Source organism: Camelus bactrianus, chromosome 6 (genome assembly GCF_048773025.1).
Source record: "Camelus bactrianus isolate YW-2024 breed Bactrian camel chromosome 6, ASM4877302v1, whole genome shotgun sequence".
Taxonomy (NCBI): Eukaryota; Metazoa; Chordata; class Mammalia; order Artiodactyla; family Camelidae; genus Camelus; species Camelus bactrianus.
Window position 1 is genome coordinate 39595181 of NC_133544.1, and position 71865 is coordinate 39667045.

Below are 71865 nucleotides of genomic sequence, written 5' to 3' on the forward strand. Positions count from 1 at the left end.
CCTTAAGTGAAGAAGCACTCCAGTAAGCTCTGCAGGATTTATGCGACTAAATAAGGACATTAAAAAGCCCTGCAAACTCTGAGTCCCCTCTCTCCGTCCGAGTGCCTCAGTCCTTTTTCGGATACGCTCGGGGCTCCAGGACGGATTCAAGCGTAGCCCGGGGTCAGGGGTCGGCCACTTCCGCCCCTCGCCCGGCTACGGCACGCCCACCACTCCGCCCGTCATCAATACGGGTCGCGGCCCGGCGCATGGATTCCGCTCATACCCGGCCTTTGAACCGTCCGGTCACCTTTCAATCAATTCAAATAGTGCAAGGAGCGAACCAATCGGAAGCCTCATCAAGGGGAAGGGGCGGGCACTTTTGCCGGAAGTGTTGGTTAAAATACATCCAATCAGAGGCTCTGTGTGGGAAGTTTGAATTTTGCAGAGTCTTAGGTAGTAGGCGTTCCTTCTTCAGAGGCGGCGGTGGTCGTCCAAGCCCAGAGGGTTCCTTTACTTTTAGTTTGGTTGAGGTTTCACGCTAGAAACTGCCTCAGGTAAGTGGATGCTGGAGAGTTAGAGGGACGGTGCTGGTCCGCGTCCTTCTAGAAGGTCTAGAAGGATCTGAGGACTGGCGGCTGCGAGCTGGACGCCGCTTAGGGGAGGTGCCTCTTAGGACTAGGTTACCTGTCCTTCCCGAAGCTGATGACGCAGCCCCCCGGAAGAGTAAATATTGTTGCCATGATCTACGTAGCAGTCAGCATTTGACCACCGGGGCGTAACTGGCCTTTGGCCCCAACATGATTCCTGTAGCTCCTTCCAGATTCTACGACAACTAAAAACGCCCGAGGTGACAACCTTTAGGCAAGACTGAGGCATTCTAGCCTTTCAAGCTGGAAGGAGCGCCTGTCAGCCAAAGAAGAGAATTTAGATGTATGTGAAGAGCCAGGCTCCCTGGCTTGGGATTCCAGCTCCACTGCCTTAGCTGTGCTAATGTGGGCATTTAATTTACCTCATCTGTGTAACGGCAGTTATACTACCTTTTTAGAGTTTAGAGGATGATTAAATATACCTTCAGTGTTAGTTCTCTCTCTCTCTCTGCTGTGTATAGTGCTATGCTTTATTTTAAAATAACTAATACATAATTTTAATTTTTCTTTAATATTTAGCTAATTAATATTTGCAGGAAGTGGCAAATCAACTAGTAGAGAAGAGTTCTTGATAAAAAGCAGTCCTTTATCACTTTCCCTGGGCTCTTAAAGGAGAATGTTATTAGCATCGGATGAATTCTCATTTTTTATACTCTGTTGATTGCTTAAAATCATGTAACATTTTCATTTGTTGCATTTCTTGTGCAGATTTTTCTTTTATCTGCAATGTTCTAGTGAACTTTTCTTGGTTATTCCTGTTATTGAAGAGTATAGTGTGCTTATATTTTAAACTTCCTAATGGTAGACCCTCTGTCCTTTTTTTCTTTCCTTTCCTTTCTAGCTGTCAAGACTTTTCCCTAGAGAACCAGTCTTCTTTCTCCAGTTTGACTTGTTGTTCTCTATACCAGCTGTACAGGTGATGTCCTTAGCCTTTCCATTTTTCTTTATTCTTTTACTCCACGTTGGAGCCCATGACATCGTCTTTCTTATTATTCTCCCTTGTTTTGCTTGAATACTTTCTCAAGGGTCTTTCTAAGAAAAAAGTATATGCCTAGTAAATTATATGACTTCTTACATAGCTGAAAGGAATTTTATTCTGCCCTCACCAGGGAAAACTGATGTGGTTATCCTTCTGTATCACCGTGTCACTTCTTCTGAAAACTCTTCTTTTTCTCAATCTAACTGCCTGTTTATCTTTCGTACCTAACAGGCCTCTCGTGTGTTTTGTTTGTTTTGCTTTTTGGCTTGAGAAAAGATGCCAGGCTGCCTGCATTCATCCCCAGGAGAAGATTAAGGAAACTATTCTGTATACTGTCCTTCACTTAACTTTTCCTGTTTTCACCTTTACTTCATACTGTATTTTGCAATGTTCTCTATGTATGGTAAGCCTAGAACCTCTTATTTATTTTCTGAACCTTAGCTTCCTGGGCTTCACTTCATCTGTCAAGCAAATCCTGTTCAGAACCCCAAAATAGGTTGTAGTGTCTTATCTTTTGATAACCTCCTTCCTAGTCTTCAGTCACATATTTATTCCACTTTGTATTTTAAAATTTTTATTTCATAAGGCTCTGAGGTGGGATAGGAGGTGAACTGGGATGTTAATTTTTTTTTAATTTTTGGGGGGTAATTAGGTTTATTTATTTTTGGAGGAGGTACTGGGGACTGAACCCAGGACTTTATGCATGCTAAGCATGCACTCTACCGCTTGAGCTATACCCTCCCCCGGGAATGTTAATTTTTTAAATAATAAAATGAAACTCCATGTAAATTGGTCTTTCTTTTTCCTGATAGGATGTCTTCATCACATTTTGCCAATCGACACAGAAAGGACTTAAGTACTGACATGATTAGAACTAAAATTGCTCATAGAAAATCACTGTCTCAGAAAGAAAACAGACATAAGGAATATGAACGAAATAGACACTTTGGTTTGAAAGATGTCAACATTCCAGCCTTGGAAGGTAGAATTCTTTTTGAGTTAGATGAGACATCTCAAGAGCTTGTTCCAGAAAATGCCAGTGTCAAGCCAAGTAAGTAAAGTGCTATTGTAATTTTAAATGCTTTGAAGAGTGAGTAAAAGTTGGTTTAATACCTGAGGTTAAAAAAACCCTGACCAGAAGAATGGAGTTTTAATATACCATTTCAATAACTTGGTGTTTTCTACAACTAAATACTGTCTGTTTCAAGTAAAGGCTATGAACATCCTGAGCTAGGGTAAAGCCATTCACCTATGGAGGATTATAACACTTTTTATGTATATTGCCTTATAGGAAAATCCTAAAGTTCTTACTTCTGGAGCTTGGGTAAGATAAATATTGAGAAGATAAACCGATAAGGGACATAAAAATAGAACTGATTGATATATTCATGATTTAAGGATACTTTGCCAATGAGAAAGAGCAAAGAATTCATGTTTGTAGTTTGCCCAGAGGGATCTGAGGTCATTAAAAAAGAAAGAATCAACTAATAAAGAAAGAAATTATCTCAACAAAAGATAAAAATAATAAAAATATAGTGTCTTAGAAGGCAAGGGATGCTACAGAAAAGTAGGAAGAGAACTGGGAAATGGCATGCTTTTAATTGGAAGGAGTCACTAGACTTCTACTGAGTTGTCTTCATATAGCAGGCACGAGGAGCTCAATTGCAGTGAAATAAAGCAAGGATAAATTGTGAAGAAATGGTGGAAGGAGATAGTCTTAGAAGTTTTATAGAGAAAGAAATGAGATGTCAAGTTGTTCTAAGTGTTCACTGCTTAAGTTTTTTATCATTTTTTCAGAACCAGTGTAATATGTGACACATCCAAGACACTCAACATATTCAGCTTAATTGATTCTGTTAGGTGTTAGGCTAAACTATTTCTTCCAGATTTTTCATTTTTGTGATTCTAAGGTAAAGTGAGAGAAAAGAATTGGATTGAAGTGTTCTAGGTTGCTTTTTTGGATTTTGTTTTTGAGATGAAGTGATCAGTGCATGTTTGAAGGTCAAAAGAAATGGGTTGGGAGTTGAGGGGGACAGATTAAAGAATAACATCTTTTAGGAGTTACAGGAAATGAAAACTGGGTCATAGAATGATATAAGATGGCCTTAGAATGAAGAACTGGACTTTTTTTTTTCTGTCTGAGAAGAGGTGATACTGTCTTCTGAGTTGCCTTCTTGCCTCTACTCATGCCCTCTCACATGCTCCATTCCTTGACCAAAATCTTTGAAACAAAAGTTCAACTCTGTCAATATACTATTAAAATAGCTTCTATTTCTCATTTACAAAGACCTAGAGGTGGGAGTAGGCTTGATATGTTCCAGAGAAAGCAAGTAGGTAAGCATGGCTAGAGAAGGCAAACAGGTTAGCTCCCATAGAGCCCCGAGGACCATCATTATAAGGACATTGGTTTTTACCCTGAGTGAAATGTGAAACCATTAATGGATTGGTGGGTGTTGATGTAATCTGATTTATGTTTTAAAAGCATCACTTTGGCAACTATGTTGAGAATAGATTGTGGGATGGCCTCAGAGAGACCAGTTAGGAGACTATTGCAAAGATTTAGTTGATGATTGATCAGAGTGACAGCACTAAAGATAGGGGGTTGCATTCTGGATATATTTAGAAGGTTGAACCAATAGGATTTCTTAATGGATTGGATGTAAGGTTGATAAAGAAAGAGGGTTAAGGATGATTCCAAGGTTTTTAGCCTGAGCACATAAAAATATGGAGTAGCCATTTGCTAAATTGTAAGGGATTGAGGGAGGAACAGATTTTGGGGAGTGGTAAGATTAAGAGTTCAGTTTTGGATGTGTTCAGTTTAAGATGCCTATTAGACATGTAAAAGGACATTATGTAAAGGTAGTAGGATATACAAGATGAGTTCAGGGGAGAAATCTGATATACATTCAGGAGTTGCAGCTTATACATGGTATTTGAAGCTATAAGACGATGTGGTTATGCAGAGTTTTGACATGGTAAAGGATAGAAGAGGGGTGAGCATTCCAACCTTTAGGATGACACAAGGGAAAAGAACTCAGCTAAGAACTGAGGAGAAATGCAACCTAAAGTTAAGAGGACAACCAAAAGAGCTGATATCTTAGAAACAAAAGTGAAGCAAGCATATCAAGGAGGAGAGACTAGTTAACTCTGTCAGTGCTGCTTGTTAGGTCAAGTAATACTAGAAGTGAGAATTTGAATTTCACCACTATGAAGGTCACTGGTGATCATGATGAGTAGTTTTGTTGGAAGGATGATCAGGAAGTGAAAGCCCGGTTGGAATGTGTCCAAGAGAGAATGGCAGCACCACTGAGGACACATTCTTGCCCCAAAAGTTGAAGGTGAATCTAATCAAACCCTTAGATATAATTTCTAGTTTACAGAAAACAGGGCTAGAGGAATGAGTGAAAAAACACAAGAAAGCAAACAGACATACACAGTACAGGATATTCTGTAAGACAACTGTCTAGTTTTTGTCAACAAGACAATGACATGAAAAGAAGGGAAGGGAGGAGGATCTGTTTCAGATGGAGAAATTTAAAAGACATCCAAATACAATGTGTGGATCTTGCTTGGTTCCTGATTTGAACAAACCAGTGGTTTAAAAAAAGGCCCGTTGGAAACAGGGAAGTTTAGTTCTGGTCCCTGTAATAGATGGTGACATGGAATTACTGCTAATTTTGTTAGATATGGTAATGGTATTGTGGTTATGAAAAAAATGTCTATTTTTTAGAGGTGATATTGAAGTATTTATGGATGAAATTTTGTGAGTGGAATTTGTTTTCAAATACTTGAGAAAAAAGCAAAGTGCAGCAAAATGTTCATAATTGTTGACTCTTGGTGATAGGTATATGGGGGTTTGTTATATTTCTACTTGTATGTATATTTGAGATTTTTTTCATAATTTTGAAAAAAGTGAAGGAGAGGGACAGAAGGAGAATTGGAAATAGAGATATAGATAGTGCTCTTGAATTTTACATTTAACAGGAATAAAGAAATGAAGCAAGTGGCTTAATGAGGATGTGAGTTGGGAGGAATTACTGCATGTTTATAACTTCATGATGGCAACAACCCAGTATAGAGAGAAAAATGAATGAGAGGGCCAGTTGCTGGAAGAATGTCCTTGAGTAGGTGAGAAGGAATAGAATCTAGAGCTAGGTGGACGAGATTGGCCTTGGGTAGGAGCACACTGCTCATCTAGGAGGGAAGGTGAAATGTGTAGGCTCAGTTATCAGGATGGGAGCTTTCAATGCGGATGAGAGACGAAGTGTTGCAGATTTGAGGACAGAATAATGTATGAAATAGTAATTCCAAAAAATGAGATAGTAATGAAATAGGGAAATGTAGGGTCCAGCATAAGTGTGTAGTCATAAATACAGTTATTCCTTGGTATCTGAAGGCAACTGGTTCTAGTAAACATGCCCCTACCACCCTTCCCACCCTACCCCAACCCCTGCCCCCTGCCCCAATATCAAAATCTGCAGATACTCAAGTCCCTTAAACAAAATGGCATTGTGGTTTCATATAACCTACTGCACATCCTCTTGTATACTTTAAATCATCTCTAGATTACTTATAATACCTAATGCAATGTAAATGCTATATAAATAGTTGTAAATACAATGTGAATGTTATGTAAATAGTTGCCAGTAAGGCAAATTCAAGTTTTGCTTTTTGGAACTTTCTGGAATATTTTTTTCTGGATATTTTCTATATGTGATTGGTTGAACCTGTGGATGTAGAACCCAGGGATATGGAAGGCCGACTATAGAAAGAGAAGAGGTAGCATGCTTTTGTCTGTTTTTTTTTCAACCATACTCATTTGGGCATTGCAGGTGGGAAGTAGGCAGAAAATGGCATTTAACTGGAGTTGGAACTTTGCCAGAGTTCAACGACAGGAGAGAGGGGCCAAAAAGTTGAGGTAGTGATTACGATGATAAATTATGGAATCTAAATTGGCTAAGAAAACACTTGAGGACATGAGGGAGGTGAGAGACAGTAAAAAGATGACTGTAGATCAGTAGAGTGTAGGTAGGTCATGGTGGGGCCAAAAAATTTTTGGAAAGATAAGGTAATCAGAGAGTGGATTGCTTGAAATTGGGCATAAGAAGGACATAGTTATTCATTGGTAATAATGAGGTCTCAAGTGCTAGCAAATGAATACAGGTGTGACAAGATATTGGCCCTCTCAGCCCTTGAAGTTTCTGGCACGGCTTGGATTGATCAGATCTTTCTCTCTTTGGCTGGTTGGTTGCGTTTGATCACAAGCAGCCTCTCTGCTCCAGTGTGCTGTGTAAATGTTATTTATGTGTGCTATGATATGACAAATGTTGAAATACTCTCTGTATGTGACCATAGGAATGGGTAGCTGAATATAGCAGAAGCAAGGGTCATTGGAGGAAAGGACACCTAAGAATTGAGAAGCCAGGATATTGGAGGAATCATCAGGATTTGTACAAGAATAGTGATGGAGATAATGACAGTAAGCCAGAAGCTAAAACCTTCAAGGAAGGATAAACAAACCTGAGACAAATTGAGTACTGGACAGTCTGATCTGATGACATGAAATGTAAAGCTGGGATCTTTTAGTGAAGAGGAAGAAATAATTGGGAAGCACCAATGAGGTCACCTTTCCTCTTTAGGTCCAGTGATATTCTAGCATGGGAGAAAAAACTGTCAACCATTTGAGAGGACAACTGGGGAAGAAATGCCTTCAGGGGAGAGCCAGGTTTCGGTTAGATCAAGAGATAAAGGGAACATTCAGAGAAGTCAAAGATACAGGGGATTTGTTGATGACTGACCACTTTCATCATCAGAGTTTTTACATACTCTGTTCTCTGCCTAGATTTTTTATTTAAACAACTTTGTTGAGGTCAAGTTTACGTACTATAAAATCATCACCCATTTTAAGTATGTGCCTTTTTGTAGTAAATTTACTCAGTTATGCAGTTATCTCTCTGGATTATTTTTAACCCTTAGCCAGTGGGTAAACACATACTTTTTCCTCTGAACCCTTCTTGGGTGTTTTCTATTCTGAGAAACCTTTCTTGAGCTCCCTAGACAGTGGTTTTTACTGATTCTGTATTGTGTGCATTCTCCTATTATTTTTCATGCTAAACCGAACTGAACCTGTGTTCACTTGAGCCCCTCAAGGGCAGAAATTTTCTTATTTATTCTTACTGTCTGAAATGTTTCATAGATAGTAGTTATGTGTATTTTTCATATAAAAATGTTTAAATAAACATTAAATTAAGTAAACATTATAAATGTTTTATAGTTTAAATAAACATGCTAATATTTAGATGGAAAACCTAAGCTGAGCTAAGGAACCTAACAAGTTGTCCTAATATCAATGGAAACTATGGTATTAGTTACCCCAAAACTTAGTGGCTTAAAACAAAAAACATTTATTAATTTGCACAGTATTTGTGGGTCAGGAATTTGGGTGCAGCTTACCTGGATGGTTCTGGAGATTGTACACAGGATGTCATCTAGGGATGTATCTGAAGGCTTGACTGAGACTGGAGGATCTGCTTGTAAGATGACTTATTCACATGACCAACAAGTTGATGTTGGCTTTTGGCAGGTTGCCTTAGTTCTTTGTCATGTGGACATCTCTGTGGGGCTGCTTGAGTCTCCTTAAGGTTCCATGTGGCCACTGGCTTGCCCCAGAGCAAGTGATCCAAGAGAGAGCAGGACAAAAGCTGCCTTTTCTTTAATGACCTAGTCTTGGGAGTCACACTCCATCGTTTCTACAGTACTTTCTTGGTTATGCAGGTCAGCCTGTTCAGTGTGGGGGAGGGTATGACACAAGGCATGACTATCCAGAGGTAAGACTGACTGGACATCAGCTTGGAAGCTGGCTGTCATAGAAGTTAATTAATTTAAAAGTCAAGTAATGCATGCCTGGTACATAGCAAGCAATATGTATTTGAACAAGTGAAGGCAAAAGAAATAGAAATTTTAAAAGAACAGGGGTGGAAATAACTTGAAGTGCTAAGTAATTAACAGGAAGTTACTAAAAACACTTCTTAAACAGTTGAAGTTAGAAGTTAAGATGTTTGCCTACTTTTTATCTAAGATGTTTTATATACTGTTTTTTCCTTTTCTTTTTTTTCCCCCTACTTAGGGTCAACAAAAACTATTCTAGGTGATCAACGAAAACAAATGCTCCAGAAATACAAAGAAGAAAAGCAACTTCAAAAATTGAAAGAGCAGAGAGAGAAAGCTAAACGAGGAATATTTAAAGTGGGTCTTTATAGACCTGATATGCCTTGTTTTCTTTTGTCAAACCAGAATATTATGAAAGCTGAGCCAAAAAAGGTAAACTTACTATCACAACTTGTTATAGAGGAATAGTTCCTTTTAACTGGAATTTTCTTTAAAAGATTAGATAGCTGTTTCCCCTGAGTCTCTTTATTCATTTAACTAGTTGGTAGAAGGTGGGAATGACCTAATAGTAACTCAGAAGATGAAAACCAGATCTCCTGATGTAGCCTGGTTGAGACTGGATAAACTAGGAAAGCTAGCAGAGCCAGGCTGAACAATGAATGCTATACCAAAGTATTTGGCACTTATTCTGTAGAATATGGAGAGTCTAGAGAAGCTTATAAAGGAGGTTGGACCATTATAAAAGTAATATTCAGGAAGATTACCCTCACCTTGAGGATTGCAGCCTGGAAAGAGAAGCATTTATAGATAAGAAGACCAGTTATGAGTCTATTAATAGTCTCTATATATAGAATAGGTGAGATGAGATAAGTGGACTGGGCCATTGGTTTAAAAGGAAGAAATAGGTGTAAGACATCATTTTGGGGGGAGATGTAATTGACACATAACGTTATATTAGTTTCAGGTGTACAACATTGATTTATTTGTATATATTGCTGAATAATCACCACAGTTAGTCTTGTTAACATCCATCACCACACATAATTACAAATATTTTTTTTTGTGATAAGAATATTTAAGATCTATTCTCTTAGCAGTTTTCAAATATGTGATACAGTATTATTAACTGTAGTCATCATGCTGTATATTACATTCCTAGGACTTGTTTTAAAACTGAGTTTGTACCTTTTGACCACCCTCACCCAGACACCAGACCCCCGCCACCACCCCCGCCCAGCAACCATTTATCTTGTTTTCTATCAGTGAGGTTGTGTTTTTGTTTAAGCCTCCACATAAGTGTGGAAGTATATAAGTGAGATCATATGATATTTGTCGTTCTTGTCTGATTTATTTCATGGAGCATTATAACCTCAGCATCTACCCATGTTGTCACAAATGGCAACATTTCCTTCTTTTTATGGCTGAATAATAGTCCATTAGTGTATGTGTATGTATGTTTTATATATGTATATATCACATTTTCTTTATCCACTCACCCATTGATGGGCACTTAAGTTGTTTCCATGTCTTGGCTATTGTAAATAATGCTGCAATATACATGGGGGTGCATATATATCTTTCTGAGTTAGTGTTTTCATTTTCTTTGGATAAATAACCAGAATTGGAATTACTGGGTCATATGGTAGTTCTAGTTTTAATTTTCTAAGGAGCTTCCATACTGTTTTCCATAGTGGCTGTACCAACTTACCTTCCCACCAACAGGGCACAGGAGTTCCCTTTTCTCTACATCCTCACCAACACTTAACTATTTCTTGACTTTTTGATAATAGCCATTCTAACAGATCTCATATGAGACATCTTAAGATATAATTTTGATAGGACTCGTGACCAAGTAGATGGTGTAGGGTGAAGGAAATTGAAGAGTGAGAAATAAGATGATGATTCTGAAGGTATTAGTTCAAGCAGAAATACAAATTTTGACGCTACTAAAAGAATGAGGAAGGCAAGAAAAAGAACAAGCTTAAGTGGGTGAATATTAACCTTTTTAAACAAAAGCTGTTTGGGCCATCTAGATAACAGTCCAAATTAATAGAATATGGTTCAAGGTGTAAAGATACAGATAAAGATATTGTATACATTAGAGGAGGGAAAGATTGTTTGTTTGGAGGAACAGCAAAGACCTCTTAGAAGGGGTTAGATTTAAGCTAGCTTTTCAAGAATATGTAGGTTACCAATCATTGGTCTAAACTATAACAACTATTTTAAAATATGTTAAACATATACGTAGGAGGCACAAGAGACACATCATTGTGTTAGGTAAGATTCACCAATAATTGTTCTTCATTCTATTTAGATAATAGTCATTGCTGAACTTTGCTCCCCTTATACACTCTAGAGAAAAGCCTAATTTCTTTAGCACTAGGTTTTCACAGAGATTTAGACAAGAAAATGACTTCTCATCTAGAGAAGTCTGATCATGCTTCTTAAGAAATCTTACAGAGTTGATATACCTTATTTTTTAATCAGTATTTCTCATGCTAAATTTTTTCCACATTTTGAGGTCAGGTCTCCATTTTCTTACTGACAATGGACAAATGCATAATCATGAGATTTGAAGGCAAATTGTCAAAGCTAAGGAAGTAAGCTGTACAGTATTTTTTCATAAACAGAAAACAAAAGATCCTTTACTCCAGTCTGTTTATCTACCCCCTTCTAAATATGTCTAGCTAATCATTTTAATGAGGATTCTAATACCTGGAAAATATGCTTTGAAATTTCTTCTCTCTCTTTACTGAGAAATATGAGTAAGTTTTGAAGCTATAAACTTAAGTGTAATTTAAATCAAGCCAGAAAAAAAATATTAATTTAAGTTAGCAAGTATCTTTTGCCATAAATGATTAAGGATAAAATTTAACTTTAAAATGGGAACTTTATTTCATAATGAGGCATAGAATTAATTTTTTTTTAACTTTATCTTCTTTTGACTGTTTTAAGGCTGTTCTATCTTCTGTACGGATTACAAGATCAAAAGTCAAAGACCAAATGGAGCTGACTAAGGTATAATTGATAGTAGATCATTTTCACTAAAATGACAAATTGTACTTTTTTTTTCCCCAGAGTAAGTAAATTCGTTTTTAATCTAATACCAGGTCAAGTATTTTACTAGATTTAATAGTACTCAAATCATCGTTACTGGCATGGTGACAGATCAAGTTTGGCTAGATGACTAGGAAATAGTCACTTAAAATATTCTTTGCCCAGACATCCCTTTTGAGATCTATACCAAATTTTGTGTCACATTCTTTTTTGTTTGTTTGTTTACTGGGCTTCAAATATTAACTCCGTTCACCATGAAGTGCAGATAGGGATATAGAGCACATAGGGTAGGTGTTACGAACTTCCTGAGTCTTCAAAGCTCCATTATGGATAAAGTTATTAGAAGGATTACTAAGATAAAGTGAAGTGGGCAAGGAGGGAAATAGTATTCCTCTTTGTCAGGAGAGGAAGCTAAGTTTCACATATTCAATGAATTTTGAGTCACTACCATGTTATCTAGGCTCTAGGATAGAATAGTAAACAACAAAATTCCCTGTTTTCAAGGAGCTTACTTGTGAGATAAGCGCTAAAAAAAGAATGACATAGTGTGTCAGATGGTCAAAAGTATTAAGCATTATGGGAGAGAGTGAAAAAAAAAAGAAGGGAGATGGGGAGTTTTGAAGTAGGTGTAGGGTGGAATTTTGATCAGACCGTGCTGCGGTGGTAGCATTTTGAATGAAGTCTCTAAGGATATAAAGAAATGAACTGTGGGAAAAAGCTTTCTATCCAGTAGAAGAATTTTCTAGACAGAATTCAAAGGCCTTGAATTGAAAACATGCTTGGTATGTTTAAAGAGTCTCAGTAGATTATAGTCAGTTATTTTTAATAGTTTAGGTTATTAGCATTTTCTAAATTCTAAGATTCCAAAAAAGCTTCTAAGGAAATTTATATAATGGAATACTGGTTTCTTCATCTTTTCTTTGGGGTAGTGGATTTTTTACTGGGTCATTTACAATAGAGTTCAGTTGCGGGATCAGATTACACATAAAAAATGTGGTTTGATTTATTATGCACATAATCACATAGCACCTAATCTTTTAAATAGATTGATAATGAGAGTGATGTTCGAGCAATCCGAGCTGGTCAAAGACAAACTGAAAAGAAAGTGTTGGACAAAGAGAAAAAAGGTAAAAGTATAAGCGGTTACCATAAACTCTGATGTTGCCACAACAATAATTTAAAATTACCAAAAGCATTTGATTTTATTATTTTTCCCACAGCTGTACAGCCTGTAATGCCATTGGTGAGAATGACTCGATCAGCTACTCAGGCAGCAAAGCAGATGGCCAGAACAGTCTCATCTACTACAGCGAGAAAGCCAGTGACAAGAGCTACTAATGGTAAGAAGGATTTCTTGACCAGTGACTGAACTAGAATGTTTTGGTCCTTGAGGTTCTTTGTGTTCACTTTTAAAATCATCATGTACTTCTCTGAGTAGAGGAGGAGAAAATGGGAGATTCCATAGGTTCTATGCTCCCAATATCCCATTAGCACATAGTGGGTGCTCAAACACTGAAGTACCCATGTAAGCAGTGCTTCAAAGTGAAAAATGAATGGCCTAGATAAATTACAGTCCATCTGTCTATTGGCTTAATGACATTGTTAATGATATTAAGTGGGCAAAGATAAACAGGTCAAACTCTGAAGAGTATGATCAAAATTCTAAAATATATATGTGAATATGATTATGGGAGAAAACTGGAAAAACATACCCTGAAGTGTCAACAGTGATTACTACTGAGTAATGTAAGCTTCAGTGAAATTTTTGATTGTTCTTGCTTTTGTGCTTTTTAAAAATTTTCTATAATAAATATGTATTTGATATTCAGAGGCAAAATGTAAAATACCTTAACACCTTTTATTTTGTTTTGAAAACAAATGACCTATAGTTGGCAGGAAATTTCATCTATTTTATCCTATTTTATAATGTGAACTTTAATCATAAAATCTTTTAAGACATACATTCCTATTGCCTATTTTCCTTTCCCAAGTTACCTAGTACTTTTAATGCAGCATTTTCTACCCAGTCACAAAAGATGTCTTATTTTATTTTAGGTAATGAAGCAGAAAGAAAGGCACCAAATCAAGGAAGATCTGCCAAAAAGATAGAAACAAAACCTGACAAGGTAGAGTATAAACATCTGTTTATTTCTTGATACTCTGAAAATCTCATTGTTACTTTCATGAAGTTGAAATTGTGCATATAGAACTGCTTTAAGACATTAACCTACATGTATGTTAACAAACTCTTGAACCATAAAGAAGCATCAGGAGGATTTACTGTTGTTTTCCAGGTATCTTCTCTTCAGAGTTTTATAAGTAGAGAAAGCATAATTTGGTTAACAGAAAAGAGAGAAAAATGATAAAAACACAGCTGACAGAAACCTTCATATGATAACAAGCTAAGAGATAGGATGGAGTAGAGTGGCATGCATTGACTTTGGATTCAGTCAGGCCTGAGTTTGAATATTGTCTCTGCTTCCAATTAGCTGTATAACGTGGAACAAGTTACAAGTTTGTTTTCCCATCTCCAACATGTAATACCCACATAGAGTAGTTTTAAGAATTAAATAACCTAACGTTTCTGATAGCATCTGGCATAGTGCCTGGTAGAGTCTTCAAAAAAGAGCCACCATTTTGAGGACTCAATGCCTTGGTTTATAATCCATGCTACAATTCCTTAACACTTAGGCCATGTAAGAAACATGGCTAGATTCTTAACTAAAAATAAAACATAGATCTTCCAAGGAAGTCAATTTAGGGTGAAGTTTCACAGATAAGCAGCTGGAGCACATAGCTCCTCCCTTGAGATTAATTTTCTCCTTAAGGATTATCACTTGCTTTTACTTGCACCGTCACGCTGGCCTCAGGGACAATGTTACTCTTAAATTCTTGTCCAGGTTGAAACACTCTGAGTTAAGTTCATATCTCATTAAAAATCAGAAACATCAAAACCTCTAAGAAGAAAATTTATATGGATGGGTGAAATGGGTGAAAGTAGTCAAAAGGTACAAATTTCCAGTTACAAGTCTTGGGTATGTAATGTACAGCATGGTGACTATGGGTAATAGTAATGTATTGTATGTATATTTGAAAGTTGCTAAGAGGGTAGGTCGTAAGAGTACTCATCATAAGAAAAAAAATTGTAACTATATGTGGTGACAGATGTTCATTAGACTTACTGTCTAGATCATTTTGCAATATATACAAATATCAAATCATTGTATTGTACACCTGAAACTAATATAATGTTATATGTCACTTACATCTCAATTTAAAAACCAAATAACAATTAAATTGACTTGGAAAAGAAAATAAGCTTCACATTTTATATGGCTAATCTTACTATGTCACATTGAAAAATGTTTTTGCTCTTATAATAAGGTTGTTTATAATCAAAGTTATTTTAAAAAAAGGATTTGGTCCTTGACAATTATAGTCATCCAATAAACATTGGATTTCTGATTCTGAAACCATTGTAATTATCAACATAATTTAAATAAAAAGATAAGTATTTGTTAGATGGGTAATTTTTCCGCCTTAGTTTTCATGTATTTTAATTTGCTGCAATACCTAAAACCTATTATTTAGTCCTTTTAATGAGGATTTTCTCTCTCTCTCTCTCTCTGGATCATAACAATGGTTTAGTTAACTGGTCTTCTGATTCCAAATTTACATTTAATTGTTTTGTTTTTCTCTCTTAAAATATGTATGTGGGACACATGTCTTAACTTTCATATTTTCAGGCTTGTAAAAATTGGTTGAATATATCCCCAGAAGAGAAATTCTTACTCTATTTTGTTTCCTCACATCTAGGTCATTTCTTTTAAAGCTGATAGTGAAGAAAATACTTTGGATTCACAAACCAGTGCAACAAATGGAATGGATCCAGATGGTGTCTTATCAAAAATGGAAAACTTACCTAAGACAAATACTGCAAAAATGAAAGGAAAAAATTCCTTTGCACCTAAAGATTTTATGTTTCAGCCACTAGATGGTCTGAAGACCTATCAAGTAACACCTATGACCCCCAGAAGTGCCAGTGCTTTTTTGACACCCAGTTATACCTGGACCCCTTTAAACACTGAAGTGTAAGAATTTAACGTTAATAATGAAATCCTTGCTAAGATGTTTAACAAATGTCTTTCTTAGATTTCTTCTGTGCTTTTTTTAAAAGTTAGTATTTAGTTAGTAAGTATGTTAATTATAAATCATGAAAAATTGATCTTTTAAAAAAAATTCTTCAGGAGTCTACAGTAATGTATTAGACAGTTTTGATACTTCCTATATATTGTTATGACCATTATTTTCACAGTACACTTTTTTCTTTTAATAATTGACTTTGCTATAACACTTAGAATTTTAGAAGGAAGAAATTGCTATAATTCTGTAGCTCAGAAGTGGTTTGGGGTTTTGTTGTTTGTGTTTTATTACTTTAGACAAAAATACTCAACTTGCAAAGTAGGGGGTAAAATTCAGTTGGAATCTTTAAAAGAAACATCAAGGTTGTTTTGTAGAGACTGGCTGGCAGCAAATTCACCAGAACTGCCCAGCAGCGTCCAAGACTACCAAGTGCTTATGTTCCGTGAAGAGATCTTCAAAATATTTGGAGCTCATTGTAATTAGTAAAGATGGACATTCCCACTATAAGTGTTTAAAATTTTTCCCCTCCAGAATAGACAAGTTTTTTAAAAATAGGACCATATTTCTATTTTATCCCAGGTTTTTAAAAAGCAACATCATTTTGAAATCCTTCAATTAGATGTATGAGGCTTATGTTTCATGAAGTATATTTTTCTCTTGTTTTCAGTGATAAGACTCAAGCAACAAAAGAAATCCTTGCACAGAAATGTAAAACTTACTCTGCCAAGACAGCACATCAAGATTCAAGTAAATTACAGTGTCCTTTGGGTTCTCTAACAGTTTGGGATAAAGGTATTGTATTTTAATTAATTTTTAGTTGCTTTTCTGGATTATGATTTATTAGACATTTGTTTAGAGCTGTTTTCACCATATAGTTCAAGGATGTGATCTCAGGGTCAGGAGAGATGGGAAAGTGTGGGGAAAGACATCTGGACAGAGAGAGAGAGTTGGAGTGAGAAATACAGACTGAGAAGATAGGGGGAAATAAATGTAAATTTGAAGAGATAAATCTTTAGAGGATATGTGGTGAATGAAATCATTGAGGCAGAAATAAAATTTTTAAATTCAACATTGAAGTGTGTGCTTACCATGCACAAGGTACTGGGTTCAATACCCAGTACCTCCATTAAAACAAACAAACAAATAAATAAATAAACCTAATTACCTCCCCACCAAAATTAAAAAAAAAAATTCAACATTGAAGAAAATGGAAGGATTTTAAAAAATTTGTCTTTTTATGGGTGTATCATTTTATGAGTTGCTGCTTTGAAATTTATATTAATTTTTCTTTAATCTACAGAACATGTCTTGAATAAAAATGAAACTACTAACAAAAATTCAAATGATCTTTCAATAAAAGAAGTCCCATCACTTGAAATAAATGAAGTTCCGCTATCTCAGCCACAACATGATGTGCCATATTTCAGGTTTGTCCATTTGTTCCTAGTGTAAGAATTTTATAGTAATGTCTAGACATTTAAAACCAAAATTAAATTATTTTTATCCTGAATTTAATAGATGAATTAGGGGAAAACTGAATTTTGGTAATTTTCATTTGTCTTTTAAATTTCAATAATTTTTTTCAGTAACGAGTACATTCATGTGGTTTGTAATTCAAAAGGTAGAAAAGATACAAGTGAAAATCTTTTTCCCAACTCTGTCTCCCATGCCCATGGTTCGAACCTTCCATAGAGACAAGTGTTACTTATTTCCTGTGAATATTTCCAGAGGTAGATAATGCATATGTAGACTAACATAAACATATCTTTTTTATATATAAACAATAGCATACTGTTCTGTTTTCATTTAATATTAAATGTAGCAGACATTCCATTTTGTGCATCAAAAGCTTTCTCATGTTGTTGTGTGTGTGTGTGTGTGTGTGTGTGTGTGTGTGTGTGTGTTTTAATGGTAACATAGTATCCAATTATATGAATGTACCATAATTTACTTAATAGTCCCTGTTGCTGGTTATTTACATTGGTTCCAGTCTATTACTATCACAATCAAGGCTGCAAAGAACAACCTTAAATACTTTTCAGTTCTCTTATGTACAAATACATATATATAAGGACCTCAGTTTACATTCCCTCCAGCAAGGTACAGGAGTTCCAATTTCATTATACCTTTTTTCCCCCACAAAGAAACCAAATTAAAGTTTATTTTCTAAAAGGAGGATAGTGGGAGATGATAGGAAGCTCTTTGGCCCACCAAATCATGAGATAGGATTTCGTCTCTCCAACTGTGAAGAGAAAATTAGTATCTTGTTTGGGGAACCTCAACATGTCACCTGAATGCCTTGGAAACATACCAGAGGCCTACGCTTGGAGAAAGGTCTCAACATTCCACATCACACAGAAAATGATTTTATTCTATTATTTGAGTGAATGTAGCAAGAAAATTCCCATACTTTTTCCAATACAATATTAACAAATTTTGAGCTTTGCCTATCAAATAGATAAGAAGTATTCTAGTTTTAATATCATTCACTCTATTATAAATGAGTCTCTTTATATGTTTGGGAGCCACTTCACTTATTTTTAGAGCATAAAATTTTAGAATTCTAAGGTCTTTTAGAGATTAGCTAGTCCATTGTGTTGTTCAACTGAGACATTAAGATGGTAAGCTATTTAACCAACTAAGTCATGTCAGCTCTAAGCCAGGTCTCCTTTCTCATTAATTAAGTTGTTCTCTGTTGCCACTGGATATAAACAGCTAAATTTTCCTTCTAAGAAACAAAAGCTATCCTCAGTTTCTCCTGCTTGGATGCTTTTATAAAGAAACAGATTTAATTTACCTTAGGCCAGGGTTTTTTAATCTTGCCACCGTTGACACCTTAGCCTGGATAATTCTTGTTGTGGGATGCATTCCCTGCATTGCAGGATGTTTTATAGCATCCCTGGCCAGTAGCTCTCTAGTTCATAACAATCAAAAATACTTCTAGACATTGTCAAATGTCTCCTAAAAGGAAAAATTGACCCCAGTTGAGAACCACTGCATTTGGACAAGCAAAGCCGAATAGAATCTCTAAGGTCCTGTCACTGTAATTTGAGATTTACAGTTTTTAAGCTTTAGCTTACTCTTGGCAGTTGAGTTGGTCTTAGTTCATGGACAGTAACAGAGAACTAATAACAGAACTAAGGAATGCCTGATTGTTTCTGCTCAGCCACTGAAAAATAAAAACAGAAAAAACTAGAACTACTAGCTTGAAAAATGGGCTCTTGGCATTAACCATCTACATAAGTTTTAGGTGTGGAAGGATTGACATACATAGAGTATCAAGTTGTATTTATGGATTTTAACATCACAATTCATAAAGTAAGTAAACGTCAGCTCTGGGAAATTAATATTGTGTCATAATGCTAATACTTGAATATTAGTGTAAGAAACATTTGTAAAACTGAAATGTATGTCATAATTTTAGAAATATTCTCCAGTCAGAAACTGAGAAGCTAACTTCATACTGCCTTGAATGGGATAGGAAGCTTGAATTGGACATTCCAGATGATGGTGAGGGAACATTTCTATTTGTTTATGTCTTAGCTTTATTTGTTTTAATATAGCTACATTTATTTGAAATATAAAAATCTAATGTTGTCCAACTTTATGGTTTCATTGTTATTCAAAATACCAAGAATTTTTTGTATCACATATGTTCACTAGTATCTCTGTGCTAAAATTGTACCTAATTTAAAAGATCAAAGTAGTTAGAATATTGAATGTCATTCCTGAGAGTTAGACATTTGCCTATTTTATTGTTAGATTTTTTTTTTTTTTACTGACTTTGTGAATGACATCTGTATCTAGTATTGTTTGATTATACAAAATTTTGTGAACGAAAATTACCTAAATCAGTATGGAACAAATTCTCTGAAAAGTTCCTTAATCTTACCTATTCAGGAAAGCTGTTTAGAAAAGATCATTTGCATGCTGTCAGCTTGAAGTCCTTAGATACTGATGTGCAGTGAGTTGTTTGAGGTTGAATTCTTATAAAATGCCAGGAGAGGTAGAATGCTGTTTATTGTATAGCAATAAGTATGTGTATGCTAATTTTTAGCAGGAATTGAAGAGGATAGTAAATGCTCAGTATTTGTATGACAAAGTTTTGTAGTAGATATTCTTTGCTTTACTTTAAGGTAAGAATTTGATTCTGTAAGCCCTAGAATATTTGGAATGAGGTGGTCTTGTCAGCTGGTTGGCTTGCAGTAAAGGTCCTATTTAAAATGTCCTTTAACTTTTAAAAACCTTGTATTTCCTTTAGCTAAAGATCTTATTCGCACAGCAGTTGGTCAAACAAGACTCCTTATGAAAGAAAGGTTCAAACAGTTTGAAGGACTGGTGGACAATTGTGAATATAAACAAGGTGAAAAGGAGACTACCTGTACAGATCTGGATGGATTTTGGGATATGGTTAGTTTTCAGGTAAGTGATCAAGTATTTTGAACTTTGAGTCTGCTTTTTTGGAAAATGAGCTAACAGTAGTATGAAAGGGTTAATAATAGCTGCTTATGTACCTGTAATATTAAATGAGATATTAGCACCTTTATAAACTGTAAAGCATTGTCTAAATTTGATGGCTGATTTCTTCTCCTTCCCCATATTGTCAGTATAATTTCTATTTGGGTTGGAAATTGAGATTATATTCAACTATTGAATAATCTATAATGATTCTACATGTGAGAAAAATAGTAAATCTAATCTTTAGTAGTTCAGTTCATCTAGTAGTTACTGAGTTCTCACTGTGTGCCAGGCATTATTCAGGCACATTCTCTCTACCAGAGGAGTTTGTAGTTTGAGCAGTGGGCTAGTCACAACATATAATTCCGATCTCATGTAAAAAGTGCTGTGAGAGAGGGAATCATGAAGATCAATAAGGCATGGGAGGAGATGACACTTTCTAGATTTTTGAGCATATTTTAGAAATAAGCATATAAAGTACTATTTTAGGAACCTATGGCCACAACTATTAGACATTTCAAGAAAGCCTCAAACCTGAAAGAAAGAAGTCAAAGCAAACATAAGAAAGCTATTTGGATGGAGGAAGTAGACCAATCTAGGAAGTATAGTATCCAAATAATAGGAATTCCAGAAAAAGAGTACAGAAAAAATAGAAAGGAAATGATCAATAAAATGGTGTAAAAATTTTCCCCAGAACTGGAGGACATGAATTCCAGATTGAGAGAGCCTACTGAGTGCCTTGCTCTGTGAACAGAGTAGACCCACACTAATGCCCGTCATTAAGTATAACAACTCTTGGGGTGAAGAAAAAACTCTAGATGCTTCCAGAGAGAAATCAAGTTTCATACAAAGGGTCAAGAATCAGAATAGCCTTGGATTTCTCAACTGCGACATTTAAAGCTGGGAGAACAAAGCAGGGAAATAACCTCCAACCTGGAGTTCTGTAGCAACCAATGTAATGTAATGGTGGAAAGGCATTTTCCAGAGACACACAGTCTCAAATTTTACTTTCCAAGCCCTCTTTCTGAGGAAACTGAGAAAGTACCTCGCAAAAATGAGGGAGTAAGCCAGAAATGAGGGAGGAGATAGGAATGATTCCCAGAAAGGGGCCAAGAGAATTGAGGCCATGGGGAGCCAAGAAGGTGTGCAGCATGCTTAGGAAGTAGTAGTTCCCATCAGAGCAGGGGGGTCAAGGGATCTGCTAGATCTGTCTCTGGAAAGCTGAATGGAGTAAAATACCTGGTTTGTTTATTAAATTGTGTTAAGAGGAGATTTATACTTACTGTGAAGAGTTGTTTTTTTGTTTTTTTGTAATTTGTTTTTTGTAGGGGGGAGATAATTAGGTTTCTTTATTTTTAGAGGAGGTGCTGAGGATTGAACTCAGGACCTCATGCATATTGAGCATGTGCTCTACCACTTGAGCTATACCCTCCCCCAACTGTGAAGAGTTTAGAGTGAATTGATGATACACACATGAACAACTAAGCAAGCAAAAAGCAAAATAATTATCAAGTCTAGAGAAACTGTAACAAAACATAATCATCTCAATAGCTATATGGCTCAGATGTGAATAGTGTTTATGTAGTTATAATAATGTAAGCATTGCTTTATGATCAGTTTTTATATATTTACCAGTTTTCATATTGTAGAGTTGATTCACTAGTATCTTTCAATGGTAATCAATTGATTTTGTGTTTCTTAGTATCATTAATTTATAGCTTTAAAGATATTTGTTTTCATTGTTTTTAGTTACTATCTTTATTGATGTTCATTTCTCACCTTTGGACAGTAGGAGCCTTTTCACATTGGCTGCTGGGGGCTTTTTTATCTTTTTAAAGAGTTGTACTAAATAAATAAATAAATGAATGAATGAATGAATGAATGAATAAAGAGTTGTACTGAAGTATAACCTACATATCACAAAATTTGCCCATTTTAAGTGTATAATTTGATGATTTTCAGTAAATTTACAGACTTGTACAACCATCGCCATAATCTAAATTTAGAACATTTCTACCACCACAAAAAGATCCTTCCTGCCCATTTGCAAGTCATTCCCACTTCTAGTCCCAAGCGACCATTAATCTTCTTGCTGTCTTTGTAGATTTGCCATTTCTGGATATTTCATGTAAAGTGAAAATAATACATTAAATAGTCTTTTGTATGCGGCTTCTTTCATTTAGCATGTTGTTTTTGAAGTGATGTTGTAGTTTGTATCTGTACTTTAATTACCAATTGATGGACATTTAGATTGTTTCTACTCTTTGGTAATTATGAATTATCTTTTATGAATATTCATGTAGAATATTAATGTGAACATGTATTTTCATTTCTCCAGGGTAGATACCTATATATTGCTGGAACATATGGAAAATTTATGTTTAACTTTTTAAGAAACTGCCAAACTTTTCCAAAGTGATTACACCATTTTAGGTTCCCACCAGCGTGTGTGTAACAATTTCCCACATCCATACTTGCTATTGTCTGTCTTTTTTAGTATAGCCATCCTACTGGGTATGAAGTGTCTCATTCTAGTTTTGATTTGTATTTCTCTAATGCGTAATGTTAACCATCTTCTCATGTGCAAATTAGCCATTTATAATGTCTCTTGGCAAAATGCCTAGTCAGATATTTTGCCCATTTTTAAATCGGGTTTGCTTTTTTGTTGTTGAGTTGTAAGTATTTTTTGTATATCCTGGATACAAGTCCTTTATCAGAAGTGTTATTTGCAAATATTTTCTCCCAGTTTGTAGCTTGTCTTGATTTTCTTAATGTCTTTTGAGGTGCAAACATTTTTTTTTTAGATGAAGTTCAGTTTATTGATTTTTTCCTTTATTTTGTGATTATGTCTAAGAACCCTTTTTGCCTAACCACAGATCCCAAAGATTTTCTCTTTATGTTTTCTTCTAAAAGTGTTATAGTTTTAGCTCTTACAGTTAGAGCTATGATCCATTTAGAGTTCATTTTTGTGTATTGTGTAGGTGTCTAAATTCATCTTTTTTCTTGTGGATAACCAATCTTCCCAGTTCTGTTTGTTGAAAAGGCTGTCCTTTCCTCATTGAATTGCAGTGGCACCTTATTAGGAATCAGTTGAGCACAAATGTAATCCTCAGTCTTTCTGACATTTAAGTTTTTTTGAGAGAGATTGAGAGTACATATGAGTATAAATGCATTATAAGGGGACTTAAATAAAGTTTACCAAACTGTTAACACTGGTTACCTCTTGGAGGAGATTGGAAATACTAGAAGGATGGGGATATTATTTGAATCTTTCAAAATGAGATTGTATCAAGAGAATGAGAAGGCAAGCCACAAACTGGGAGAAAATATTTGCAAAAATATATATCTGATAAAGAACTGTTTCCAAAATATACAAAGAACCCTTAAAACAATCTGATTTTAAAATGGAAAAAAGACCTGAACAGACACTTTGCCAAAGATGATATAGATGGCATATATAGATCTATTCATATAGATACAGATGGCAAGGAAGCATATGAAAAGATAAAGCTCGATATTGTACATTATTAAGGATTTGCGAATTAAAATTGCAATGAGATGAGGGGAGAGTATAGCTCAGTGGTAGAGTACGTGCTTAGCATGCACGAGGTCCTGGGTTCAATCCCCAGTACCTCCACTGAGAAGCAAACCTAATTATCACTGCTCCCCACCCCCCACCCCCAAAAAAACCTATTATGAGATACCACTGCATGCCTATTAGAATGGCAAAAATCCAAACCACTGACAACACCAAATGCTGGTAAGGATGTAGAGCACCAGAAACTGATTTATTGCTGGCAGGAATGTAAAATGGTACAGCCACTTTGGAAGACAGTTGTCAGTTTCCTACAAAACTAAACATGTTCTTATCTTACAATCCAGCAATCACAGTTCTTGGTATTTACCCAAATGATTGAAAATATTTGTCCACACAGAAACATGTACACAAATGTTTATAGCATCTTTATTCATAATTGCCAAAACTTGGAAGCAATCAAGATGTCCTTCAGTAGGGGAATGGTTAGGTAAACTGTAAAAGAGAGAGAGGGAGAGAGAGATTGTGTTCACATTGTAATTTAGGAAACAAAAACATTTTAGTGATCAAAAGTAATTTAGTGGGGGAGGGTTTAGCTCAAGTGGTAGAGTACATGCTTAGCATGCACAAGGTCCTGGGTTCAATCCTCAGTACCTCCTCTATAAATAAATAAACCTAATTACCTCCTCCCCCCAAAATAAGATAATTAAAATAATACAATAATAAATAAAATATTTTTAAAATGTCAAAAAAATTTTTTAAGTAATTTAGGAGAGTTATTTGTATATGGCATACTCTGTAGATTTTGAAGGTTCATAAGACCAAAGATAACAGTGAACAATTTTACCATAATAAGAGTTTTTTACTTGAATACGAAATTGAGAATGATTGAGCCTAATTTTATGTTGCCATTCTCAATTCTTTTTGAAGCTTCAGTTTATTTGTTTGTAATTTTACTGTGGTTAGCATTTATCTGATAAACTTGTGCTTTATTTATTAACAGATAGAAGACGTAAACCAAAAATTCAACAATCTGACCAAACTTGAGGAATCTGGATGGCAAAACAATAACAATACAAGCAAAAAAGTTTTTCGGGTAAGTCTGTGGGTTTCTAATACAGACTCTTCTACTTTAGTGAGTTTTTATTTTCAAGCTTTAAAAACGTTTCGCTTCAGATTTTTCATCATTTTATAAAATAAGTTTCACACACTATTTGCAGTGTCCTGATTGTCTTTGAAGATAGATTAAGAAATGATCAGCTCAAATTCAGGGTAGTTATTTCTGGAGGGAGTAAAGATAGGAGATGTGATTGGATTGGGGCACCACATGAGTTTCTGAGTTGCTAAATAGTGGATATATGTGTGTTTGTTTTATTCTTTAAACCCCATTTATACATTTTTTGGTAATAATAATAATAAACAGTAGAAGTAGGTAATTTATATTTTGCTTAGTATATGCCACATGTTGTTCTGATTACTTTACATGTATTAAATCATTTAATCCTCAGCAATTCTCTTGAGGTAGGTGTTATTATCCGCTTTTTATAGTTGAGGAATATAAGGCCCAGGAAGATTAAGTTGCTTGCCCACGGTAGAGCTGGGTTTCAGGCCAGACTTTCTCATTCCAGAATCCCTGTTCTTATCCAGCAGGCTGTGCCGTCTCTTTTGTGTGATATATTTCAAAATGAAACAATTTCTTAAATAGAAAAGTAGAACAATGGCTCTTTAGAACATGTCTTCTTCCCTATACTTTATCTTGAAAAATTTCCTGTTACTTTTCTCCATAAAATTTGCTTTATCATAATAGATTCCATTCTTATCTATTTGTAGAATTTTTTTTTCTAGTAATGTTTTAAACTCAGAGGTTTTGGTTCAGATAACTACTTCTCAAACCACCTTAGAGCATTGCCAGTTTTCCTTTTAGATTTTAGAAAAATGCCTGTGGTTATAAAAAATCAGGTTTCTAGATTGGTACTTTATTATGCTATGTAATCAAATAAAAACCGTTTTGAATCCTTAGGAGTTTAAGATGTTAGAGTTATGCTAAACTTTTTTTAAAAAAAGATATTTTACAGTGTTAAAGGAACATTTTAATAAAATTATTTTACTAATTGTTATGACAAGGACTCTAAGGACATTAACAAAATCGATTGAATGAATTTTTATTTAAATCTACTAAACAGTGGAGGATGCTTGAACATTTTGAAGCTACTGTGTGTATTTCTTATTGAGTACTCAGTCATGAAAGCATTACTATCATTGGTGCAGATAATGGCTGTATATCAGTATATCAGGGCCTTGTAATTCTGCCCCTTATCACCAGGTGTCTCTCTCCTCCTACTTTATTTTATAGGCTACTGTTAAGATTATCAAACAAATAAAACTTATCTTTTACATACACGTTGGTACCATTCCCTTCTACCTCCTGTTCATTGATGTCTCATTCTGTCACTTAGACTTGTTTTCTCTTTCCCTCTTTTTTTCCTTCAGGTTTTAGATATATTTAAGAGTCTTTGTTACATTAAAAAAAAAAAAATCTAAACCTACGATGTCCACATCTCTCTCTAGTTATCTAAACCTCCCCTTCCCCATTCCCATTTCTTTCTTCCTACAGACAAGCTTCCTGAAAAAAGTTGTCTATACTATCTTTACTTTTTTGATTCCCACTTACCTTTCCAACTTACTGCAATTCAGTGTCATCCTCTATGCCTCTAAAACAGTTATAACCAAGGTTACTGATCCACTAGTTACTGTAGTTATTAGACACTTTATTATACAATCTAATCCCTCTGTAGCATTAAATACAGTCTATTCTCCCCTTCTTAAAATTTTATTCTACTGATTTTCCTCCTGCCTCTGCACTCATTCTTCAGTCATGTTTGCAAGTTTCTGTTTTCCATTTATCCCTTAAGTGTTTGTAATACTCAAATCCTACCTCAACTTTCTTCTCTCCTTCTATATTCTTCCTGTGCAATCTTACCAACCTTGCAAAGATTCCTAAATCTGTGTTTCAAACCACACTTACTGCCAAGTCCTAGTTCCATGTATCTTGACACAGTATACCTTAAAATCAGTATATCCCAAACCGAAATCATCTCCACACACATCGATGTTTCCCTGTCTCAGAGAATGGTATTAGCATCCCACTAGGTGTCCAAGATAGAAACCTGGCAACCTTCTTTGGTCCTTTCCTTTCTGTATTTCACCATCTTCACCCACACACATCCAGAAGATCACTAAGTCTTCTCAAGTCTCTCTCTTCAGTATCTCCTCAATATGTTCACTTTTTCCATTTTTTTTTCCTCCTTAATCTAACCAGTTTCATCTTTTCCAGTATCACTGCACTGGTCTCCTTAACTGGCTTGTAACCCTCTAATCCATTGGCCAGAGTGACCTTTCCAAAACACAAATCTGATAATGTTAACCTCCTGATTAAAAATCATCAGTAATCTCTATTCCTTTGTCCTCTATATAAATAGCTCCTCAAAATGGTTACATGCGAGGGATTATAATTAGCTGCTGCTTATCTCTTGCCAACTCCTCTGTGCTTTCTTTCACTTCTGGTTTTGCAGATATGCTAATTCTCTCTACCTAGCCCTTTCTTCATCCCATCCTGTAGCCCAGCTAGCTGTGATTTCAGCTCAGGTGCTTCTTCCTCTGAGCCTTTCTTGGTGCCTCTGAAGATTGATTAATTGATAAATTCAGTCCTCTGAAATATTGAATTATTTCTAACATGACATTCTTCTCAGTGTCCTTGTCTAGCTCTTCCACTGTGAAGCTGAGAACTCCTTGATGGCAGGACCTTTGTTCTTTATTTTTTGACCCCCAGCATTTTTAGCAGATACTAGGAGATTGATAAGTATATGATGAATGTGTTAAATATTTTATGTATGTTTTGTTTTTCTAATAAGATAGTAATGAGTAGCTTTAATAAATATTATAATTTCTCTTTGCAGAAAAAAGTTGTCTCGAGTATAACAAGTAAACCTAAACAGGATGATGGTGGCAGAATTGCAGCTAGAAATCGCCTCGCTGCCATAAAAAGTGCACTGAGAGAGAGAATGAAGCAGGAAGAACGTGCTGAGGCAGCGGCCTCTGCCATGCCAAGGGAGGTGGATAAAGTAGTGTTTGATGCTGGGTTTTTCAGAATTGAGAGTCCTGTTAAGTCATTCTCAGGTTAGTTTTTCTGCTGAGGTTACTGAAAAGAAATATTTAGATTGGATAGGAGCTTATATAAGAAGTGAAAAATAGTTTTCACAGAAGATTTATATGCTTTCTATGATTTCTGAGAAATGGCTTATGGAAGGTGGTTTTGGTTAAATTTTCATTTATATTAAAACTTTTCCTCAGGTCTTTTTGAAATGTAGTACATGTCCCAGTTCCCTAATTGAAAATATTCCAGTGTAAACAGCTTTTAATACTTCAGGAAACAATTCTTAAGATTTTCTAACTCTGGTTATATTTTTCAGTAGCTTTTTTTCATAGCTATCTTTATTAGATTGAGTTTATTTACCTTAACTGAAATTATTTATAAGCCATATAATGAGAGGTCATAGTTGAAGTAATCTGTTCCTTAAATCTTCTATTAAAGCACTTCTATTAGTGCTTTAATGTGTTTATTTTCAAGGAGAAATGGGCCACGTCTTCTTCAAGCACCAATTGGGTAAAGGAATGTTTCCCTGTTATTTAACTTTGTCCACTAGGAAGTCTTCTGAAAATAAACTTGAGTTGTTATTCAATATTTACATTAAAATGTAAATTTATCACCCCAAGTACGTTCTAACCTCCCTGTCAATTTGGGTATCATACCTACTGTGGTTTTGGTTTGCCTCCTTTAAACAGCTGCACTCCCTGGATACCCAGGAATTGCCTCACTACTAATGACATGGCTCCTTGCTGCCTACTTCCCAAAGATCCTAGTAGTTTCCATGACTATGTGCGCATCGCTGTCTGTCCTTTCTTATACCCAACTTGGCACTTACGACTATGGAGATCAAGGCTTTTAGCCAAAATTGATCTTTTTGAAATTGAGTTTTAGTTATTGAACACATAGTTTATATGAGGCTTTTTACAAAACAGAAGTCCCCAGGAAGCCCCTCTCATCCCATTTGTCACTTCTAAAGGCAACTACTTTCAGTGCTTAAAGGAGGCTTGGAGTGTTAAGTTGTTTATGGCTCCCTCTAAGCAAGGTGTAGTCTTTTTTTTTTTTCTTGAATTACTCCTTTGGTCTAGTCTCCTTGGTTCTCTTTGATCTTTTTTTAGAAATACATATTTTTCTCCTGATATATAGACTTTTTTTCATTCTTTGCTGTGCTTGTCATTTTCTTCTACTTCCTGGATTTCTTCAACTTTCATGGCTATCTTGTTTTTAATTCCCAGAGCTCTTTCTCATTCTTTGAATGTTCCATTTTATAACATTCTGTACTTGTTTCATAAGTGTATTTTCTTATCTTTCTGAGGACATTAGCTTTTATGTGTTCTTCCTGGATAGTCAGTATTTGTTCCAAGATACTTTCATTTGTTTGGTTTTGATTTTGATCAATCATATTAGAGGCTTTCCTTGGGTGTCTGATGATGGTTCACTGCCTGCTCATGGTTAAGAAAGAGCAGGGCTCCCCACGGCAGCACATGGGTAATAAGGTCTTTACTGTGGAGTAATTGAGCTGCACCATTAAGCTGGGAACTTACACATCACTGTATTTAAGTCTTTTTTCATGGGCTATTCAGATTCCCTGGAGAAGATCCTTCCAGTCTGCTGCCTGGAGGGTATAATTCTGGCTGCCAGTCTTTCAGGAGCCACGTTGGGGGCAGGGGATAGAGGAGGGAGGCAAACGAGTGTTTCAACAGTTTTTGTGAATACTCTCTTAATTCCCCCTTTTTCCACATAGAAGCCATCTCTCAACCTTACCTGATACCCCTTAAACCAGAGACCCTCTATTTCACCTTTTTGGGCAATCAGCCTCTAGTTTTCTGATTTTGGTGGTGGGAGGGAGTTGTTGACAGTTGCCCAGCTGAGCAGAATGAGGAAAGGAATTTGTGCTCTCATTGGTCTTTAAATTAACTTTGAACTAATCTTCCCATTTTTAGCTTCATTTTTATCTCTGCTTCTAGAGATACGTGAGGCCACCAATTCTTTTGAGGAATGTTCTGGTATAAACTGGGTTGATTCTCATCTTTCCTGATTGATGGTTTGGGATTTGTTTTTCTGGGTCTACTAAGTAATACCCCACTCACTCATTCACATTATGCTTTAAAATTTTTCTGGTTATTGTTATCTCTTCTTTAGTTTCCTTTGTCCTTGAAAATTATATTTCAAATTTTTAAAAATCACTGCACTTAAAAAAAGAAGATGTTTTGTCCTTATAACGTTCTACCTTTAAAGATTATCTCCGTTACTGTTGATAGTAGTGGGATGTCAAGAAGTTTCATGTGTGTGTTCAGGACTGTCTTTAACTGGAAGTCTTGACTTTAACAGACATTATTTTATAGAGAAAGAGGCTAGTTGGTAGGGGAATAGGAAGAATTTGCACTGTCTTCCTATTTATAGTGAAAAATGAATGAAAGAGCTTTTTGATATTGAGATAATTTTTCTCATCTTCTAGGGCTTTCTTCTGAATGTCTTTCTCAAAGACTTAGAACACCTAATTCTGTCAGCAAAGCTATGTCTGAGAGCAGGCCTGAGATGGGCCTTCTAAGACAAACTGCACCAGAGAATCCTGATCCTCAGAGTACCAAAAGTGAACATGTTGAAAAGACTTTGATTTCAAATATTTCTGAAAACAGGTATTTAATTTTTTTAAAAAATGTATTTCTTTAATGTGTTATTACTAAGAACTTAATAGATGCAGACATTAAATACCATTCCAGATTGTTAACCTGATTCAATATGCAAGATACATATTAATTAAATTTCACCGTGACCCTATAACAAATAGGCAGTACTTATGTTTATATATGAGGAAATGAAGGCTTAAAATTTCAGATTGGTAAATGGTCATATTTAGGTGCGCAAAGTAAATTCTGCAGAATTAAGAAGAAAGGAAGCAAAATAGTGTCCTCTGGTGCTAAACAGCCTGCAACTATGGTGATTGACAGATTCGAGCTCAAAACCAGCTGTATGATATGCTAGCTTTGGCACAAGTTTAATTAGCTCATTTAGCTTCAGTTTTATCACCTAGAAAACAGTGCTGATACTTCCCTGCAGGGTCATTGAGAGTTAGGCACTTTTGTACCAGCCCTTATAGAAAGCACCTTAGGACTGCGGATTTGACAGATGGCAGAGCAGAGAGAAGGGGGAGCTAGTATGTCTTGAACAATTATTATGGGCTAGATGTGGTTCTAGATTCCTATCATATTATCTCATTTAATTTTCAAAACAACCATGTGAGGTTCTAGATCGCCATTTTCAAAAATGAGAAAACTTGCAAAGTTAGTAACTTACCCAAATTCAGTTTACAATTAGTAAATTAGATGTTGCCTGCATTCTTTCTGCTACATAATACTGCCCTCTGCAGAGATACATCAAAATTACCTGTACAGTCCTTGTTCATGGAACATAAATATGACAGGAAAAAGGTACTTTAAGTGGAAAGTAAAGTTGTAATCTGGAGCCAAGAGAGGACTATTAGATTTATTATTAATCTGAAGATGAGACAGCGTTAAATACTCAGCCACTGCAGCAAACAAGACTGTCAAAAAATATAGAATACCTTATGAATTGAAATAAGGGAAACAAATGAAAATTTTTGTTCTTAGGTATTTCAGGGAACAAGTTTTAAAATTTCTAGTTTTTAGTATAAACCAAAGTATATTTAGCCTTTGTGAGGACTAAAATATTTCAAATGTTTAAGAAATCTGTGGATTATAAATTACCAATTTATTGTCATTTCTTAAATATAAGTTACTTTACTTTGTATGTCCTGCAGTAAACTATCTTGTACTTAAAAAATCCAAAATTGTATTTGAATGATATTACAAGTACCCTTGAAAAATTTTATTTTTACTTAATTCCCAAAAGTAGTTCTGAAAGAGCATCTTACAAATAAATAACTTTATATAATGAAGGCAAAGTGAAGCTGAAAACTAGAAAAACAGTATATTTTTCTTAACTTAACAAATGACTCCAAGAGGTTGAGAGAGATGATTCTAATAAAATGCAAGTTAAGAACTTCAGAATTAGAATACATTATGCTACAGCTAACAAGTAAATGTAACTAACTCCAGCTATACAATAGTTGAGGTGCTGCTTCAATCCCTCAAAAATCAGCTTTATCCTAACTTTCCCTCTTATATGGTTTTGGATTTGGCTAAGGTTCAAAAGATTGCTGGTAGACTGACCAACATGGTAACAGGCTTGTTGTGAGCTTTCTGGGGGAAAAAATGCATTTGGTTTGTAAGGCCATCCTACAGTAGATATTATTCAAAACTAATCTGTTTGGATCTGGCCTGATTTTGGATGAGGCTCCATCTTTGGCCCATAAAGGATAGTCTCAAAACACAAGTCAGAAGATAGCAATATGTTTAATTACCTGAGTACAATGCTGCTTTTTTCTTTTTTAGGAACAGCATAGTAGAAGATGCTAAGAGTCCTGGATTACAAGATTTAACTGAAGTAGACCATGTAAGTTAAATCCTGTTCCAGTGCATTAGATAGTCCAGTTTATATCATTATATAAAGTAACTCCATAAATAACCCCCAGAATTTCCATTGGAAATTAGGCATATAAAATGATAGTTCTTGTTTCAAAGGCCTTTGACTCATTTCAGACCATGGTGCAATTTGTATTTCAACTCATGTCAAGATTATTTTTGTAAAAAAGGTTTTATTGTAACACAGCTGTAGTCATTTGTTTATGTATTATATCTGGCTGCTTTCGAGATACAGTGGTAGAGTATTCAGTATTTGTGGCAGAAACTCTTCAGCTCACAAAGCCTAAAATACTTATCGTTGATTTTTGAACAACGGTGGGAGGATGTTGGAGTGTCAACCCTCTGCACAGTCAAAATTCCACATATAACTTAGAGTTGGCGCTCCTTATATCCTCCGTTATCTGAGGTTCTGCATCCATAGATTCAACCAACTGCAGATGGTGTAGTAGTGTAGTATTTACTATTGAAAAAAATTCATGGATAAGTGGACCCTCGCAGTTCACACCTGTGTTCTTCAAGGGTCAACTGTACTACTTGGCCCTTCACATAGAATGTTTGGCCGTCTCTCAACTGGAATATAGTATTTGCTGAGAAACTTTCCTTTGGTTATATTATTGCTGTAATATCTCATCTAATTGTTTAAGAAGCAAGATAATAGGATTTACAATGTTTAGCTTGTGCTCAGAATGTCATCCTTCTGTTGTGTCTTATTTTTAATAGCAGTAAGACCTTTTCTGTTTGTTTCAATTTTGAGTAATCATATGTTGTAACCATTTTTACTTCCAGGATATAAATAAGAAAAACTTTGAGATAGATTGTGTACCCAATGAAAGAATGAGTTTGGCTCTCCTTGCTGGGAAAGTGGCAGATGATGTTAATACTAACAAAAAGGAAGAAATTTCACATGTTGTAGAAGGAATGGAACTCAATTCAGTTATAGCACAGGATGTTTGGATGATTAGCCCTGAAAAAAATATACCATCACAAAATAACATCTCACAGGAAGAAGAAACAAAAATTTCTCAGTCAGGTAAGGTCTAATTTAATATATTTAAACAAGGCTTTGTCAAATAAATGAACTTGGACTAAAGTATAGATTATTATAAACACTTCTGGATATAGTTTCCAAGAATGAAGTTTGACAAGTTACATACATACATGCAGTAAATATCTTATGAGAATTCATTTGTGCTGTAGTACCCTACTCTCCACCCCCAAACCTTTTGAGATAGACCTGTTAAAAATCAACAGCAGATATGAATCCACATTGGATGTCAGTAGCATTTTACATTAGACCTAACTATTTGGGATCCTTCATTGTTTGTGAAGATTCAGAATTAGAAAAATTTCCTGAAGTTTTTTTGGTTCTCTTTCTTTCTATCAAACATCCTTGAACCTTTCTTCAAAACACCCCATTTTTCTTCCCTAATGCCTTTTCCTACCTACTTTGTTGCAATTGTTCTTAAAAAGGAAATGGCTCTTGTATTTTTGACATAATATGATGTGTGATGGTTTCACCTGCTATTTTCATCTGCTACTCCATGGTGCTCTTCTCTCTGGGGCCTAAGGCCAGATAAACCTTATAACCTTGGCCAGACATTTAATGCACTCCAGCTATGTTCTCCTTCTGTCTTCTGGGTACCTTTAAATTACAAGCATGAGATTTTAGAAGGTTCTTTTTATAATGAAATTATGGATGAGAATTTTACAAAGAAATTTAACTACATTTTTTAAAATGCTGTAGCACAAGATGACCCATATTTTTCTTACTATTTGACATATGAAACTTTTTGTATCTTTCAAGGCTTTGTTCGTTTCTAACAACCCTTAACTGCAAGAATATTCCTTAAAAAGTTAAAAATTATTCTTTTTTGTTTTTCAGTACTGTATGATAATAAAAGTCTTGCTACTGAATGCCATCTTCTTGATTCAGTAAGTTTTCCAACTTTATTTGAAAAGTTCTTTACAGTCTAGGTCTGTTTTATAAAATGAATATTGCTAACTTTTCAATTTGTGTGCAAAGTTTAAAATTTACATCCTGTCATTGTTTTATATTTACCCTAAAATCCATTTTTATTCATTTTTTCTCAAAGTGGGAAAATTTTTGTTTATATACTTTAAAACATAGTTTGCTTTAGTGTTAAACTCTGAAGATTTAATTCTGTACATGACTTATGTATGAAATTTGCTGTGACAAATTGGTTGACTACTTGAATACCCAGTATGTATCTTGGTTTATGCTGGTTATTTCTAAGTGATGCAAGGAAAACGTAAGGAACAGTTTCTACCCTTTTGAAGCATACAGTTGGAGAGATAATACCTATCCTACTACCTTCAGTCATCATTGGTTATTTTCACTCTCATTCTTTTAGATTACTGTATTTATGTACTGCTGTTTTATTTAGAAGCTCCCCAGCCTTTACTTTTGGTGCCCTCTTGCCTCTTAATCTAGTTTAAACATTTGCCCTTCTGTGAAGCCTTCCTGTGAAAGCGCTCGCCTCTCACATGTTAATTTATATATTGGCACAGATGCACAATGCTTACAGTGTACACATTTAATCTCCTATAAGAGTATCATATGAATAAATGATATTTTATGCCTGAAACATATTATAATTTCAGGAGTTTATTTTCCTTATTAACTATAAATTCCTCTTTAGGCAGAGCTGGCTGATTCATATTCATGGATGCTGGCACTGTGGCATGAATGGAATAGTGCTCTCTTGCCTACTAAGTGTTTACAGCATTGGTTATCAGCCCTACTCCCAGATATTTTTATTTCAATGATCTGAATTAGGAACTTTTATCAGGCAATTCTAACATGTAGCCAGGGTCAGCAACTCTGGTTTACATCCTTACCTTGAGATTTTCCAAGGCCGATTGCTAAAATGGATCAGAAAATGGCCTTGGTTTGCTAATCCTCGATCTCAGAATACAAAAAAATCATTAAGGCAAATGTAGGATCAAACAGCAACAATTTTTGTTAACCTCATGAAGCCTGGCAAATGCTTGATTTTCCTTTTCTTTTTTGGGATAGAAAAAGCTTTTATTAATGAATAAAACCTTCCTTGCTTTCACTTAATGCATGATTTTCCTAAGCCACTAATTCCTTAAGGATATCTGTATATGTTGACTTCTATTATCTTTCAAAGTTTCCTTCTTTGTGTTCAGGCTTCTGGACTGCCCTGCATCTCAGGAATAGAATGAAGTGAGTTACAGGAATAGAATGAAGTGAGACACTGTTCCTTCTTGGTTTTAGCCTTCTTTAATCATAGGCTAAGACCTAGAGGGACAGGGATTTCAGCATGAGGGCCAATTTATATAAACCTGATTTAATCTTGTTCCTGGATCTGAACTCTGAATGATTTATTTTTATAAATATATATTATAAGTAAGTCTGGAAATTAATGAATCATAATATTCTGCTTTTGATGAATTAGTAATATGATTAAAATTATTTCAGTTATACATTATCTTGATAAATCCTAGTACCTTATAATTTAGCTTCCCTGTGAATGATTTTCTACTTCTATAAATATTAGAATTTACATTTTTAAATTTTTTTAATAGGTCCACTTGTCTATTTTAGACTCACATTATTCTTTGCTCTGTAGCATCATTTGAACCTAAAGTAGGGCTTGAGGACAAGCAAAGAAAAGCACCCCAGCAGGATCACACTAGTAAAAGGCCTATTAAGTGCAGTTATATGGATTAGAATTTGTGGAATCTACATAAGTGGCTTAAGATATGACCTCAGTTTTATTTGTCCTGTGTACATTGCTGAAGTCTATTTACATACTACTAATCATCTTTTAAGGCATATATTCATCATATACCTTTTCAATTAAAAAGAAAATTATATATTTAAGATTAAATCCACTGAAAAGTAGCATAATCATTGTTATTAATAATTTTATTTTGTACCAAAAATGTCATTTATGTTATTAATAAATTTACTACTAATTTGCAGTGTTGAAGACTTAATTGGTGAAATTCTTGATGATTACTGTAGTGACTTCTCTCAATTTATTCTCTAGCCAAGCCTTAACTGCGGTAATACATTCACTCAGGTGGAGAAGAGACATCAAGAACGTACCAGACATATTTCCTTTGGTGGTAACTTGATTACCTTTTCACCTCTAAGGCCCCTCAGTGGAGAACAACCAGAAGAATTTTGAATTTAAAAGTAAATCCAGAAATTTTTCTTCATGTTATCAATGCTGTGATATATTCTTATAATATTGAAAAGTTGGAGAATGTATATTTGTGTTCACTTCTATTCAGTCCATTTATATAGTGTCATATAGTCGGCCTTCCATATGTGTATGCAGAACACATGGATACTGAGGGCCTACTGTAATGGACTTGAGCATCCTTGAATTTTGGTATCCATGGTGGGGGCGGGAGGGCCCTGGAACCAATCATCCCTGCCTCCCATACTAGGGGATGACTGTAATGTTTTAGTATGCAGTGTTCATCAAAGTGTGTTTTAGATCTGATACTGTTTCTCAAGGGAAGTGGGGATATTTTGTATAGTAACCATACAGAATAAAAAATGTACTGTGCCTTGCCTCTCTTGTTTAAAATGTATAAGCCTAAAGTTAAGTATACCTACTCAGAGCTTATGAAATTCTTCAGTTTAATCAAAGTATAATATTAAACTTTGACAGACATACTTGTATTCTTTTATACTTTATTCTTAGTTTGAACTCTTAAATTTGTTGATGTTGAACAGCTTTGCATATTGTGTTTTCCTGGGTATACTGAGTTTCTTTAGATAAGCTTTCTGCATTCTGAAGTCAGAATCTTTTTCCTTGTCTTTTTCTTTTCGTTTTCCCCTTTACCTGACTGACGGCCTTTGAAGGAAATGTCATCTTCCCTTAAAGAGAATTGTATCAATTACTTAATGGTTTGAAATATTTTCTCTTTTGTAAAACTCTTAACTATAGGATTGTAGCTAAGACAGGGTCATCAGAACAACGGAGCACCAGGACAACTCATGGTAGCTGAGGCTTGTAACCAGACCTGGGTCGGGTTATTTCTGTCTGTAAGTGAGGTGAGTGTTGGAGGTATTCACCAAACAAGCAGTAACTTTATGGATAATCTTTTATTAAGAGTAGCAGTTTCCAAAGAAGAAAAGAAAGCACATCTGCTTTTGTTGTCAGACGAAGGTATGTTACGCTTGTGGGAAGGAAAGTATTTATTATCCATGTGAGCAGTTAGGAGGCTATGTGAGGTGCTGGTTTAGAAGAATATTCTCAGAATGCCTAGTCTTAAACTTTAAAAGCAGCTGTAACAGCCCATTCAATAATGAATAATTCAAGCAATACATGCAGAATAAAGAAACATTTTTTGTAAAAGTTAGGGTTTTCTAAGAGCCCAGGGCCATGAACATGTAAAAGAGGTTGATACAGAGTAACCCAAGACTTAGAATCTATATAAAGCAATATGCAACATAACAATAAAATAATATTTGCCTGTAAGGATAAAGTAGATGAGACTAGAAAAATGTCAGTAAACAAGATTTTTTTGGTAGGTTTTAGTAAGATGTACTATTGAATCATTTAGAAAGCTTTTGGCTGTTAAGTATTGTAAAATTAATTCAAATTGGCTTAACAATAAAAATTTATTATCTCACAAGTTGTCAGGGTGATTTCAGGTACTTTACAATTAGCAGCTCAATGATGGCATCAAGATCGAACATCTGTTCATAGTTCATTCCATCATCCTTGGCGTTGGTTTCTCTAAGGCTGGGTCCTTTTGGGGTCATGAGATGGCTACTGATGGTAAACAGAGCTATGTCCTTCCATTTAGTCTGGTTAGGCCAACTAATGCTGCGTCTCCATCTGCAGCTCAGCAGGGGATTTGCTTAAACTAAAAAGAGTTCCCTATTTTATCTGGGATTAATACCTGGATAAAACCAGGACTATTAGGAAATGGAATGAGTTGGGTAGGCAGGCATTAGTGAGCCCTACAACTAGATAGAGGGTCCTTGGGCTGTTGGACTCTAGAGTTACAAGGTATTCAGAAAATCTTTGAAGACAAAATGAAAGAAAACTGCTTTGGTAGAACAAGAACCTTTCCAAAAATGAAAAAATGGAATTTCCATGTATTGAGGACCTACTATATGGCAACCCCTTGGCTGTAGAATTTATTCAATGGTCACAGTAACCTTACAAAAGATGTATTATACTGCCCATTTTATAGACAAGGGAACCAAGACTCAGAGGATTTAAGTAATCTTGAGTAAACCAAGTTCCCTCTTTTCTCCGTAGCTTATTATTTTCTTTTATTTAATCATTGGAGTAGAACAGTCAAGATCTGAATGTTAGAATCAGGAATTAACATACTTTTTGAAATAAGCCATGATGTGCTGTTCACATCCCCCTTTAGAGCTGAAGGACTTACTTCTTTAGTTGTTGCATGCGCTACTAGCAGACAGCCCTCGGGAATCATCCTGTGTGAGAACTGTCTCCGGTGAACAAAGCCACTTCACCCAAACAGATCATTCTGTTTCCCTGCTGGCCTGTATTCATGGACCGAAGTGAGGATATGAAGGCCTGTCGCTCTCTGGACAGCTCTAGGGGATCATCCCAGGATCATCCAACCCCTGTAGGGTAGGCTGAGGCAGGGATGCTTGGCTTCTCCCTCCTAGCCACGTGCCTTCTCATCTCCGCAGCTGTTGAAAGAAAGGGGACTCCCTTATAAACCTCTTGCATTCTAATCTCTTTGCTTCCTGGGGAACCCAACCTGTGACAACAGAGTATTTGAGAAGATGGTATTGTAGAAACAATAACAGATCAAATAATATTACGATCTTTTATAAAATAAAGTGATGTGAGCACATCCTAGTTTTGAAATTTTATTAATCTTTGGCTTTGCTGGCGATGAGGAAGGGCAGAAATGCATACATGAGAATGTTGACAATGAGAACTATTAAATTTTTCCAGCTGATTATATTTCTGATTAAAAACCTACCTTCCCCCCCCTCTACAAATCTGGGATTTCATAAAAACCAAGAGAACCCATGGGAAGATTGTCTCATATTGGTATCTATTAGTGATCTGAAAGCAGTGAAATATTATTTAGAGAGAAAATAGTTAAAAGGAGTCTAAATATACCAGAATGCTAACAGTAATTGTCTACGGGTCATCTATAGGTAAACATTTTCTTTCTGCTTGTCTCATTTCCTGAGTATGTGATGTTTCCTTAAGTAAGAAAATGGGAAAATGATTTCCTTGTAGCATCTCCTGGTTTTTATGAAATTCGAGAAGAAAGGTTAATTTGGGGGGTATTTACTCCTATTTCCTTTTAAAAAAATATTTTAGCAAGTACTGAAAACTTTGGGAGACTCTAAGGTAGTATTAATATTGCTACATATATCTTTTTCCATTGAGTCTGTTGTGCATTATCAAGAATAAACTGCCCCAATTAAGTGACATATAAAGACAAGTAACTCTTAGAATATTTATTAAATGGATGATTTACAAGAAGAACATTTGATGAATAAAGGTAAGATTTTTCACTCATAATGAATGTGAAACTTTTAAATGTGTAAGGTTTACATTAAATTTCATTTTTTAAAAAAGTATCTGCTCCTTTAAGATTATATCATAGTGTGTGAAGCGCTGGTGAGATTGATGTCACCAGAAATTCCCAGTTTAGTGATTTCCCTGAGATTTTTCATCCGATGATTGTACTGCAACAAATGAGCATCATTGACTGCAACCTTGAAGTGGTCAGGTTCAACCAGGACTTGTATCTGAAATGGCATGTACACAAAACTGTTAGAAATGCCTATTCAGTTCCAAACCATTCTGGCTCGATCTCAGGATGTCATCATTACACTTTTATGATCATTTGTGAACTGATTAAAGTCAGAAAAAATAACTTTACAGCAAAAATAAAATCCAAATTATTCAAAGATTTAAACAAAACAAAATTATAAAATTGTTAGAAGAATATATAATTGAAGCCACAAAGGAAAGGATGAATAGTTTGTCTACCTAAAACTTAAGTTTTTGTATGGCCTCAAACACCTGAAGGTAAAAATAAAAATAAATGCTAAAGTAGGAATTCTCTACTTAGAGTGGCAAATGTGAAGACTGATAATAACCAGTTTTGGCAAGAGCAGGGGAAACATACTCTCCCAATGTTTAGTGGATGTGTTAATTCCCTGCATCCTTTTGGAAGCAGCACTTTGGCAATACCTTTATCTAAATTTTAAGCATGTATATTCTTTGAATACAATTATTCTCCTAGGAAGCAAAGATAAGGACAATTATCACAGTATTTTAGTAAAATAAATAAAACCTTCCAAACCTTTTATTTGTTTGGAATATTTCCATACTCCAAATTTTCATCAAGAGGGTACTGGTTGAATTATCACATATCTAAACAATGAAGTAGTATTCGGTGCCAATGTTCTGCTAAGGAAAGATGGCCAGCAAATGTAGAGCATGGTCCTTGTTAGCCCTGCCCCTAAGGAGCTTACAGTCTAGCTTTTTTATTGCATACTCTACAGTCAACCCTAACCTGACCCTGTGGACCTAATAAATACTTATTGAAGCAGTGCTTAAAAATAGTAAGTGTGCTGCTTGTCATAGAAAATACTGGAAAGATATTCAGGTTGCAACCTTTGTGAGGCTAGAGGAGAGGGTAAAAGACAGAGGACTTTTCAAGTTAGTTGAAAAATCTACAAATTTTTCTTTTCTTAAAACAAGCATGTGTTTATTTATTTATTTTTTTGGTTTATAGTCAATGTGTTAGCTTTAGAATTTAAAAAAAAATTTAGTTTTGATTGCCATGCTAACTATGTTGTTTTAAGGAATTAAGTCTCAGCCCAACTGTACCATAAAGACTTTCTGCCTGTTTTATTAAAGATGTTAGTTTTCTCATTTTCAGAAAAGCTTAAACTCAGGGTGGTAACAGGGATGATGGTGAGGTGCCTGAATGGAGTTGGGGAGTGTGCTACTATTTCTGACACTGGTCCTCTGCGATGGGGAACAGATGTACTATTAGGTGTCCCAGGACAGCTGATAAAAATTCATTTCAAGTGCATGGTATTTTCAGGGTGATTCCCCATGAGAAATACACATTATCAATATATAATAGTAGCAATAACTTACTTTGAATGGTTTACCACTTTCAAATGGGAAAACCATCTGTCTTTCTTCCTTTCCCCACTGATTATCCAGCTTTGTATTGCAAACAATGACTCTCCTGTTGTCCTCATTGAAGCGTGGGTTAAAGTGGAAGGCAACATCATTCCCTCTCTTGAAATCTAAAGCAAGCCTGTTTTAAACCAAAGAGCAGAGTTAGTAAAATTATTCAAGTTGTACATTTGTATCAGATAAAGAACATATAATTTTCTAAAGAGCAATCATTTTATAAAATACAGGAAAATTTTCTAAACAGAAAGCAAATAAACCAGAGAACGGGTTCAAACTGGAAAGTATACTGGACCAAGTACAATAGCCCACTCTTACACGCAGGGCATACGTTCCAAGACCCCCACTGAATGCCTGAAACCAAGCATAGTACTGAACTACATATATACACACTCATTGTTTTCCTATACATACATACTTAAGATAAAGTTTAATTTATAAATTAGGCACTGTAAGAGATTAACAATTAATAACAAAAGAAAACAATTATAACAATGTTCTGTTATAAAAGTCATGTGAATGTGGTCTCTCTGTCAAAATATCTTACAGTACAGATTTAATGCCTTTTCCACCTTAACCAAGCACTTAACATGCACTGGGGCTGTAACTTTTGCAGTTTGAGGTATGACAGCAAAAAAACAAACAAACAAACAAAAATTAGCACGAGTTCCTTTTTTATTCCTCACAATTTCATGGATAGAATATTTGTACTTACTGTAGATCTCAGCAACCTCAGCACACAATTTTTTCTTTTCTTACTAAGTCAAGAACTTTTTCCCCTTTTCACTTAAAAGAAGCCCTTTACAGCTTTTCTTTGGCATGTCTGAATTGCCCACATCACTACTCTTGCTCTTTGGGGCCACTGTTAAGTAAAGTAAGAGTTACTGGGACACAAGCACTGCGATACCACAGCAGTGGGTCTGATAGCCAAGAGGGCTACTAAGGGACTAATGGGCACAATACGCTGGACAAAGGGGATGATTTCACGTCCTGGGCAGGACAGGGCTGGACCGCATGAATTTCATCACGTTACTCAGAATGGTGGCAATTTAAAATTTATGAATTGTTTCTGGAAGTTTTCCTTTAATATTTTCAGACTGCAGTTGACCTCAGGTAGCTGAAACTGCAGAAAGCAAAACCTCAGGTAAGGGGGAACTACTGTATGCAATGTACTACCACAGTATCTAAAGGTAAATGACAATAAGTACTGAGTATTTTGGCCTTCTTGTCTTTGGTCATATCCTTCCATTCAGCTGTAATTCCCTCTTTACCACCTCTACTCATGAAAACGGTCAAGGTTTCCTTGTAGAGGTTTGGGGCCACTTTGAGGGCACTTTATACCTGACAGTAATAATGGCTACTTCTTTCCTGCCCTGCCAGGTTACTTTTAATCCCTGTTAAAGGTAAGCCTACAACATAAAAAAATGCTATCAAATACATGGCTTCCTCATAGTTAATGAAAAGCCTAGTCCTAAAACAGCAAGAATGAGATAATGTAATGTTCAGTATCCTGTTGCTAAGTTGTAGAGTCATAATAATAAATGTGTTAAATATTCCATGATGTGAAGTGTAATTAACTTTTTAACCCTGTTTCTTCTCCTTGGATGTTAATACAAACACAAGTCCTCTGGTTGTTGAAGTACTGACCCAACCCATCAGTTTCTCAAAGTGTGCTCCACTGAGCACTAATATCGGAAGCAGCTGGTGCTCTTGTTTTAAAGCAAGGTGTGCACTCTAGACATACTAACAGTGATTCTTCGGGTATTTTCATTCACCCAGTAACAGACACACACAACCACCAATGATTAAATTCACAGGGAAAGGACCAATATAGTCAAATGGCAGTAGGAATTGTATTTGACTAAATAACCAATGGGTTGTATTTTCTCAGCAGTGAAAAGGAAGATAATTGTCATCCCTAACACCTCAAGGATTCTTTTCCTTCGTGTAATTCCTCATGTAGATTTTGCAGGACAAAGTAATAATATTTTCAGTTCACTACTTAATCATTTCAACCGAAATTGGTTTTGATCTGCCACAGTCTCAGTCGACATCTCTTTGACCCTAATTTTTGATGGGCTTTGTTTTTTAGACAATATATGGCTCACAGGTGGAGGGATGGCCAAACATTACATTACAAAGGCTCTGCTTTCCTTTAATTCTAAGGCTTTCCCTGCCAGGAAGGGCCACAGGATAGGTTTTTCTGCTCTTTCTCCTTGTCCCCACAAAGTAGAACTCCATTTTATTCTGGTTCTGGGAGAAAAACAAGATTTAGTGAGGGAAACCTTGTCTTCTTGGTGGGAGTGTGTATTGATTTATGGGAAAATCCCAAACTACGTACGGTACAGCTAAGATTCTAAATGTGTAATTTAAAAAATTTGCTAAAATTCAAAAGAAATCACCCTTTATTCCAAAATCAATCACCAAATATGTTAGACGTGCTACTTTTGCTCTTTACCTGTTTGCATTGGGCTTTACTGTGCCCAGAATTGTTATCAGCATGCGAGGCATGACTCCCCCAGGCAAAGGCAGGTCATAAGGCACATTCTGGGAATAAAAAATACATATCAATAAAGAGTCATGTTTTCTTAGGGCAAGAAAGAAAAGATGGTAAAGTTCAACCACTATTTATTATGTGAATAACATATAACCCTGCTGTCAGCCATCTTTCCAGGCTCAGGCCTTGCCCAGGGACTGAAGAGAGAAAGCTCTCTACACAACCACAACGATTAATTGAGGATAAGACCATCAGTTCACTGGTGCCAAAGATGGACCACGTTCTCTTTTAGAGCACTGTCTGTCTCATGAGGAGGGCCATCCCAATCTACAACTCATCCACTTAGCCTATTTTCTGAAATGGCTTAAGCCAGACCTTGCAATGAACAGTAACATTTTTGTGCCACTCTTAAGGTCCTTGTCACGTAACATGCTTCATCATGGTTGTTCTGCTCCCTGAGGGCAGGCATCATGTCTCTTCCTGGGCTTCTGAAGTCTCATATGTTCCACTCACATGGGCCCAATGAAGTGCTTTGAATGTGGCAGGTACTCACTGTTTGTGGAATGGACACTTTCCAGTTAATATATTCCCCAGTTCATTCCACAAATATTTACTGACCATCTATGTTCAAGGTGCTATAAATAGTCCCATTTGCTCTGTCTTTGGCCTCTTCTATTTTTCCTTCATAATTTTTTCCCTCTGGGTTCAACCATCACCCAAGTCTTTTCTCTCTAGCCCTGATCTGTACTAGTCCTGGGCTTCCTCTAGTCTGGCTTTGCTCCTGGTGCTGCAAATCTTGACAGGTGTGAACTGCGGTTGTCTCCCCTACCCGCCCCACAATGAGTTTCCGCTTTGGGCTGACCCTTGACTGGTGCTCTAGTCGTCCAGCCTTGAAGAGTCATCTCTGACTCCTAAGACCTAGCCACCAGATCCTGGGGTTCTTCCTCTGCAATCTCTCTCCCATCCACCTCTTCCCTTCCACAGCCCCCATGTCCCACTCTGTCTCAGCTGACTACCTGTCCGTGGTCCCAGCCCACTCAATGCCTCCCATGCTCTAAATGCCCTCTCTGTGCGCTCCCCAAGCTGACCCAAAAACAGATCAGATGCTACCTGTGCCGCCATAGTCCTGAAAGGGACTGACCCCATGCTGCTTTTGGACTCTCCCCTCAGATCTGTATCTTTTCCTCCAATTAGACTACTTGGAAGGGAGGGATCCGTGTCTGAGATGTCTGGAGCCCCACAGAGTTAGGTTTTATGCTTAGAGTTCATTTTTTAAAATGAGTTTTAATATAAATGAAAATTCAATCCTTGGATCACAAAATTATCTTTAGAATGTTTTTCAAAACCAGATTACCTTGGTTCCCCAAAGGCTCCTTCTATAACCACAGGCAGCTTGTATAACTCTCTATTGCCCATTTCCTCATTTGTAAAGTGGGGAGAGTAACAGTGTCTTACAGGGTAGTTATGGGGTTAAATGAGATCATCATCCCTACAGAAGCACACAGCTGGCACATGTCATATACTCAATGTTTATTAATGATAATAACAACCCAAACTTCCCCCATTACTGTGATCTTAACTTGATGTATATTAAAGCTGCTTTACAGATGCCTTCAAAAGATGCATGAGCTTCTCTTTATACTAAAGCACACATACTAAACTCAACACGAACAATTATTTTTTCTATTGGACCAACAGACACTGTAGCTGGCCCTTGCAAAGTGGCCCTAAAGCAGAGAGTTTAAAGCTTCAGGTCTCCCTGAAGCCCTCTGCAGGTCAGTGCCCAGAGCCAGCTCCCAGCCAGAACACTGCAAAGTGATGGCATCACCGCTCCAGACAGATGCTACATTCTTCATTAGCTTCATCCCAATATCACAATCAAGTATATGAAATGATTGGCTGGCTGCATCTTACCAGTGGTCCAGAAGGGATGCCAAAGGGGCTGGCCGCAGGGTAGGCTCCAGGAGCACTTGGCTGTCCAGAAGGTGGGTAGGCCCCAGACCCACCAGGTTGCCCTGGGTAGGCTCCTGGTACAGTTGGTCCAGGATAACCAGGTGCTGTTGGGCCAGGGTAGGGCCCTGGAGGTGCTTGACCAGGGTAGGCCCCAGGAGGTGCCTGGCCAGGGTAGGCCCCAGGATAGGTGCCTGGAGGTGCCTGGCCAGGGTAGGCCCCAGGATGGGAAGCTCCTGGGTAGCCTCCTGCCCCAGGCTGATTTCCCCATGGACCAGGCCATCCTTGAGGGTTTGGGTTTCCAGACCCAGATAAGGCATCGTTAAGCTGGAGAGAAAGACAGAAACAATTATAGGATGAAAAACATCCAGAAAAACAGAATTTTCAGGTAAAAAGGAATATGTGCTCTAAGAAGTAGAGGGATATGGTGAAGATATGAAATTCATATCAATAAAAAATTTTCCATCTATTAGTTTTGAGTTCCTAAGAGTAAAATTAGACTTTGAGATTATGCTTGCTTTATCACTTTATTCTAGCCTCCCGTCATCTCAGATCATTAAGGGTTGCACTTTCATAATTTGCTTAAGTCCTCCATGTAAATGCACATACTTTCTAACTGACATGAGAAAAACAATCACAAAAATCAGGATGCTCTTGGGCTGCAAACGTTCCAGCAAGCTGGCCCTGCTCGCCTTGGCCCTCTCTTCGCTGGCTGTCTACTGCCCGTCAGGTGCAACAGGGAATCCACCATTCAGTGCCATCCAGGCTAGTATCAAGGAGGCTGCCGTGTCCAGCGGGAGGCGCCTGGGATGCGGAGTCAGAAGATTTGGTTTGAAACCGAGTACCATCCATCAAGAGCTCCAAACTCTCGGAGCCATCTTGTTACCTGTACTGGACTTAGTGTTATTGTTTGTAAAACGGGGTAAATGATCTATTTCATGAATTGTTGTGATAAACAGATGAGGCAGCAGCATTTGGGAAGGCTCTTTCTAGACTGCAAGGCGCTTGTGTCCTTTCTCTCCAGGAAGAGACTCTACCTTCTCCCTCCCCATTTTCTCTGCTACAGTATTTCTTTTGCAGAGTGCTAGGTGGTGCATAGAAGACATCTGCGTTGATTGAACATTATCTCCCGGGACGGTCTGATCCTTTGATACAACAGGAACCCAAACCCCAGACCTGGTATTGGGGCAACAGAGTGAGGCTATGAAGGGAGCCCATGGGGTCTGGGGAAGGGGAGAGAGAAACAGAGGGCCTGATGATGAACACCAAACTGGTTTTAGAGAAGACAAAACTGGAGTTCATGGCTGGGTGTGGTGTGAGTCATTCTGTTAAGGAATTTGGGAACACATATGCATACTAATAGGAATTTATTTTGGCTGCTGCTTTTTCCAGCATTTGGGAAGGGAGGAGGGGTAGAGGGTACTACAGGATTTAAAAAAAAAAACCAGCACTCCGTAACTGACTATACTTAAATTAAAAAATTTTTTTAATTAAAAAAAAATCAGAACACTCAGACTGCACCACACTTCCTGTTGTTGCTCAGTTATTTCTCAGTGCCTGCCGGTGGAATCCACCCACTTCTGTCCTAGGCCTCTTGGTAAAGGGTTACTGTTAGTGAGTCCCAGGCCTCTGCGTGCCTTGCTTTCCTCCCAAGTCTGTTGCTGGAAAAACAAGACTCCAGCTAACAAGCCCTCAATGGACAGGTGAGGCAGAGGAAGCCACATGGTGGGAAGGTTAGAAGGGAAAGTCTGGTGGTTAAAAAAACCTCAACCTAGGGTAGGGGAGTATATATGTGTGGGTATGGAGGGCTATGTGGGAACTCTGTACTTTCTATTCAGTTCTGTTGTGAACCTGAAACTGCTCTAAAAGAATAAAGTTTATTAATAAAAAAAAAAAACTCAACCTACATGAATGTATATACATTAGGGTAGGAAAACATATAAAACACTTACCGAAAAACTGTCTGCCATTTTCCTGAAAGGAGAAAAAAAATACATAGGTTATCTTACAAGATTTCACTGGTTTCTGTATGAATTTAACATCCCAAACAGCTTATTCTGCAGCTCTAGTCAATCTACAGGCATTCTTCTAACATAAGCCAGTCTCTATAAAATGCACCTAAGTCAATAGTGGGGAACCACAGAGTGTCTCATCAAAGGCCAGGGATGCACTCCACCTAGATCACCATGCCCTACATCCTATTTAACTCATAACTTTAAACTAATCATGCTAGTCTGTGTCCTGATTCCTGGGAGTAACAGGCCATACAGCGCAGGTGGGAGTGGGGAGAAAAACGTTCTGCCCCTTTCCTCGGTAACAAATGTCAACGGTCCTGGTTTGTCTTTGGTCCTCCTTCATCTTCCTTCCTGTAATCTTCTTCCATCACATTACAAAAAGTGCTAGTGTGTTAATATCACCCACCTCCCCTCGGGTTCCCACTAACAGCCCCATGCCCTCTTAGGGTTTTAGAAGGAAAGCAGAGTTAAAAAACAATGCCCCAACCCCACCCCCGACACAGCTGCTGCCTATTATTTATTCCTTCATTTGCCTGCTCTGGGCCAGGCATCTTTCAGGCTCGGGTCTGGGTTTGAAGATGGAATCAGCCAAGATGTGTGGTCAAAGGGTCCACACTAGGAGAAATGACAAGTGATGGACACTGTGAGCTGGACTGCCTGCCCTGGGAAGCCATAACCGGAAAGATCACTTCTAAAGGGGAAGGGACAGTGCTGTTTGAGCTAAGCCTTAAAGGAAAGGTGAGATTGGGATGTGGAGCAATAAAAAAGAAAGACGGGCACAAGATCACAAGATGATGCTTGCTGGTTCTTTTTTTTTTTTTTAAGTTACTTGTCATTCCAAATGAAATCTCTGGCAGTGTAAGTTAAAAAAAAGAAAAAGTCAGACAATGGGGAGGAAAACATTCTTGGGTAGGATGCTGCCAAAGAAGGTTGGCCTTGCCCAAAGCTGTCTCAAAGGGTGGCCCTGAGACATCACTCCTGCTTCTCCTGCTCCTTCCCCTGTGCCAGGTTCCTCACCCAACACGAAGTCTTACACCTGCTCCTGGTGCAGATGCTCTGGCAGTGAGGGGAGGAGGGCAGCTCCAACTCCTCAGGCCTGGTGAGTTTTCTCAGCTCAGCATCACCTGTGCTATGGACAAAACGACCTGGACCTTAAATAGTCAGAAGCTCTTTTTCCTTGAGTCGCCTACTTGTGATATTTACTCAGTTATTTTAGGAAATGACATTGCCCCAAGGGATCCAATAAATGGTAGCTGCTTGACAGATCCTAAAAATGTAAAATATTTCATTCTTTTGTAAAACAAACAAAAACAGGCAGAGCTCCTCCTAGAACTTAACGTGTGCTTCACTTACACAACAGATATTTTATCCTACTCTGCTGTTATTTATATCACAGTTAAATATTACCTTCCAATAAATTTTTTGCACATCTTTTTTAAATCTGGGCATTCTCAAACATATTTGGGAACACTTAAGTTCCCATTGTTACCACTGTGTCCATCTTCCAATGTAGAAAAATGATGGCCATTTGTTTGGGAAGTCACAGTGACTTTCCCAGGGTGAATAGTCACAATATTTCCTAGAGCAGTCGAACTCTTAAAGCCAGCATTGGGTGCTCCTCTGTGCTTCCTTCCCCAAAAGCCCGCCACTGCCTAGAAAATTGTGCTGCTACTGCGGGTGAAACTAATGAGTTGTTACAGAAAAGGGAAAGAAAGGACATTTCTTAAGTCAAGAAAACAAAGCTGCTCATTTTAGATGCCAGTAAGAAAGAAACAATCTTAAACTTCACAGTGGGCAGAAAGCTCAGTTCCTTTGATTATACAAATTGTTCTTCCACTCCTGGGCAACATACCCAAGACTCAGCAGTAACTTTGAGTTTTGACTTCTTTTAAACATCCCCATTGTGGAGGGGCTTATTCCCAACCTCAGCACCACTGACATTTCAGGTGGGATACTTTACAGTGAGGGGCTGTCCTGTGAACTGCAGGATATTCAGCAGCAACCCTGGCTTCAAAACATAAGATGCCAGTGGGGAGGGTATAGCTCAGTGGTAGAGTGTGTGTTTAGCATGCATGAGGTCCTGGGTTCAATTCCCAGTACCTCCATTAACTAAAAAACAAAAAACAAAACAAAAAAAACCCCTGTAAGATGCCAGTAGCAACCCCCTACTCCATTATGACAGCCCAAAATGTTTTAAGACATTGCCAAATATCCTTGGGGGGAAGTGGAAGAAGGCAAAATTGTGCCTGGTCTGAGAACCACTGGCCTAGGCTGATTAGCATGTGTATCCCCACACACATGTACAAATGCAGGTCAATAAAAAAATAGAAAAGTAGTTTCAATTGGTAAAACTAGCTACATCTGTACCATTGGCCTTGTAACATGTCTTATCAACATAACTCCAAATAAAGTTAGATGTCTTTAAAGGCTAATTACAACCAGAAACTCACACAAAGACAGCATTTCCAAAATTTAACATTTATTTTTTTCAAAGTCTCTGTTCAACCATATTCAGTTTATTTTCCAAACCGACCAAAACAATTTGAGAAACAAAGCAGATTTCACTTTATTTCCACTGTGTTTCACATAACACCAAGGATGACAGTTTGGATTGTGTTGTGACACATTAGACAAGCCCATTAGAATAACACCACCCTGCATTTGTGTGGTGCTTTTCAGTTTACAAAGCACTTTTGCACCTTACCTATTTTGATTCTGATAATAATCTTATGAGACTGACAGGGGAAAATTAATATCCTCACTTTAGAGGTGAGGAAACAGGCTCAGAGAGCTAATGCAGTGACCCAAAGCCGTTCTGTCATTGGCAGGCCAAGGACCAGGGTCCAAGCATCCTGACTCCTAATTCAGGACTATTTTACACCAGTATAAAACCTCACCCTTTTTTTTTTTTAATTTTCCCAGGGGGGAGGTAATTATGTTTATTTATTTAACTTGTTTTTCAATGGAGGTACTAGGGATTGAACCCAGACCTCATGCATGCTAAGCATGCACTCTACCACTTGAGCTATACCCTCCCCCAAAACTCACACTTTGAAATTTTAAAGTTTAGTGCTTTGAAAGTGTAATCAGCTCATTTAGAAATTAATTCTCTGGCTTATTCACTCAGAAGTGCATAACATGCTGAATTTGTAAACAAATTAAAAAAGAGATCATCTTTTTACCAGAAAACCAGCTGGATGACTCATTCAGCGTGCAGTGATACTGAACACAAGGATGCCATTTTGCACAGTCACTTTGTTAATTATAAACACAATTAAACTGATAAAGCGTAGTTTTCCAAAAACTGGGTGTGCATTGCATTGTTTTGATTATGCCAACTGCAAACCATCAAATCTCTGATGTTAGAGATGTTAGAACTTAAAAAGAAGAACGAAAAGGCAACAAAAAACATCTATTTGGGTAAATATCTTCCTTATTTGCCTGAAAAATTTCTTTTTTTTTAAGATGAGTAGTTTATAAGGAGAGAAAGAATCAAATGTAAAAAAAAAAAAAAATCTTCCCACTCTACAGATACTATAGGTATGTGAACTCCATCCTGACATTCCCAGAATCAGAGAATTTTGAAGATCCAGAGGAGAAATACTACATCAAAGACACACAAAAACATAGAGGAAATACTATCTGAATTTTCACATTTGGAAAAACCTACAGGAAGTAGTTCAGTGTTGCTTTGGAATAAGGAATTTAAACATGAGTCAGAATGCAGACCAATTTAATTGGCTGCTAATTGCAGCTTTTCCCTTTAATAAAGAGTGGCTATCCACTGCAGTGTGCTATTCTAGGCCCACCTAGCAATTAATCTAGTTGCCCAGGTTCTCAGGAGCACTTCTGAAATTTCTGCCCACAAACGGCCCCAACATTTACACAAGCTGTAAGGGAAGTAGATCATGAACATAATTTCTCAGAACCCCAAGCACTGCCCACACTCCTTTCCAAAGAACACAGGAGAGGCGGTCTACTTCCTGTCTTTATTGAAACACAGAACAGGGCTTGAGGAAAGTCCACTTACCAAAGCTAAATTCAGTGATGCTGGGTTAGAATAAAGGAAACTGGCCCTTTACTAGGATTTCTTTCTCATCATAGTTCCTCGGCATCAAGGAAGGTAAAGTTACTTTGTGCCTCTCAGTTACTGATTTTTCTTTTTCCCTTACGGAAAAGCTGGACATCAGACAAGAGAGAACACATGATACTTAGTCAGCAGCAATTTGGAATTACTGCCCTGGCAGGCTTACCACTTGGAATTTAATGAGAAGAACCAGTTCAGGCACCAGACACAAAATGTTAACTAGCTGTCCTCAGCAGACGCCTCTGTCCCAAACCATCACAGGAAAGAGAGGCTATGTTTTAGATCAGTCTCAGGTACATGATGTTTACAAGCCAGCTGGTATTGAAGATAACAGTCTCTAAGTTATACTTAACGAACATAGATCTCTGTTGCAATTAAGATTTAGAGTCTGGGCGCAGAGGATATAGCTCAGTGGTAGACTGCATGGAGGTCCTGGGTTTAATCCCCAGTACAAAAAAAAAAGAAAATTTGAAGTCTGGCTAATGAGGGTTCTAGGCAAACAGCATCTAAATTACAGTGAGACCAATACTGGCCTTCTGACCTCACTAGCAATAAGTGAAAAGTCTTTATAAAGTACTTCTGCATGTTTGCAGCATAGTAAAATATCATTGATTAAGGACCCCTCAACAGAGTGACTCTTGCCTATCCCATTTAAAAAAACCTAGCTTTTGGGGTCAGTCTGTCAGTCAGTACTCCCCGTCTTCTGCTACCTAGGTAACCTGGTGAGGCAGCCTCCTAATATCTCTAAGCTCAAAACATTCAAGAACCATCATCAATCTGGTCCCCAGAATATAAACTAAGTGTGGACTCTAAGAGTAACCCCCTAAACACCATTAATTTAGGAAGCAGCTCCAATATCCCATAGATCAAGGGTAAGGTACAGCCATCAAAGGAATGAAAGACTATTCCAGGGATTCAAAGTCAATGTCTGAAAAGGAGACTACTGTGCAAAAATAAATTTTTATTATTGAACTTTAACTTATATGGAAACACAATTTCCTAGTATGAAAGACAAACTTTATAAACTTGAGGCAAATGAATCAGAATTTTGGAAGTTGGTGAAAATTTTCTCTCATGCTCTTTGCCAAGCAGTCAATTTTTATTGCTGTCATTTTCTTCAGAACGAAAAGAGCCTGTCTTCCATTCCTTTTCCAGAATCCCAGAAGCACACTGGGTCACTGAGGTCCAACCGTCCTCATTGTCCAGCAACCCAACTCCCAGGAGTCACTTTACAAATATTCCACAGTATCTGGAATAGGAGTCGCTAACTTTAAGGGGCTGGCGTGAAGCATAAGTCACAGCCTCAAGCCCCGTGTCTCTGAGCGCCTACTTCTCGGAGTGGACGCATTTTAGTGCTTTTATTTGAGCAACTGACAATCCAGAATAAATCCTCAAACATGTTTTAAAAGACCCTCCCCCCCCCCCCTCTAGGGCTCTGCACACTCGGACCAACATTCGGCCACACCCCACCCATCCTCTGCACAGGTCTGAGATCGTTAATGCCCAAATCTGGGCAGGGATGAGTCACTGATTTGCAAAAGCTGAGGGTCTGCGGTCTTTGCCAAGCAGGGCACATGTCCACTCAGCTTGGGGCAGCACCATTTTCTGCGGGATCAGCATCCAGAGAGCGGCTGCAGCCCCTGACGCAGCCGGCCTGGTAGCAGAACTCATTTGCACCCCACACAAGATCAGGTGGCCAACAGCCAAGTCAAGGGTCGCAGGAGCCGCCGGACAGAGTCCCGCGGCAGTGCCCGCTGTGGAAGTGGCAGGGACACCTGGTTCCTCCCGCCCGAGTGGAGTGGGGGCTGGGTGTGAGGAGCGCCCGCCCACCACGCACCGCGGCGGGCCCTGGGCAGCCGGGGGCGGGAGGGCGCAAGGCCGGGGCTGAGTCGCCACAGAGGGTGTCCCGTGCTCCGCCCGGCGTCCGCAGACACACCCGCCCGCCGCGAGGATGTGCAGGTGAGTCTCTGTGAAGCACTGCTAACTCTCCCCGAGTCTCAGACTCTTCTCTCGAGGGCTCGAAGCCTACGGACCCGGGGCTGGAACTGGGCCCACCGCTCCGCTCCGCCTCACGCCGTCTGCGCCCGGGGCCCGCTGCCCCCGGGAAGCCAGGCCCCCTCCCCCGCCCAGCCCTCCAGAGGGACCGCGCACCGAGCAGCGGCCGGAGCCGCCAGCAGGCGGGTGCCCGTGCGGGTCCCGGCGCCCCACAACACTCACCGACGCCCTCACTCGCTCGTTTGCCGCGGGGGTGGCTCCGGCAGAGGCGGTGAGGTCCTGGCCGGGCGGTAGCTCCGCGCTTCAAATACGTGCGGCCAGGCCCGCCTCTCCCGGGGCGGGGCCGCCACTCCTGCCAGCCCGGCCCCTCCCTGTGGGCCAGGTTGGGCGAGTCCCCGGCCCCGCTGGACACCCGGGCGCCGTGGCTCCAGGGCGCAGAGGAGACGCATGACCACGGGCAGTGGCGGGTGGGACCCCGACTCGCGGCCCCCATCTCCGCAGCGCCCAGTCGGTCCCCTCCGCACCGTTCCCCGTCCCCACGTTCAACTGCCTCTCTCCAGATTCACCTGCTAACTCCTCAGACCAAGATAGGGAGAGTCTGCGAAGCTTCATTGTGTGCTGCTTTAGGGAGTTTTGCTTACTTGCTTGCTTTAACCGTGTGCGGGCATTCTCATCCCTTCTGCATTTACTTTACCTAAATCCGTTCTCAGCGTCAAAGCTTTCCCAAGAATTGCACAGCGACTTCGGTCACTGGGAGGGCCCTGTCAAGTTTTCTGAGATGCTAGGTGATATGCTTCGTATTCTTGGCCTTGTATTCATTCCCGTTCTGAACTGTGATATGGGTACACAGACTGAGACTATTCTGGCAGACTGGGAGCCCTAAATTGTTTTGCTGTTGCTTCCCACTGGGTTCTTAGTAAAGATTTGTTGAATGAATGATAGAAATAATGAATCACTTCCTAGAAAGTCTGTATTTTTTCCAAAGATTGGAACGAGTCCTGATGAAGGAGGGAAGAGTTAAATATAAACGTATGTTTGGAAGAGGCAGGAGTAAAATAAAATAAATCTATGGCTCTAAGAAAGGTGTTTACAACAGTGATGCTTCCAAGAGAGATGCTATTTGTTCAGTAGGTAATAACTTTGAAATAGAGCTATGGATGTATAAGATGAATTTTTTTTAAATTCAGATAACCATTCACAAAAATTAATTTGAACTGGATTAAAGACCTAAGTGTATGACCTGAAACTGTAAAGCTCCTAGAAGAAGACAGGGAAGAAGCTCCTTGACATTGGTTTTAGCAGTGATTTTTTGGGTATGACAACAAAAACACAAGCAATAAAAGCTTAAAGTAAACAAGTGGGAATACATCAAACTAAAAAGCTTGATACACAGCAAAGGAAACCATCAACAAAATGAAAAGGCAACCTACAGAATTGGAGAAAATATTTACAAAGAGGTTAATATCCAAAATACGTAAGGAACTCATACAGCACAATTGCTGGGGGAAAAAACAGTTAAAAAATGGGAAGAGGAAGCAAATAAACATTTTTCCAAAGAAGATATACAAATGGCCAATAGGTACATTAAAATGTGCTCAACATAGCTAATCATCAGGGAAATGCAAATCAAAACTACAATGAGATGCCTTCATGCCTGTTAGAATCACTGTTATAAAAAAGACAAGAGATGAGTGTTGCAGAGGATATTATAAAAAAGACAAGAGATGAGTGTTGGAGAGGATATGGAGAGGATATGCCCTGTGGTGGGAACGTAAATTGGTGCAGCCATTGTGGAAACAGTATGGGGGTTCCTCAAAAATTTAACACTAGAACTATCATATGACCCAGCAATTCTGTTTCTGGGTATATACCCAAAGGAAATTAGGTCACCATCTTGAAGAGATATCTGCCCCTCCATGTTCACTGTAGAATTATATATAATAACCAAGACCTGGAAAGAATCTAAGTGTTCATTGGTGGATGAATGGGACAAAGAAAATGTGAGATATATTTCTGTATATCTGTATCTATACACATACACACACATAATGAAATATTATTCAGTTATAAAAATGGCAGGAAGGAAATCCTACCATTTGTGACAACATGGATGAAACTTGAGGGCATTATGCTCAGTGAAATAATTCAGAGAAAGACAGACACCATATGATCTCACTTATATATGAATTCTAAAAATTTGAACTCATAGAAACAGAAATGTGGAAACATGGTTTGGTGGTTGCCAGAGGCTGGGGTGGGGAAAAAATGAGGAGATACTGGTCAAAGGCACAAACCTCCAGTTACAAGTTGAATAAGTTCTGTGATCTAATGTATAGCATGTGACTATAGTTAGCAATACTTGAAAGTTGCTAAGAGAGTAGATCTTGAATATTCTCATCATGCACACACAAAAAGGTAACTGTGTTAGGTAATGGATGTGGTAACTTGTGGCAATCATTTCATATATATGTATATATATTCATTATATATAAATATATTTCATTTTTATGTATATATAAACAAAGTTCAGATATTAGCAGCTACTATTCATCAAGCACTTATTATATGCTTTGTATTATACCTGGTGCTTTACATACATATATGGGAGGGGTAGGTATTTTTATCCCCATTTTAAAGATGAAGAAACTGAGGCACAGAGAATTAGCTATGACCAAGATCACAACATAGATCAAATTAGAAGTATGTTAGGGTCTAAGAAATTGCCTTTGGAAATAGGATATTTGCAATTCAAAAGAGTGGGGCAGAGAACAAAAGCAATATAGGAAGGAAGGAAGAAATAAAGGAAGGGAGAATGAGGAAGGAAGAAAAGAAGGAGGGAGGGAGGAAGGAAAAACACCATCACCAACAGGCCACCAAAAGTTGATAGATTTAGAAGTTGGAAGGGGTCATTCAGAAAAGGAAAGAATAGTTGAACACATGGTGGAATGATCTCTGAGAGAACAGAGGAGCAGACTTGCTCTTTTGAGTCCAGTGTCTCAGTTCTGAGGGACAGTTTTCTGTCTCAAGTGGGATTCTGAGTGTGACTGAGAACATATGTGAGAAATTCTCTGTATTTGCCTGACTGTGTCTGGGAGCCTTTGGACTTTTGGCTAGAGGAGGAAAGGACTTGGTGCTAGACAGCAGGATAAGGACAAAGGACTAGGGAGGGGATGTTGGAACCAATCTCAGTCTAAATTATTTTCTGGGTTGGACCCCAGAGACAGAGGAACGGGGCCAGAAGCTGATGGAGCTGTCCTTGTGAAAGCTTTGTGAGAAGTTGCATCAAGTGACAAAATACAGCCCTGGGATGTGAGGCAGCAGTTCTTCCCTGTTCTGCACACACCCCGGGGCTTGAGGCTCTTTGCAGATTTCCAGAGCAGACTTCTGGGACAGACATTAGCATTCTCACCAGGGAGAACCATTGGCAGTGTCACCGGGAGTTCCTTCAAGTAGGCATTTCCCAAGGGGTGGGCAGATGCTGCAGCTGGCATACTGGTTTGTTAGCATGAGAGTGGTCCACATAGGCCACCTCTTTGAGGACACACTGAGCAGGGGAGGGGCTCAGGAAGGACCCTGCTCTTGCAAGAACAGGACTAAGGGGAGCCTGTAAATAACCTCAGTGGGACAAAGGAGGCCTGGCTGGAACTGGCCAGCTGGTGCTTGTGATGTAACTTGGTGATACAGTTTCACGTGTTCTATGTTTTGGGCAATGAGTTGGCTCAGTAAACCAAAGTGGAAAATGGAAATGTGATATCATGGTGTAATCTCTGATACAATGTGATTGAAGGATGGAAATTTATAAAAAGTCCAAATTACATTTTAACCCCCTCCAAATATATTTAGCTATATAAATCTGTATCTTTCAATCCATCTGTCTATAACTAATTCTAAAAAATAAGATACATTAATATTTTTTAAATGTATGATTCACAATGGGCAGCAACCTTACAATGAACTCAGGAATTACATAAAGTGACCCAGTAGCCTGATACTGTTGGTAGTGTGGAATCCTATGATGTCAGAGAACAAAGGATATGCGATATATAAAACTGTATTGCTCCTAAGAAAGTTGAGAGAAGCAAACATTTACATTTGGAATTTAAGTCTGACCTCCCTTCTGTTACCCTCCCCTGGCTCACCCCACCCTGGCCACAAGGGCCCCTTAACTATTCCTCCCTGTACACAAGATTCGCTCCAGACTTAGCATCCTTGCTCAGGCTGTTCCCTGTATTTGGAACTCTCTACTCCCATTATCTGCTAACAAACTCTCTGACCTCCCTCAAGTTTTTGCTCAAATAACACCTTCTCTATGAGTGTACTATTTTACTACTCTACTTAAAATCACAACTCAAAAGTTCCCCAGTTCTAGTAAGATTTTAGGAACACATACATATTCTACTTTAAGTAAAATTTAAATGTTTTTAAAATAATTCATTATTTTAATATTTAAACAATGTTTTCCATTTGGAAAGGAATTTCCTAAAGAGTATTTCATTTATTATATTTATTTTCAAAATCAAAAGGAATTCAAAAGGGGTTTGTTGCTCTTTTTGTTGGTTTTATTTTGGTTTTTTTTTTTTTTGGCTTGTTTTAAAATAACTAAAGACCTATAGTTAAAGAAAATAAACCAAGGAATACATAGCAAAACAACTTTTTTTTTTAACATTTTTTAATTGATTTATAATCATTTTACAATGTTGTGTCAAATTCCAGTGTTCAACACAATTTTTCAGTCATTCATGGACATATACACACTCATTGTCACATTTTTTTCTCTGTGAGTTATCATAACATTTTGTGTATATTTCCCTGTGCTATACAGTGTAATCTTGTTTATCTATTCTACAGTTTTGAAATCCCAGTCTATCCCTTCCCACCCTCCACCCCCCTGGCAACCACAAGTCTACAACTTTTTTTTAATATATAAAATTTCTCTTTTTTTCTCCTTTATGTTATGATCAGAAATGAAAGTTTTTCTATGTTCATAAAGATATATTTCCTACCCACATCATGGAAGGAGAAAGAGGGGAGTGAAGGGAACAGGGAAAATGAGGTATTGATGAGACAAAGATGACATGAAAAAAAAGAACAAGAATTCTCAAATTTGTTCAGTCTCCTTCCTCTTTGAAAATCTCATGAAAAATATGAAAATTTTTTCACCGGAAAAAAAAAAACAAAAAAACAAAAAAAAACCAGCAAGCATATCCATACCACTTGACTGGATTCACAGATTCCATGAAGCACATGCATACCTCAGAACAAAAAAACGCAACCTAGAGAGACAAAAAAAAAAAAAAAAGCAGAGAACCACACAGAGCTGGACACACAAAAAAAGGAGGAAGCAAAATCTAGATGCAGATTATCTGAATGGAAAACCTTCCTTCTTCTACAAACAAATTTTAAAACCAGGAGAATCTTCACAACTTTAGACAGGCAACAACATTTCTTACCACTTGTCTTAAAAACATTAAGAAAAAAAAAAACAGTCAATTGCAGATTACCACTCCCAAAAAAGTTTCCCAGTTCGTCATGCTGCTGATACCCCTTTATGATGCTCTGATTTTTCTTTTTTCTGCAGTTTCTATCAATTTCCAGCATGCTATAGAATTTTCTTATTTCTTGTGTCTACTGTGTTTTTGTCTCTACTGGTTCCCCCTGCCTTTCTCCCACTCCCTCCCTGACTCTAGAGTTCTTTGCTTTATTATTCACTGATGAATCCAAGAGGCATAGTAGGCACTCAATATTTTCTAAGTAAATAAATTCACAGTGTGGGCACTGGAGAAGAGTCCTGTGGATGGTTTTACAACTCTCAATGCTCTTCCCTCTAGTTAACCATTTAATGCTTCTTAAAAATGATTAAAAATTTGAGTGAAGAATTCAATTAATAGATTGATTTGTTTGTAAAATACAAATTAAAAAAACAAAACAACAACAACAAAAAACTTTTTAATGTCTATTCCTCAGGGAACTAAAAGTTGACCACTTGTTTCAGATAAATAGACCTGGCCTCAAAAGCAACTCCATTATGAAGCAGTTATCAGCTAACCCTTCAGTACAGTTTGCACAGAAAATTCAAATTATGTATGGTCTCCTTTTAACTTTGTCTTATCTTTTTGTTGGAGGAAATAGATAAGTATTATCATCTTGCTTTTACTGTCAGGGAAAGTGATTTACTTATACAAGCTCCTGCATGTTTAAGAACAGAATCCAGAGGTCCTGACTCTTACAGCTCGTCCAGAAAAGCACTGAGCAGAGAATCCTTGCAGGGACTGGCTAATGTAAACTAGAGAGAAAACTAGGTATAATCCGGTTCCTAAATAATTCTTATGCTCGCTAAAATAACCAGATAGTTCAGCAATTGTGTAAAGGGGTTTCTTTCATCCTGTTTTTCACCGTAAGAGGGAAATGTGCACATGAAGGCACTCACTTGATAGAACTGAGAAGGTGTCTCGCTTCCTTCAGGATACACTTGAAAGTGCCTTAGTGGCTGGACTGTTCTGTGTTGCTGTCCCCTCTAGGCTTACACACAGAAGTCTCTGGGCCGGAGATGATTCACTATGTGGCTGGGGAGCCTGGCCGTCAACTTACTTGAAAGGATTATCTGTAGTAAATGACTAACCTATGAGTATTAAAAAGGAGTTACCCACAGGAACGGCCTTTATCTCTTAAGAAAATGCTGTAAATCTTAAGACTTTGAGTCATGAGGCCACATGGCCAGGAGTGGCATCACTGCCATTAGAGGACTAGCCTCTGGTAATAAGAAAAAGCAATGGCCAAAGTGGTTGTTATGGAGACAAGGGATGAGTCACCCTCTTGCTTTTCTTTCCAGTAACTTTGGGTCATCTTAGGGCTGGATAAAGCTCATGCCTTCGCTACTTAGTGGGCTCACTTACACTAATCATGTGCTCAGACATCTTTTTGGCTTCACTTCCTTAACTGCACATCCCCACACACCACTCTTTGGTGCCAAATCCATGCCCCTTAAAGCTAACAAAAGAATTTTGCTATGATCAGGGTGTGCCTGAGAATATAGCATGTGTACATATGCAGTAAATGGCTCGATAGTACCCAACCCAAAGCCTGAATTAACTCTTCCAAGATAAGTACAAAAAGCAATGTAATGACATCGATAAAAATATCACTGAGTAACTTCTATGTACAGATCACTGTGCTATTTGAAATAAGAGACAATCTCAGTATTAGCCCTCAAACAGCTGCTAGAGAGATTTTAAGACCCTGATATGAAAGCAAGGACCCTGGGGGAGACATCTCTGCAGGAGTGGGAGGAAGAACTTTGAGGAAGCTGGCAACATGCTGCAAGGGCCAGAGGGCATCTGGATGAGGGGAGCTTTTGGGTGACAAAGCCAGGGAAAGGAGCAGGTAAAGAAGAGAGCAAAGAGAGACTCTCCAAGGGTGAGTAAAGAAAAGAGAAAAAATAAAGTGGAGGTGAAAACAGAGCCAATTTTTTTTTCAGAGCCAAATTTTTAATAGAAAAATAGAATTGGAGAGGAAGGGTAGAGAGAGGATAATAGGAGAATTATGAACATATGAAAAGTGTGAGTGAGCTGGGAACAAGCCAGAAAAGAGATGAGAAACTACCCAGAAACCAGCACAACAGAGGGCCAGATAAGGAAGAATGTCTGACAGAAGATGAAGCTCTTTTGAGATATGAACAGAAGTATATAGATAGTAAGTCTTATAGACAGCTGAATACAGGAAGCCTGATAACAGAAAACAAACAGATCTTTCCAGTTTTCACATTTGGACCCTGGAGAACCCATGGCAGGCTTGACAGTTCTGTCTGTGTCCACGGAGTGTCAATACTCCCAGGTAACAAGTGAGAAGCTGAGTCAGGCGTTGGGGCATTTGGTCTGTCTGATGTCAACAACTGGACTGTGAACTTGGAAACATGTGGAACGCGTGGCTGGCAGACCAGGGGACTGAAAGAGATGCTGGGTGTTGTGGGAGCGCAGTATACCCTGTGAAGCAGAGCAATTGCCCGATGCAGAACCAAATGGTTGTGCCTGTCTGCTGTTTCTAGTCCTGGTTATCTGCACATACTCCCTTCATTCCAGAGGCGTTTAGTGGGGGCCTAATATATGCCTCAACCATTGTGCAAAATCCAGCCCTCAGGCTTGCGAGATGATGGCTTTGTCAAAGCCTGGTCAACAAGTGAAAGGGGGCCTGTGGCGGCGACATGCCCAATGCTGGTTTGCAAGGTGCCCCGCTGTACCCTAACCAGAGCTCCTCAGGGGTGCCGTGGAGGCCATAACCTCCTTAGAAAGGAGCCCCACTCTTCTTGGATGGGGAAGCCAGCAGCACCAGGGAGAAGGTCTCCCCAGTGGCCCAGCAGGTGTGAAGACCCTTCCCCAGCCCAGCCTCGCCCTGGCCACCTCGGCCGTGCCTTGTCTGTCCCTGGAGCCTGACCCCAGGCCTGCCTTCTGCGCTAGCTACCACCAGAACCCCCAAGCCTGCCACAGCAACTTCCCTACATCCACGGGGTTCTAGAACACCTACCGCCCCATCACAGCTGCTGCCATTACTGTTGAGAGAGCCCGGAGCCAGGGTCTGTGCATCAACCACTAACTAAGCTGTCTCTTTGCAGGAACATCAAACAAGGAAAGGGATGGAGAGTGTATTCCATTTGCTAGGGCTGCTGTAACAAAGTACCACAGACTGGATGGCGTAAACAACAGAAATGTATTTTCTCACAGTTGTGGAGGCTGGAAGTCAGATCAGGGTGTCGGCAGGATTGGTTTCTCCTCAGGCCTCTCTCTGCGGCTTGCAGACGGCCGCCTTCTCACTGTGGCCTCACACGGTCTTTCCTCTACACGTGTCTTAATCCAAATTCCCTCTTCTTATAAGGACATCAGTCATGTTGGATTAGGGCCTACCCTAAGTATCTAATTTTAACTCAGTTCCTTCTTTAAATACCTTGTCTCCAAATACAGTCACATTCTGAGGTACTGGGGGTTAGGACTTCAACATTTGGATTTTGGCCGGGGGACATAGTTCAGCCCACACCGGAGAGAGAACGGGAAGGGGTAAGGAGAGGATGAGGGGTGTTATTGTAGCCAGTGTGGTCAGGGATCGTGTCTCCATGGAGGTGACATTTGAGCTGAGACATAGATGATGAGGAGGGGCAGCCATGTAAGGATCTGAGGAAAGTGGGACCAGCAAGAACAACACTGAGAGCAGCAGCAGAGACAGGTGGCAGGATGGCCATCTCCTGGACGTCTTCTCCCGCCCACTTCTCTAAGAAATCCCCTCCCACCATCCTCGCAGGGGCAGCTCCCAGCAGCCACGTGGGCACTTCACGCCCTCTTGCCCCAGCAGGAGCTGACAGGATCAGGAGTGAACCTTTTTTTTTTTTTTAGGTAGAGGTGCTGGGATTGAACCCAGGACCTTGTGCATGCTGAGCATGTGCTCTACCACTGAGCTATACCCGCCCCCAAGGAGTGAACTCTTGAAACAAGCTGAGCGTTTGCATTCTCTCACCCAAGCTTGGATTTGGGTCCTCGAGAGACCATCAGTCAGTCGGTATGTGTGGCTGCAATGCACCATGTAAATTTGTTCTGCCACGTGAAATGAAGATAAGAGAAAGCTGATCTGCAGAAAGGACTCAGAAGCTGCACAGAGAAGGATGTTCTGACGTATTAAATGTCTGGTTCCAGGCCCTTTCTGAGGCCTACTCTCATTTCTGCATTTTATATGTCACTCTTGACCACTTCCACCCCACCGCGACCACCACCCCACCGCGACCACCACCCCACTGCGACCACCACCACCTTTTTAAAATCATTTTCCTGCTTAGGCTTACTGAAGTTGATTTCTGTCACTTGCCACCAAGAGCCCTAATATAGAACGCAAGCCCTCCTCCACGGGGCTTCACTGAAGTCCGTGTGACTCCTTGTGGACGCTGGGTTCTCTGCGTGTACTGCTTGAGACCTGAACCAGAGAGAACTGGCTTTCAGTGCTGTTGCCATAGCTACTGCTACTTGACTCATGTGCCAGGACTTCCCCACTGAATCCCACACTGCTCATCCACAACTCAGGGACCTGGGAGACACCCAGCTCCTCGGAAGTCTTTTCTGGGAACCTGGCATTGGACTGCACTTTCTGTGCTAGGCAGCCTGTCCACTGTCTTGCTCAGACACTAGACTCACTCAGGTCCACGATTTTCTGGTCTCCATCTCCAACAGACACTCGTGGGTGCTGGCCTCCACCTTGCTGCATTCCCCAGGACTGTCATCCTGCTTGCTACCTACCCCTCAGCGATTCTGTCCTCTTTTCTCCCTCCCGGAATCACACACACACCTTCCAAAGTCACACAACTGCGTCTCCCCCCACTGCAAAACTACATAGGCTTGCTTTATATGGATTCCTCCCAGCCTTTTACTAAAACTGGAACAGTCCAAATACTCCCTGGGTGCGTCTTCTCCAAGCTGCCAGCCTGTTAGGTTAGGGAGAGCAGAGAGGAGGAAGTCAGCTGGAAAGCACGTCTGTGCTGTCAATAAACATCTCCACTGTGGAGCCACAGCACTCTCAGTGCAAACACAACTGTGGACACTGCCAGGGCTGTGGCAGGGTGGGGCGGAACAGGACTGACGGCTCCTTGCTCAGAGATCCTTCCAGATCTGCACACTGGCAATGTGCTGTGCATATTTTCAATGCATCTGCTAGTCAGCAAACATAAATATCTCCGTGGAATAAAGTGGGAGATCTGGTTTGTGCAGAAATAGGAGAACATGGAAGAGGATTGCCTCCTCTTTGCACTTTTGAAGAGCAAACATGTGCTTTGAACCCACAAGGGCAGAACCAAGGTCGGAAATCTTGAAGAGAAATGAAGAGGCATGTAGTTATGCCTGGCTGTTTACTATAAACTGTGGAAATGTATTGCCTACAGAAGCACATTCTGAATCACACCTAGAGCATAAGGCAGCAAATAGTGATAAGCACTCTTCAGAAGAGGCCTAATTCTTTCTAATCCAAGTGGTAAGTCAAAGCTCTCCAAATCCCTTGTTATCATGGGACCCTCAGAGCTACTTGCCCCAAAGTAAAGGTCAAGGGTCTTATAATCCAATAGGGAGCTTTTGCGTGTTTCTGCTAAATCTAACATAGTATTGGGGGTAGGGGACGAATTAGGCCATAAAAAGTGCAGTTCATGTTTATAGAGATGAGAATGAGAATGTACTGGTCTAAGAGCAAGAAAAAAATGTACCTGCTACTGGTATAGCATTCCAGTAGGTTTTCTGTTATTTATTATCTCCCTTGTAGATAAACAACAGTTTCAGCCAAAACCATTATCAGTGCCCAGTGTTCATTCAGCCTCTGCCAACTCACTCCTTCCATCATTCTTTTGTCATGTCATTGTTCAGACATGATCATGCCTACTATTTTCCAGATACCATGGTAGAAGTAGAGGACATAAAAGTAAGTAAGACAGCTTCCCAAACAACTCGAAACCTTCTCTCGTGAGCCTTCCGTGCCCTCAAGGAGCCCCCAACTATTGGGTCAGGCACACACACAAAAACTAAGTACAGTACCATGTGATAACCGCTGGAGTAGAGGAGTCTGACACATTCTGTGGGAGGACAGCTCAGGGAACAAGTTCCTCTTCCTGGGAGTGGGGAGAGGTGCGGCAGGCCAAGGGAAACAGCCTGACCAAAGTCACTGGGGGTAACTGTGCCAGGCGTGGTGGCAGTGATAGGAGTAAACATTTACATTGGGTTTATTATGTGCCAGGAGCTCTTGTAGGAGTTTTCCATCCTTTAATTCATTTAATCCTCACAACAACCCTATGAGCTAGGTCTGATTATTTTTCTCATTTTGCTGGTGAGGAAACTGAGGCACAAAGAGTCAAATAACTTGCCCAGGGTCATACAGAGGAGCAGAGTTGAGGTTTGAAACTGGGAAGGGAGGCCTCAGGTCTATGCCGTGAACCACAATGTTCTTCTGCCTGTTCTGGGAGCACATGGGGCATATGGCGGTAGGTAGGTGTGCTGCAGTCAGATTCTAAATGGCCATTAATGACATGTGCTTTATCCTGGTATGTGGGGGCACTTTTAAAAGTCATGACTGGACAGATCTCTGCTTTAGAAGGATAAAGCCAGGGCTGATGAATTGGAGAAGAGAAATTTAAAAAGGCAACCCAGAGACTATTGTAACACTGTGAAAGGGGGCTGGAGCAGTGGCAATGGGAGCAGGCGAGGGTTATTTCATTTGTTTACCAGGGAAGTTTTAGAGCAGATACCCGGCATGTGTACCACCACCCAGAGCAGCACTGATAGCTGAACCCAGCATTTTTCTTGGTGAGGTCAGATGCTGCCTCAGCTTCCTTCTCAACACAGCAATGCTCCAGGAGGCCACTACGAATTAGAGTCAGTACATTGGATGAAACCAACTTGCCATTCCTTTTTGGGATAGATACTTCAGGTTTGGACTCTGATAGAACTCAGTGACATATCTGAGGGGGAAAGAGTGGTCACACAGAACCTGGAGGCTTCTGACTTGGATGCCTGAATGGAAAGTGATACTATTGATTGTGATAGAAAACAGAGGAAAAGCAGGATGGAAGGGAAAACCATGAGTTTTGTTTCATACAGCCTCAGATCTGAAGTCCCATGGGGCATCCAAGAGGAGAGGTTGAGATGGGAGTATGGGTCTGAGCCCAGGAGAGACTCAAACTGGTGCTGTGATTAGAGGGAGTGTCACAGAGGTGGAAAGTGAGCGGCATCTCCCAGAGTGGACAGAAGACAAGGCTGAGGAGGGAACCCTGGCAACACTAGTCCCTCCGCCACGGAAGGAGAAAGAAGGGAGCGCGGTCTGATGGGGAAGAAGCATTCACAGATGGCGGTAGGGCTCTTAGATACTGGGAGAGGTAAAGAGCAATGATGAAGCTGCGATGAGGATTCAAAATGGGGGTCCTCGCTGGCAACCCTGAGAGAGCATTTCAGTTATGCAGTGTAGGCGGGAACCAACTTACGTGTTTTGGTGGCTGAAAAAAGGTGAGGGAGTATAAAACTATTCTGTCAAGATGTTTGGAGGCAGGGTTTTAACCTTTAGGGAAAAACGAGGGCACGCTGCTGACAGGGAAGCAGGTGAACAGGGTGAGATTGATATTGGAGAGGGGAAGCAGTGGTATATCAGGAGGCAGCAAGGATGAATTAAACACAAGGTGGACTTCTTGGCAAGATAAGCACTTACCACAGAGTGTAATCTTACATCGATTGGTGTGATTCTTACTTTCAGTCCAAGGCTCTTTTTTTTTTTTTTTTTTTTTTTGTCATTATTTTATCCCTAGCGCCAGTGAAACACCAGGCACTGAATGAATACATGCTGAATAAGGAGAACAAACAGTTGAGTGGTATCCTTCTTCTTAAACATGAAGGAAGGAATCACTAGGACTAATGTTCTAGTAGGACTAATGTTGATAGCAGGGGGTGGAGAAAATCATTTTTAACTGGTGATAAAGAAGGTGGTGAAGTGAGGGGGGTATAGCTCAGTGGTAGAGCACATGCCTAGCATGCAGAAGGTCGTGGGTTCAATCCCCAGTACCTCCCTTAAAACAATAAATAAACCTAACCCCCCTCAAAAAAATTTAAAAAAAAAAAAAAGAAGGTGGTGAAGAGTGCGGGTGTGGACAGAGGAACTGGTGATCCAGTTATGATCAGATCTGCCAGAACTCGTTTAAAAGCGTCACCAGAATTCTCACTTTTAAAGTCAAAGAAAGGAAGGCAAGAAAGAATATTTCCTTTAGAAATACACACTGAAAGTCGTGTGACTAAGGATTTCTGAAGCTCAGTGATTAATGATAGATGTGGTACTTCCTTTATAATTTTCTCTTCTTTCAAGAGATAACACACCCCTCCCCCCAAAGAGATAACACCCAAGATAAACATAGGGTAACAATCTCTGTCTTCTAGCATTTCTCTGATGCGCAGGTTTCTCAAGTAAATAGAGGTGTACTACTCTTTCAATGTAAATGTGCTCAGGTCTGGGGGAAAAGTGTTCCTTCCACGTGTGTCTTTTTTCCCCCTTAAAAAAAAGTTTTTAATGTTTTCCCTTTGCCATACCCTGTGGGGAAACAAAATTACATAGCTGTTTGCCAAAAAACACAGTTCTGGCAGCTACATCATCATATTTGTGCCTCTTTATAATTAAGATGAGGGTTGAAAAAATATTGTTATTCTTTAAATGATATAATAGATTATGTATTATTCCTTTTCCTCCTTCTCATCTGCTCATCTTTTTCTGAAGGGTAGGCACTTCCTCATATCAGTAATTTCTAGGTTACTGAGATCTTTAGACAGCTCTCTCTAACTCCCCGTCCTCCTCACCTCTTCATATTTTCAGCTGTCAGTGAACTCTGGGGCAGGAATCAGGTCCGCCAGTCCAGGACACAGACTAGGTCCCAGGGCCTCAGATTTCCCACTTCTGTAAGAGACAGGACCCCTGTTTTTCATGGGGACTGTATAGGTCGACTGCTAACTCCTCAATTCTCTCGAAACAGATCTGAGATTCTTAGAGGAGAGGTCTGAGTAAGGAAAACCCATCGAGGTTTTGACTCAGAGGTCAGCTGGCCTCATAGGAGTCTCCAGCATGGGTCTCCGCAAAACTGGAGGAGAAGCAGATTCACCCATTCCAAAGAAGTGGGTCCCTCTGACCATCGTTCCCTATAGCCAAACTCTTACAGAGTAAATGTGTGAAGGTTTGGGGTTAGGTCCCTTTGGCTGTTTTTAAAAAGAGGGTGCTGGCATTTCCTCACATTATCACATGGCATCAAATCATGTGCTTTTGTGTTTAGACATCAGGGCACCTCCTATTCCTGGCTCAGTGGGTTTAGAGGCGTGTGTCATATGCCCAAGCAAGAGTCTCTCTGTGGCATCCCTTCTTTTCCTGTTGCTACAGGTGAGTGTGTCCATGCATTTAGAAATAGGGCATCCTCACAATTCTACTGCATATGAGGACATCAGAGATAGAACTCAAGTCAAATAGCTTGGTTTATTGGCTGAGTTGGCAGTAAAGACTCTCACAACCCAGCAGACTTGCTTCAGACAAGGACAGAGTCTTGCATCTGGGTGTAGCCTCTCGGGGCAGGTCAAAGCTCCAGGCTCGATTTGAAGTCAAAGGATGAATGGACAGTTTGGCATTAGTCAAAGCTGTAACATGCTGTGGTTCAGTCCACTGTGCATCTGAGTCTGGTAGGGGACAAGGACAGAGGCCAGGGTGGGGTTGGGGGCAAGAGGTCCAATCCACATGTCTACACAGAGCCTCAAATTTGGACTTCTGCAAATAAGGTTATGAATTCAGACACAAAGTTGTACTTACTGGAGGGAAAGAAGACAGTATTCATCATGTAATTTTAGTTTTAAAAACATAAATATTAAAATATACCATGATTTTTAAAACTTGTTTAGCCATTTGTTCATTTTTTAATACCCTAGGAGCCTCAAAAGTGGAACTGACCTGCCTGCCCTCTGCTTTCCTGCTAGCAGAGGGGCTGTTAGTGATGACTGAGTAACTAGGGGCCAGGGAGTCTGAATAGTCCGTTCTTATGGAGAGTTTAACCAAGAGAAACAGTTCTACACCCTTTTTCTGGCAGTCAGCTGTCCTTGGTTCCCCCCCAGGGGTGTGCTGCTCCAAGAGGACCCCAGCCAGCTGCTCCCACCCACATCAGGGCTGCCAGAACCCCCGTGGGCCCCACGCAGAGCCCCACAGCTCCAGCACAAGCCTCAGCTTCCTCCCAGCTCCTGCTGCCCCTTAAGTGGCTCCACCCATCTGCAGAGCACCGTGGGCAGTGAGGAGACCAACATACACCTGGAAGAGGGCACGTGAGAAGAGCCGTAATAATAGTGCAGGCTTCTCCCTCTGCATGAGGGGAAACAAATCCCACGATGATTTACATGCTTGTTTTGCAACAGAGCTGAGCTCTCGCTGCTCCCCAAGGCCTTGGGGATGAAAGACAACAGTAATGTTCATTCCTCCATGGGCTGTTCACACATCATCAGTCATTGAAGCTGCACCTGAAGCCTTTCATCTAGAAATACATGGAGGTTAATGAATTCAGGGTATCACTGTAATCAGCCACAGAGCACTGGCATTCAGGCTCTTTCAGTTAAACAGTGAAAGGCCCAGGACAGCAGAAGTCACCAGTGAAGACAGATGAACAGGAGTGAGAGGAATGGTAATCTCTTTTCAATTCAACCCAGAAAGTAGGTATCTAGGCTTACTCTGTGTAAGCACTGTGCTGAGTCTCCGGAGGAGAGAGAATTTGCTTCTTGTCCTCAGAGACCTTGGAACAGTTTGGTGTCATTCAGACTGCAAGCTTTGGAGGCAGATAGACCAGCGTGTGAAAGTGCTTGGCAGAGAAACAGTCACATAAGGGATCTGAGTGAAGGGTGTGGTTCCTTTTCTTTTTTTGCCAGAAGCTTTGCTCTCACCCGCCCTTTCAAGGACTGGCCTCATGCCCTGGAGTCTCAGTTACTGGCTGTGTCCCTACACTGCGTTGCCAAAGCTGGCAGAAGCCAGGGACCCTCCTGGCCATCTACTCAGATCTGCTCCTTGTAACTCGACACTGTGGTCCTTCTGCTCTCCAGGATACTTATCTGTGGCCAAAGCTGAACTTCCTAGTTACTGCCTTTCTGAATTTCTAGGATTCATCCCTAATGTGGCCTGTCATGATATGAATTCCATCCAGGCTATGTCAGTTTTACTGTTCAAATAACATCTGATGTCCTCAGCTCCGGGCAAATCGGACTTCTTAAACTTCACCTTTGATCATACCACACCTGTTCAGAAACTATCAGTGACTCCCTATGGCCTCTAAATTAAGATGAAATCTTAGCCTGAGGGTCTCAGTGTGGCAAGACCTAGCCTAGCCCACCTCTTTATCTTTATCTTTATTCCTACCTGTGTGTAACTTATCCGCCTTAGTGGCTCCACCCTTAGTGGACTAATTCCATTGCCTGAGTACATTCTGACCTTTCCTTCCTGTGTCCTTTGCCCTTGTTGGACTTTGGTGGCATTTCCACATGGGAGGATAGATGGAGATAGAGGAAGATGGCTAAAGGAACAATATTAATGAAGACATAGGTACGGGAGGGTATGGACACCAGAGAGGAGATACATTTGGTTACTGGATATTGGGCACTTAAAATCCCAGAATCACAGCCATTATAAGTACCAAATGTATCATCTGATCTAGCCCTGGCCTTCATGCTGGGGAAATATTTTTGTTTCTATTCTAGATATTAGACCACTAGAGCTCAGAGAGTTTAAAATGACGTAAATTGAGGTAGGGAGAGAAATGTTTAGACAGACAAATTGAGGTCATCCTATAGGAGCCTTGAATGCCTTGTTAAACAACTAGTGCTACATTCAGTCGATGATGGGGACTATTGAAGGATTTCACTGGGGTAGTGACATCATTAGAGCTATGTTGGCTCAGTGCTTTCAAACTGTGGGATGTGATCCATAAGTGGGTCACAAAGTCAGTTTTGTGGGTCATGAATAAAAAAAATCAGGGTTCAGTGTTGCTTTGTGAGATTTGTATGTGTATACTGGGTTGTGAGGTAAAATATATTTCTTATTGTGAGTCATGGCCAAAAAGTTTTGAAAGGCCCCAGAGTTAGGAAGATTACTCTGATGATAAATCATAGGCTGAATTAGGGTTGCAGAGGAAGAACCTGGAGGCTAGGAATCTAGTTTGGATGCTCTTGCCATAGCCCCAGTGGGCAGTAAGAAGGATCTGAATGGGAAGGAGAAGCCATGGGGTGGGGGAAGGAGGGGGGAGGACATGAGATATTCTCTGG

At 38.9% G+C, this 71865-nt stretch overlaps 3 protein-coding genes, 1 long non-coding RNA gene and 1 other non-coding gene across 6 annotated transcripts in view; 2 read left to right on the forward strand and 3 right to left on the reverse strand.

Annotated features, from left to right (window-relative positions):
- The first annotated feature begins 398 nt into the window (after positions 1-398).
- Positions 399-37773, forward strand: DLGAP5 (DLG associated protein 5). 2 transcript variants are annotated; one of them, XM_010962190.3, is made up of 19 exons: positions 399-536; positions 2421-2659; positions 8735-8928; positions 11452-11514; positions 12599-12680; positions 12774-12893; positions 13609-13679; positions 15370-15644; positions 16364-16488; positions 16997-17123; positions 19121-19206; positions 19958-20118; positions 24693-24785; positions 27646-27865; positions 30292-30472; positions 32249-32309; positions 33125-33368; positions 34221-34270; positions 36376-37773. In XM_010962190.3, exons 2-19 carry the CDS (start codon positions 2422-2424, stop codon positions 36514-36516), a joined length of 2532 nt encoding a protein of 843 aa, XP_010960492.2. In that variant the 5' UTR covers positions 399-536; position 2421; the 3' UTR covers positions 36517-37773. The 2 variants fall into 2 exon arrangements, with proteins under 2 accessions (XP_010960492.2, XP_074221593.1); XM_074365492.1 differs by lacking the exon at positions 399-536 and adding an exon at positions 1527-1545.
- TRNAI-AAU (transfer RNA isoleucine (anticodon AAU)) lies at positions 21514-21587 on the reverse strand. The gene has a single exon. It is a non-coding gene; the product is annotated as a tRNA-Ile (tRNA).
- Positions 37774-39791: 2018 nt separating the features above from the next.
- LGALS3 (galectin 3) lies at positions 39792-54388 on the reverse strand. The gene is made up of 6 exons (XM_074365497.1): positions 54275-54388; positions 47908-47929; positions 45920-46282; positions 43967-44055; positions 41467-41632; positions 39792-40100 (listed from the first exon to the last, which is right to left on the reverse strand). Exons 2-6 carry the CDS (start codon positions 47923-47925, stop codon positions 39945-39947), a joined length of 792 nt encoding a protein of 263 aa, XP_074221598.1. The 5' UTR covers positions 47926-47929; positions 54275-54388; the 3' UTR covers positions 39792-39944.
- On the forward strand, positions 53880-63749 carry LOC141577912 (uncharacterized). The gene is made up of 2 exons (XR_012507524.1): positions 53880-54016; positions 63430-63749. It is a non-coding gene; the product is annotated as an uncharacterized LOC141577912 (long non-coding RNA).
- A 7191-nt stretch (positions 63750-70940) lies between these two features.
- LOC105074599 (large ribosomal subunit protein eL31-like) overlaps positions 70941-71865 on the reverse strand; it is a 15384-nt gene continuing 14459 nt past the window's right edge. The window contains exon 1 of the mRNA XM_074365500.1: positions 70941-71865. This exon is cut by the window's right edge and continues 14459 nt beyond it. The gene's annotated coding sequence lies outside the window, so the exon portion shown is untranslated.

Coding starts and splice junctions, on each gene's coding strand:
- DLGAP5 (XM_010962190.3), top strand. CDS start 2,422: ATGTCTTCATCACATTTTGCCAATCGACACAGAAAGGACTTAAGTACT. Junction 32,310..33,124: donor ATTTAACTGAAGTAGACCAT/GTAAGTTAAATC, acceptor TTTTACTTCCAG/GATATAAATAAGAAAAACTT. Junction 33,369..34,220: donor AACAAAAATTTCTCAGTCAG/GTAAGGTCTAAT, acceptor TTTGTTTTTCAG/TACTGTATGATAATAAAAGT.
- LGALS3 (XM_074365497.1), bottom strand. Junction 44,056..45,919: donor GCATCCCTTCTGGACCACTG/GTAAGATGCAGC, acceptor TTTTATTCCCAG/AATGTGCCTTATGACCTGCC. Junction 41,633..43,966: donor GTAAAGCCCAATGCAAACAG/GTAAAGAGCAAA, acceptor GGTTTAAAACAG/GCTTGCTTTAGATTTCAAGA.